This window comes from Barbatula barbatula (genome assembly GCF_947034865.1).
Source record: "Barbatula barbatula genome assembly, chromosome: 6".
Classification (NCBI taxonomy): Eukaryota; Metazoa; Chordata; class Actinopteri; order Cypriniformes; family Nemacheilidae; genus Barbatula; species Barbatula barbatula.
In genome coordinates, this window is record NC_136765.1 from 19,740,093 (window position 1) to 19,799,209 (window position 59,117).

General features: G+C 37.7%; 3 protein-coding genes across 5 annotated transcripts; all 3 read left to right on the forward strand.

Moving 5' to 3' along the window:
- The first annotated feature begins 10,987 nt into the window (after positions 1-10,987).
- Positions 10,988-13,403, forward strand: vsx1 (visual system homeobox 1 homolog, chx10-like). Of its 2 annotated transcripts, none has more exons than XM_079458781.1 (5): positions 10,988-11,421; positions 11,790-11,868; positions 11,986-12,109; positions 12,183-12,375; positions 12,603-13,403. In XM_079458781.1, the coding sequence occupies exons 1-5, from the start codon at positions 11,037-11,039 to the stop codon at positions 12,854-12,856; spliced, it is 1,035 nt and encodes a 344-aa protein (XP_079314907.1). In that variant the 5' UTR covers positions 10,988-11,036; the 3' UTR covers positions 12,857-13,403. The 2 variants fall into 2 exon arrangements, with proteins under 2 accessions (XP_079314907.1, XP_079314908.1); XM_079458782.1 differs by having other exon boundaries at positions 12,183-12,363.
- Positions 13,404-17,240: 3,837 nt separating this feature from the next.
- ube2d1a (ubiquitin-conjugating enzyme E2D 1a) lies at positions 17,241-20,185 on the forward strand. Its single transcript, XM_079459496.1, has 7 exons — positions 17,241-17,325; positions 17,925-17,988; positions 18,093-18,124; positions 18,219-18,296; positions 18,389-18,494; positions 18,983-19,076; positions 19,706-20,185. The coding sequence occupies exons 1-7, from the start codon at positions 17,302-17,304 to the stop codon at positions 19,749-19,751; spliced, it is 444 nt and encodes a 147-aa protein (XP_079315622.1). The 5' UTR covers positions 17,241-17,301; the 3' UTR covers positions 19,752-20,185.
- A 473-nt stretch (positions 20,186-20,658) lies between these two features.
- On the forward strand, positions 20,659-47,179 carry bicc1a (BicC family RNA binding protein 1a). 2 transcript variants are annotated; one of them, XM_079458167.1, is made up of 21 exons: positions 20,659-21,166; positions 29,164-29,210; positions 34,855-34,924; positions 37,174-37,253; positions 38,522-38,680; positions 39,353-39,406; positions 39,755-39,940; positions 40,674-40,943; positions 41,468-41,599; positions 41,689-41,890; positions 42,107-42,316; positions 42,398-42,558; positions 42,673-42,796; positions 43,015-43,168; positions 43,467-43,572; positions 43,653-43,692; positions 43,773-43,927; positions 44,091-44,265; positions 44,449-44,609; positions 44,707-44,806; positions 45,202-47,179. In XM_079458167.1, exons 1-21 carry the CDS (start codon positions 20,977-20,979, stop codon positions 45,330-45,332), a joined length of 2,907 nt encoding a protein of 968 aa, XP_079314293.1. In that variant the 5' UTR covers positions 20,659-20,976; the 3' UTR covers positions 45,333-47,179. The 2 variants fall into 2 exon arrangements, with proteins under 2 accessions (XP_079314293.1, XP_079314292.1); XM_079458166.1 differs by having other exon boundaries at positions 20,723-21,166; positions 43,464-43,572; positions 45,202-47,176.
- Positions 47,180-59,117: the final 11,938 nt, after the last annotated feature.

Here is a 59,117-nt window from a genome sequence, read left to right on the forward strand (position 1 = left end):
ATGGAGATAAGAGGTTTCAGAAGGACAGTGATATGAATAGATGTCTTCTAATTTAGCTGAGGATTTAAAATACCACATGGAAATAATCGATTAACAATTATTTCAATGTACTTATTGTGAATTATATCCTTCTTTAAATCCTTAATAATCCTTCTTAGCATCGTGTTTATTACATGTATGTGAAAGTGCATTCATGAGAAGAGTGGGTGGAAAATCCCACAATACGTATGTAGCATTGAATTCTATTTATTGTAAAATTCTGAATGAAATTTGCATTTGTCATATAAATTCACAAACGTGTCGTAATGTTTTTATTTTTGTGGGACAGGAGACATTAGTTGTCCTTAGTGAAGGTAGTAACCCTGAGATTTCCCATGATGCCCTGCTGAACTGCACGTTAAACCTCATCCAGACTCTAATTTGTTATAGATGGCATTAGCCTGTTTAAATCCAATTCTCATCCACCAACATACTACCTTTTATAGATGGAATATAAAAGGATAAAGCAGCTAATGCCTTTTTGATTCATTATATAATGTTTTTTAGAGCAGAAATTATAATAATAATAATGGAATAATTTAAGTAAATGTACTTTAGTTAATATGCTCTGCTTGGGCTGGCTAATCTGAAGAAAATGTTCTGTAAATGACAAAAAAATTAAGCAAATCCTCTCCCCTAAAACTCTTTGTCCTACCACCAATCACTTTAAGCATGTCCATTTATTCGAAGATAACAATAAATGTCAAAAGAGAGAATACTGCACCGTACCATTATTTGTCATGCAAGAAAATGTTGTGCATTATTAAATAAATAGAAAATAAATAATGATATTCCAGCCACTGGCCAGCATGATCAAAGAGATTATTTGCATTATTTAACATATCTTACTAAATATAAAAATAAATACGATCATAAAACTGGTGTATTTAGTTATTTTACAGTTGTTTAAAATGTGTAGTTAAGGTTTATTAATTAACAAATTATTTTTATTAGCCATTGTTTAAAATCCTCTTCACATGCACTTGAAGACAAACGACAAAGCAAACATCAATGTCATAAAATCCCCCGAAAAAACAAATTATGATCATTTTCCATCTTTTATAAGATTTTCTTGAGTAATAGTGACAGAATGCTTTCACTAAGTCTCCTCATGACAACATTAACCAACTCAAGGACTATTCAGGTTCAAAAACCTTCTTCCGTCTTCTTGCTTTTGTTATTTGCTACTCATCATTAACCCCGATTGAGCTCCAAACAGGAGTCGTTTAATATCCGGATAACCTGGTCATTTCATTGTTTTGTCCTAACAGGGCATTATTACAGTAATGAGAGCGAAATCAAATTACTTAATGCATTACCCAGTGAAGCAGGCTCTCTGCAATACGGTCAAATCACTCCTCACATTTGCTTTTAATTTAAGCAATCCAGTAGAAGACTCATTAGTGGGTGAGAAGATTAACTCATGGAGATGTCTGCCTCCTGATGTCTTTCATCTGACACTGTAATCCCTGTTAACTTGGATTGGTGGCCTGCATTGCAATCAATTATATATATTAACTGACCATCTATCAAAAGGATACATCTTCATTATCATCATCAGCCGTTTTTTACATACAAATAGTTGAGATGCAAACTTTGCATATATCACACCCTGGAAAATCAAATGGGAATGTTTATTTTACATACCTTTATGCTTGTTACTACAGAAAGCATTTTTTTGCAGTTTATTGCCTTCTACATTAGCAATGCAGAATTTCAAAATTCAAAAAACAAAATTTCACAACAGAAAAGCCATAAATTGCCCGATCACCATTTCCTCAACCTGGCAGCTGCAGAGGATGCCGGCTGACTGTTATGGAGCATATGCGCAAAATTAGCCACAGAGTGACTGTCTTACCCCAGGGAAGATGACAGACGGGTCTTCGATGCTGCCATGACTGCATGCCCCGCTGCATCCTCTTGCCAACCATGCAGAAAGGACTGCATGCAGTCTACACCAGTGTCACAGCTAGTGCTGCCTCACTAGGAACACGAACAGAAACCAGTTCCAGGAAACATTTTTGGACACGTCTCTTTGTTTAGGCATTTTGCTTTAAATAGACATAAGAGATACACATTTTTGTAAAAAGGGCTCAAAGATTAAATACCGTTGTTGTTGAATGCCGAAGCAGCTTTTCTGACCACTAGTGGAAAATAAAGCATATTGTGCAAGTTCTCTTTTTTTTAATGATTGAAATAAGCAACAGCGACTTTCTAGGTTGTAACATATTTACCTGTCAACCCTGAGAAAAACATGCATTGATACATTTTTACATTTGTAACTTTGCCCAAAAGTTATATCTGGTTTTCCATTTCTTTTATTTCTTTTTAATACGTACATTTGTGCCTTTTAAAAAAAATACTTTATGATGTTTTCATATTTCCAAATAAACTTCATATGGCCATTTGTTTTTTATAAAATATGTTGGCCAATTAAAAAAAACATGCATTAAACAATAATTCAAATAGATTAACGAAAAGAAAAAATATTTAGACAGAAAGCTTTAAACGTGAGTTGATTTACCAAACACTGAACATTTCATCTCTAAATGAGAGGAAGGGATAATTCATTTGTCATCCATTGTGAATCAATGTCTGCATTTTTAAAACCGATTTTCTTCTTATTTTCCTTTCCCCCTCTTTTTCAATCTGTTCTTAGCCTCATTTGGCCTAATCCACTGAGTGGATGTTGGTTGGTGGTAAAGCAGAGGGCCATGGGGACAGGCGCTCTCCAGTGCTTATGGTGCATCTAATAGATTATGGGTAATGGCACTCAGCGGAGAAAATGAGTTGAATGTGCAGGACATGTCTACCTCTATACGGGCGGGCTGTAACTGGTTTGTTGAATTTTAAACCAGGTGATAAAATCCCAGATGTGAGATCGCTCTTGACCAATGTAATAATTGAAAATGATCAAGAAGCAATGTCGCCTAATGGTTAGAGCGTTGGGCTTGTGATCAGAAGGTTGCCAGTTCTAATCTCAGTGCCAGCAGGTCATGACTGAAGGGCCCTTGAGCAAGGCACCGTACCCCTGATTGCTCTGCAGTAATGTTCCACTGTATAAAACTACTTGTAAGTTGCTTTGGAAAAAAGCGTCTGCCAAATGAATAAATGTAAATGTAAATGTAAGAAAGGTTGATGTGAGCCATATGAACGGTTTTATTTAAAAAGGTCGATATTTACTTGCACTGCTTTTGCTGGCTCTTTCAACCTAGGGGAAATGGATGTCCGTCGAGTTCTGCTTCTGTAACAGATTGGTGACAGATTGGGAACCGCACTGACAGGGGTCAAGAACTTGCGGGGCTGTCCCACTCCTCAAGGTTAGTTATTGCATGTTAGCACATGACATCTGCCGTTCAGCGACAAACGCCAAAGGACATTTCATCAAAAGCTATACACGTTCCCCTAATTAACGGAGTGAATGTGGAATATGTTCATTCCTTAAGATTTCATTTTCTAGACAATTCATTTCTAAAAGTTATTCTCACCTCTGACCCCAGACATGTGATCAATTTGCAATTAATTGAGAAACAGATCTGCTAGCCTCTTATCATGAGAGTTGGCGAAATGACACTTTTTCCTCAAATATTGTGACCTAACAGATACAGACAGCTTATAGGTATCGCCACTACCCTGGTGAGTGTTGAACCAATCATGTGGTTGTGAGGAAGTTGGTAATCCATCTGAAAGATTGCTCTTTCCTTTTCCCTTTACCAAGATATGAACTTGACACATGTTATTATTTTGGAGATGATTGAACGCTTTTAATAATCCCTGTGTCAGATTTAATATCGCAACTGTTATAAGAATTTAAGGCAGATTTTGTTTTCATTGTTTTTTTGTAATACTCTTATGATTTCTCATATCACTTTCAGAAAAGTGCTCTGCAGTTAAAGCTAAACTCCTCCTGTCTTCCCCTTGAGGACTGGAGGGTAAGAGACTGGATTTATTGTTATGACAAAAATAATGCATGCACATTTTTAAATAAACATCTGTCTGTTTGTTTTCTCTAAAAGTACCAGTTGACTTTGGCTATACGGAGTACGTTGGGGCTTTCGCTCTCTGTGGGGAAGTTGGTTGGTTGTCTGGACAGCAGAATGTGTCACTGATCAAGGCTCCACGAGTCCCCATCTTATAATTGACTTGATGATTCCTTTCTAATTAGCACACTTGAGGAAGTGGGGAAAGAGAATTGAAAGAAAGAGTAAGACTGAAAAAAGGGGGAGAGAGAGGGAAAAAGAAAAAGAGAGTGATTACTGTCTAATAAATTAAATGACAGGGCTGTGATTATGGGAATGGTGTCTTTGTTAACTAGATTAACTAAACATGATGCACATAACTCAGTATGGGGCTTTCACTTAACCGGTAGCTAAGGTATCCAACTTATCCGAGGTGTCTTGTTTGTCTATTCTGCTTTTATTCCCCTGCTAATATTATTTCCTAATATGGAAATATTCACACATTCTTTAATCAACGTTCTGATGTGTCGATATTTTTGTGCTGTATCAAAAAGACTGTCCGTTGTATTGCTTAAAAGAAGCCTATAACTTGTTTTCTATGCAGTATTTGAGGTCTGAAGAAATTCCAAAACAAATGAAGAAATTCATTTGTTTCTCCAATTTCACAGAATCAAATAAAAATTATAATTTTAACTAAACACCTATCTACAGTATAAATATTAAATTCAGAAAGTGCGAATTACCTTTTGTAATCATAGTTATGTTTCTTAAAGCTATAATGAGAATACAAAGTAGCTTTAACTTGGTTATTCATTCCAAATTCTACTATTGTGAGTTATTATATACGGGTGTCATTTATTTGCTGTGTGAAAGAAGACTTTCTAATGAAGTAGAACTAATGAAATAGTGTCCTGCATATCAATAAAGCATAAGCAATTTTGTTGAATGTGACAAAAAACTTGAATGGTTGACCATTTTTACCATGAACATTATGAGAATTAATCTTATCGCTTTGAAAAGCGAGATGTGCTATGATTGGCCAGTTAACCTATGCGTAGTGTTTGGTCTAATACTGCAAGCGTGTGAGGGAAATGTACACCTCTTACCATATTTCGAGCATCAGTTCCAAAGCAATTGTACGTCCACCTTTCTTGTATATACATTTGGGCGGTCTTAGTCAAATCATACCACGAACTGACGTAGATTTGTGGGGGTGTGGTTACACGAGGCGTTTCGGGCAGGTCTGGGTGAGCATTCGCTTTTAGACAGAATGCATCTTTTGTTCCGTCACTTTTGTTTTTTGCAATTTTACGTGTCCAGTACATACATGGGCAACTTGTAACACACCAAAGCCTTATGAACCCTTTAACTTTGGAGAAAATTGGACAAAACTTTTGCAAACATTCACAGAATTTTTGCTTTTCTTTTAAATTACTCAAACTTTAGTGCCTAGATCTAGACTTTGCATAGCACGTGTCTACAATTAGGGTAACGTTGATTATATACTGTATTTTGACGCGTGGCGTGGCCTCATTTCGGGTGTGAGATTACAATATAAGGCTGTAAGAAGACCAGACTCCAGACCTGCAGACCTCAGAGATCATTAATGGCCTTGACTAATTTACAAAACTTTAATCCCACGACTACCCGTTGTTTACATGTCTGAATTAGGTTAATCTACAAGGATGGCTATTTGCATAAATGTGCATTTTTGAATAATTAGTGGGCCAGAGGCGGTGAAGGGGACGTGAGTGGCGGGGGTGACGCGTGGCCAGACTATTGTTGCCCCCATATCTAGCATAAACAATGGACCATCTAAACAATTAAAAACAAACTCAGGCCTGGTGTTTATAGGGCATTGTGAAGATGACCCAGGAGGACATAATCACTGTCTGGGTGTAGAATTATAGCAATTACTGCTATCGTTTACAATGTTCCCTGCAAACAATATCCAAATTATGAAACAGTTCCTTTCCCATCTGCCGAATTGCCTTGTCTGCAAGTAAAACGCTTTTGTTGAATTCTCATTTATTAAATTAAATTATAAATAATCTTGCTATGTGTCATGATATATTTAAAATGACAAACCCTTTTTGTGGCATGCAAAATAGGCAACAATTTGTTCTTTACATACTTGCACACGATATGCTGAAAAGCAGCTGCGCAAAGATGTGCATAATCTGCAGCACAGGTGCACAAAAATATATTTTAGAAGTCCTCCCAAGGGGCCGATTCACAGATCTAACTGACTGGCCAATTTTTCTCTTCTTCTGGATGTAACTGATCAGATGACCCCTGATATTCCTTATGTCTCTGTGTGTATTTGTGTGTGTTATGTGTGTGTGTGCAGGGTTTTTAATTAACCCGCCTCTCTGAGTCCCAGGTGGGCCCTTCCATGCTTTTGTACTTATTCTCCAGAGAGAGAAAACCGCGTCCCAACGCCTCACACGCTCTCTGCAGCACACTTCTTTACACAATGGATCTATTTGCGTGTGTGTGCTTGATTTATCTTTTTGCCTTTATTACTCTCAGAGGTCTGAAACAGATTCTAAAGATCTAACCCATGTTTTGTCAGTAAGAGGAAACACATTTAATTCTGATTATCAAGTCATTCTGTCCCCCCAAAATACTGTTTGATTGGCATCAGGGTTCTGTTGGTGTATAATTGTTAATCAAATACAGCATTGTATATAAAAATACTAAAAAGAAAAAGCATTAAAGAAACGGTTCACCCCTAAATACTATTTTTGTCATGAATTACTCACTCTCGATACAAATCTGTATACATTCCATTGTTCAGATAAACTGTGAAAGATATTTGGTAGAACGCTTGTAACCAAACAGTTCTAGCAAGAAAATAGCTTTAAAAATGTGTTCTGTTGAACACAAAAGAAGATATTTTGTAGAATACAGGAAAGCAAACAATTCTGGGGCACTTTTGACATTTTTCCAACTATGGCAGTCAATGGTGGCCAAGAAGAATATATTCTTCCAAATATATTTTTCTATGGTCATCAGAACAAAGACAATTATAAAGTTTTGTAGCAACTCAAGGGTGAGTAAATGGAGACAACATTTTTATTTTTGGGGGAACTGATAATCTAAAGAAAGAACTTTACAAGTCAAGAAGAGCTTTATCTCTTTCAAAAGAAGCATATGTTTTTGGGAATGAAAATAAAGCAAGCATTCATAATGAGGATTGTAAAGCAACAAAAGACAAAACAATTTCTAAAACAGAGAAAATGAATTACTAAATCTCATAGATTTTTATATCCACTGCAGATAAGCTAGCCGGTGGAGCTAAGAATACCAAAAACCTAATCTCAACATAAAAATTATTTACCACTGGTGGATGAATAGTTCTCTGCTGTAATTACAATCCATGGCATTAATGTAGCATACGTTCCAAAAACCATCTTACAGCTTACAACATATTACCCTGTCAAAACGCAAATCATTGCTTTCAGCAGGTTACGAATTTTGTGCACAAATGCTTGTTAAGCCTGTTCTCCTCTAATACAGCAAAATGATTATCTGGCTGCTCTCCCTTTGCATTGAAAGCACCCGAATGGACATCTGCATCCGTTTTTCATTGTTGTTATTATATAAAAGATTTTATAGTGTTAAGATGAGGGCATTTCATTTTGCTTACAATCAATATGTTTCATTTTGTTGCGACAAATGGGTTACAGCTTGTTTCTAGATGAAGGTTACACTGTAAAATAAATTATGTAAACTAGAAAAACAGAAATATATACTTTTTCCAGTAAAATTATAGGATATAAGGACATTTATGAAATAGTTTTCCCCATTTTTATGTAAACGTGTTGTCTTTTTTAGTAATGTTACTTATTTTGATTGCATTTAAAAAGATACATTGAAAATCTGTAAACATTATAAGACAAACGGACAGCAGCTGACCTTGGCTATATCTATATTGCTATAAAGTACATTTCTAATAGGCTTCTAAGTAATCAAGTTATCTCACATGACGGGATCTAAAAGCAACAAGTAATAGCATCAGAAAGTAGTTGGTTTGATGACTAGGACAGTTTAAGTAGCGTTGTGTCATGTGTTTGATGATTAAATGAGATCAGTCAGAATCTCTAAAGATGGGTAAAACATCTTTCACAGACAAGGCGTAAATCTAGTCCCAGACTAAAATGAATTTGTGACCTGTCTTAACTGAATATAACTTGGCCAGAAATATCTTAAAATATATCATTGGCATTGTTTTGTCTCGAGATGCACACCAGTAATATGCTTCTAGGGAATTTTTTTAAAGACGACATAAATATCTTTTAAGGTAACTTAACTAAGGCATAGTCCTGGCTTAAGATAAAATGTGTCCGTGAAACCGGGCCCTGGAGATTTAAGAACCCAGATGTTTGCACAACAAAGACCTCTGACTCAAACACACACACACACACACCTATACCCAAGAAACAGGGATCTGTAACATGCTAAATATTGTAAATAAACACAAAATTGTACATATAGCTTTCCCGTGGCTCAGTGGTTAGAGCATGGCGCTAACAACCCAAGGTCATGGGCATGCAATGTAAGTCGGAAAGTGTCTGCCAAATGCGTAAATGCATAAATGTTAATATATGTACTATGTTTCATACAGCAGTAGTTTGTTCTCATATCACATTAAATATAGTGTAAGTATCAAATCTGTTAAATCACATCTCCAATTCTGCTGGCAGCCAATAGGCTGTTTGTCATAGGTGGGTGTTGTTGGGCCCTGCGTGTGCGGGATCCTGCTCAGAATTAGGGCACGTGGCATGTCTATTAGTCAAACAAGCTCCATGTGCTGCGCGCCACGGCCAGGGGAAATTAGAGCAAAGAGCGATTTTTTGACGTTAGGGTCTTTAAGAGATTAATAATCTTGGCGGCGCAGAATCGGATGGAAATCTTCTCTGGAAAATAATGAGCGGAGAAACATTTACTGATTAGATTAATCCCGGATTATCCTATCTGATGACACCATGAAACCCAGTCTTGTAATCTGGCCCTTAATATAACATAATTTATTTCCTCGTTTTACACCAAACGTTGTTTTAAGTGTGTTGTTCCCTTGAGTTACTTTGCAGCGTGAATTGTTTTACTGTTTGTTTGAATTGCGCTTCATTACGTCTACCTAATGAAAAAATCTGATCCAGTATGCATACACAAACGCTCCGATTTTTTTCACCTCCAAAAATGAGCCAATTCATATTTTTTCGATTTTTTAAAGTCTACAGAAATTGTTTATTTTAATGGTTTAAGTTGTTTATTTTTTGGGATCATCATCCCTGCATGTTAAGTTTCAACCTGTTTTTGGACACACCATGAATGTATTTAAATTGCCTACAAAATAAATTATAAATAAATGGATTTATTTTTAATGTGTTAAAATGTGCATAAAATGTGTTTCTTTTTTTGCTGCTGTTGGAATAATGTGAGTGAAATATAAATTACAACAATGACAATACTAAAATGTATAGTATAATTGTGAAATTGTTAGTATTTTAATTATCATTATGTTCTTGTTTTTATCATCTATCAGCTCTAATTGTCCACCGATCTCTCCCCCTTCTGTCGTGTCATCACAGTTTTAGTTAACGTTATGTTACATTAGATTTTATGAGGATTATTTCAGAACAGCTATTTTAGCTGTGGTGGACACAGTCCCTAAAAGCAGATTTCAGAGTCGAGCTCTTATATGACAGATTAATGTAGTAAACGAATTTAATGGACTTCGTTTAATTATTTTGAGTAAGACGATTTTCCTAATTGCTTCTTTTTAGATCAGACTGTTTGAGATGATAAGCGTTTTTGCTTTCTTTTGTTAAAACGCTTGTTGTTTACTTTACTCCATCTCGACCGGCAACATTAGCCTACAGTAAATTTGACCTTATTTAAGAAACTCGATTTTTATTTATTACTTAAACGGATAAAATAAATCAGATTTTGTAATCACGTCAGAACAATTGCGTTATTTTATACCAATATCTGTGCGGACAGGAAATGTATTTGGTTGTCGGATTACTAGCTCTAATTACGATAAGAGACTTCCCCAACTTTATTCTTGACTGAGTGAAAGTGTGAGGACACTTATCAATCAAGTTGCTTTAAAAAAATGACGGCCAGCATCAAATTTCGTTAAAAAAATGCATGTAGTAGTTGATTGCCAAAAGGTAGCCACCAGATCTAATCTTATAGATTTTATGACTATAAAAACAAATGTTATCATTTAGATTTATCAAAGAATGCCTTTATTTAAATTTACAAAAAAATATAAAATGCCATTTTTAATTTTGCATCAGAGTATTTTATTTATTCAAACAAATAGCGTCCTCGCCTTTTGGAAAATATGAAAAAATGTTGTTCCTGCAATTTGCGTTTTAAGAACATTTTCACGATTTTACAATTTTTACATTTTGTTATTTAATTTCTTTCTTAAACCATATTAAGAAATGCATTTAGTTCCATCTAGTATATTGTAGAAATATCATTTATTAGATTGATAGGTGTAAATAATATAAACGGTGCAGATTTCCCGTTGCGCACTAAACCGTACAGGCTGTATTATGTGTATCAAAAGTGACCTCAGTGCAATCGATAAATAGGGCTTTTTTTACTTTCTTTATTTCCTAGGATTCGAACCAAAGACCTTGCGTTGCTGGTGCATACATGAAATCTAGAGAGGAAAAATACATTTATATACTTCAACAGGATTTCTCGTTGACATTTCAATAACTGACTCTGAGGACTGTTATGGTAAAATCTTCCATATAGGAAAAAAACTACTTAGGACCAATTCAGATAGAAGAGGAAAATCCTTATCGGATTAAAAGGAAAATTGGTGGCAATTAATCCTTTGTGATTGAAAAAGGGAAACGCCTCTCTTGATAGACACATCTACAGTTAAATCTGATTGGACGACGCAGTGATCCGCTGGATTGGACAGAGAAATAAATTGTCCCGCCAGAGCTCTTAACCGCCCCACCAGTCTGACCTCAGCAAAGAGAAAGTGACTAACAAACAGCCATCATGACGGGAAGAGACGAGGCAACAGATGAAAAACCTAAATTAAAACTTTATCCTTCGTTTGGAATCGAAAAGTCACGTCTTAACGGTTCTGGATTTAGGTCTAAAGGGTTTGCCATTACAGATCTACTCGGTCTGGAGTCGGAACTTCAGCCCCATCAGTCCGCTCCAGGAGCAGGTGCCAATGGAGAAGCGCAGAGCGCGGGAGTTGGAGGATTTTCTTTCTCTGGAGGCTCATTACCACTCGGGTTGGGTTTTCTGTGCAGTTTAGCGGCACAGCAACCTCCCGGGGCACCGTGTTTTCTCCCGAGCCATATCCCGCTTCTGCATTCGAGGACAGAGAGCCACTTTATGCAGAATTTGGAGCACCAGCGGGACGCATATTCTGGTAAACATCATTGAACTGTATATTGGCTATATTTGAATGGGACTGTTGATCGAGTTTAAGAGCTGTTCACGGGTGCTGGTGCTGAAATGCTCCCTGCGTTCCGTTTCCTAAAAAGGAATGAAAACAATTTTTTATTTTGTATTAATGAAATATTTTTTATTAACGCAATAACGCAACTAAATGAATATTTATATGAAATGTATAAATGTTACATGATAAAACGTTTATTTTTATTTTTATATTTAGATATGTCTGCAAAATTTGACCTTAATTTGATGAAGGAATGCCTTTAGACATTACGTGTCTTCACAGTTTCCGTCTGTCAACTAGTATTTTTTATATTAACAGAAAATTACATTTCATTACAGATGACGAATGTCTTTCTGGGGATCGCAATGATGGGAAAAACTCAGGGAATTCCCAAAAGAGGAAAAAAAGAAGGCACAGGTATACTCGCCAATCATGTGATGTTATATCAAATATTTAATTTTGTAAGAATTTGGGGGTTATTTCAACTGTTCATGGGTTGTTTATCAACTGTGTTTGTCTCATTTCGACTTTCAGAACAGTGTTCACTTCACATCAGCTTGAGGAGCTAGAGAAAGCCTTCCACGAAGCGCACTATCCAGATGTTTACGCACGAGAAATGCTGGCTATGAAGACAGAACTGCCAGAGGACAGAATACAGGTAGGACTCATAAAAAAAAAATATTTCTCATCTCTCTGTCCGGTAGCTAACCTTCAGGTTTGCATTTGGACAGGTGTGGTTCCAAAACCGCCGCGCCAAGTGGAGGAAAAGGGAGAAGTGCTGGGGTCGCAGCAGCGTCATGGCTGAATACGGGCTTTATGGTGCCATGGTCCGTCACTCTATTCCCCTTCCAGAATTCATCATAAACTCCGCCAAAAATGGGATGATGGGCTCGTGCGCTCCCTGGCTGCTAGGTGAGCCAGCAGGTGGTTTTCTTATTAAATACTCGAAGACTCAAATATGTATTCGATCACTTGGATACATAGCTGAGGTGTCTTGTCAAATGTTTGTCTGGTCTTGTCCGTGATGTTGTTTAACTACAGGATTCAAAATAGAAATTAAACCACAGTTCTCTAAACATATAAATAGATGTGGATATGATAGCGTAGACCTAAGACCAGTTTATTTATATATAGCCTATCTTTTTTCTCAGGTATGCACAAAAAAACTCTGGAAATCACGAAAAAAGGCTCCGGCACACCTGACTCGACACGTTCCGATTCGTATTCAGAGGAACACAAAGAGAAAGACAGCGACGCCACATGGTCGAAAGGAGGGAATGGCGCAGACGACTCTGAAGACATGGCGATGGATTTGTCCAGCACTTCGAAACAAGAGAGCAAATGCACTTTGAAAAGCTCAACACCTCACACAGAACCCAGCAGTGAATCTGAAAACGAGAGTTAATAATGCACATTGTGAATGTGGACAGTTTCCATGAGCACACTGAGACAAAAAGGACTATCAGTTTATAAAACCGGTCTCTTCATATCCAACACTGGTTTTGTCTCTCAGTGTTCTTGTGTCATCATTATACGTTCTTGTTGTTATAATTATTTAAATACTGTTTTATTGAGATATCTTAAGGTGTAAAAAGGATTTATGTAAAAAGTGTAAAATAAATGTTGGTTTAATGGGCATACAATTAATTTAAAATCAGTTTCCCTATTCCACCTGTATTCAAATATTTCTTTCTTTTTCTTTTTGGTTGAAAATTCACAGTCACTGGTGATCACTTGTTAACCACCATTGTGAATGTCTAATACATCTCCATTGTCATGACATGTGGAACAGAAATATCTGCCATTCTGTCTATAGGAGAGGTTTAACGTATTCTAGCACTTTACCTACTCTGGTGATGAATGTTTTCCAATGATCAACATCTTCAACAGAACAATATGATGCCAGCAAATTGAATACATATCATGATAAAAATAAATATTTTATGCTTTTGATTCAATGTTTCTTTTATTTGTCGCGATTGAAATAAAGCTAAAGTAATAGCTATTAGAGACAGGATTTCTAAAACTAACGGCCCGTCACGTCTCTGGTCAAAGAGCAAAGTGCAAACTACATTCTAAGATCATTTTATTATTGAGTATCTACGCCATTAAGGGTATCTACGCGGAGAGATGGCATGCTGTAAAGATGTTACTCACCCATATGATCTGTACCATCTGGAGACATGTTGAGGGGCATTCAAGCCAAAATAACCCTGACAACAAATAGCAAGGTTAAAAAGCACTTAGTCAGACATCCAATATTCAGTTGTTAAATGTAAAGGGTTGGGTTTATAAGAATAGTTAATTTTAAAATAGACACATTTTACAGAAAACAAATTAAAACAGGGGGGGGGGGATTTGGGGGCTGGTGTTATTTGGTAATGGACATATAAATAATTTTATATATTTAATCGTTGTTTAACTGTCATCTCAATAATATGATATTAGGGAAGTAATTGTTTTGTTAGGGGTTTAAAGAGAGATAGAAAAACAGACTATCAGAGGAGAGGGGCTGGATTAAAAACACTTCAGCCTGAGACTAATTCAGAACCTGGGAATTAAATCTTATATTATCAATCACTGCTGTTCCCAATAATATTTTTGTGCCAACTGCCCGTAACAAAATAACAATTATAGATGATGGGTTCATTTTATGTGCAGGTTTAGGGAAGATAATCCTGCCTATTGTAGGAAATGTCCATTAATGCAAAACACAATTAAATATCCTGATTTTAGGGCATACCAAAGAACAGTTATATAAATCCCCGTAGGTGTAAACACTCAAACAAGCATAAAAAACAAGGCGGCTTAACACACTGGCCTGGTGCGATTTGGGATAGATGGAGTGCTTTCTTTTCTCTGAAAATGGCATTACTGGTTCTTCTGCAATGTAAAAACCTGTCAATCTGTCGATAAAACATATGCTAAAGCATGGCTAGAAACATATTTTATGCAATTTGAAACTTAAAATAACCTTATTGTGTATTGTCTTTGTCTTATGCAAATGACATCGACTAATAGTATCAGCCTTTCAAAGCAAAGCACAGATTACATGCCACAACATACTTAGAAAATCAAACTAGAAAAAATATCCCAGCTCAACATCTGTTCTGGCTGGATGGACTTAAATCTCAGCCAGGAATAACTGTGCAAATTAGCCATGTTTGTTGTACTTTCTGGAACATCTGTGCGTGTGCGATAGAGAAAGTAATGCTGAAGCGATCGGGAGAGGCATAAGCTATGGTGATTGTTTATAATAATGATGAAGAGAAAACATCATGTGCTTTGCTAATTTATAAGCATCTTAACAGTGCAGAGAGCTACTAACATACAGCTGTACACTTGGCAGACACCAGTGCTTTGGCAAGCCCTCTCAAATCCCATATCGACAAACAAAGCTGATTTGGTTCAGTGTTTTCTAATAAAGTGGACAAGGCTGCATGATGCAAGACTGCATTGTTAAGGCACAGACTCTAATGGTGTCTTTACACAGACTGTAAAGTGTTTTGTGGTTTTGCAAATAAATGGTTTACACTTGTGTACACATTCTTTAAAAAATAATACTATTTGAAATGAAATTGGCAGGATATTACACAAAACACACAAATAAACAAACAAGGTGACTATTTTCATTAAGTAAACATGTGACTCATGCAACAGCACAGGATAGATTTAGTAATGCTCTCTGATATGTTGTTTATTGGGATTAGCTCTAATTTGCGATTAGCGTTTAGAACATCTGCAACCTGCATCAAAAATGAATTACTGTAATCCCTCACAACCCATCCAATAAACAGGAGTTGCATTATTTATTTATTTTTACATTTTCCTTATTTAACATTTCATTATAATAATAATAATTAATTTTTCATTTCAAAAATTTGAGTTCTAGATAAAAAAGGGATTCAAAACTTTTTGTAATGATCATGAGCACATTTCAAGATAGCATGTCAATCACCATTGCCAAAAACTGCTATGAGCGGATAGGGTTAGGTTTAAAGGCATACAAATACGAGATGCGTACTCATGTTAAACCCAGTTTTGACAACCTTAGTTGAGTGCAATATCAGAGTCAACCATCAAAACAGTGCATTTTGAAGTAATGACCAGGGCCAGACGGAATCTGCGGACTTTTTTTGTTAATTCTGCGCAGATTTTTTTCCTTAATCTGCGGAATTCTGCGGAATAGTTTTTATATTGTTTGAAATGTGTTATAAATTGAAAAAAGTTTTTTAAATAAATGTTTTAAAAGATTTGAGAGAATGGGCCTTTAAACTTTACAAAATAAAAGCATTTACAAATCAGCTGTCAATTAAACCTAAATAAAAACGTTATGAACATGTTTTATAAACACCATTATTGAATATAGACCTACTTGTTAATTTAAAATATACATTTAACATGCAGAATGACATGTTTTTATAATGATGATCATGTAAACGCTGTTCACAGCTTTAAACTATGACGATCTCAGTCGTGTTTTTGACTACTTTAATGGATCTTTCAGTGATACTGTTTCAGCACATGAGATGAAGAAGAAAGGAATTAATGTGGAAAAAAACATAAGCACTTTAAACAAACGTATTCGCTCATTGCATTGTTGTGTGTGAGTTTGCTGCGTCTGATTACGCAGCGCTTCTTAAACCCAAGTATGTGTAGGCTAAGCTTGCTTTTATCAACAAAAACACGTGATGCAATACAAACACGACAACCATATCGTGTGGACATTTATATAGACAGGCTGCTTAATGAGTGGTCTTTACTTTTGCTTTGCGTGAGGTAAAATTCGCTTGTTCTGTAGCCTACTTTAGAAACGATCACGATCTATAAGATTCGCTTGAGAAGTAGACTGTGGATGTCTTTGGAATCGATCACGCCATAAAATCGTCAGATTGCAATACTAAACAGCAGAGTACTTGATGCGTACTCAATACTTTTCCCATGCGCGGAGTTTGCGGGGGGCAGGGGGAGCATTGCCCCCCCTGGCGGCTGAAACGGGTAATTGCATTGTTTCAACAAAAAAAATAATTGCATTCTTTAAAAAATTATATATTATAAATATCTTAAATAAAACAAAACAACTAAATGGTGGTAGGTAATACATCTGATTTCATATACTCCTTTAGTAAAAAAAAATTCAGGGCTCTGGGTCATGTGACAAGTAACGTAAGTCCAGCGATTCTCAGCTAGCTATGGACAAAAATATGGACATAAGGAGATTTTGTATCTATGCATACTGTAGCCTCTCAAATGGCGTATTTTTATTTTTTCCCCTTGTCTCAAAATGTTTTAAATGTTTCATGAAGTACAACAAAATGCGAAATATAACTTGTTTTTTAATCGCTCTCATTGCCACAATGTGTTTTGAAAAAAGGAAAGAAAAACTTTAAAAATCTTTTCGTTTTGGTTGAAGATAATATTTTAACAAAAGTGGTCCGCATTTTATTGTGTTGATCCCAATTGTGTCCGAAGATGCGATGCAAAGTCAAGTGGCTTACCTGTTTACTAATAGAATGATTGTATTGTTGTACTGTTTTTTCTTCTTCTTTGGGTTAAAAATAAATATATGTGTTTATTTAGCATGTTTGTTGTGTCCATACGTGTTAGTGCTGTGTTCCCCAATTGATAGCCCAGGTCCCAGCTGCTACAATGATTTTTTTTTTTGCCCCCCTGGCTCGAATGTCAAACTCCGCCTATGACTTTTCCGCGGATTCCGTCTGGCCCTGGTAATGACTGATAGGGCCATAATGGAGGATAAGGACTTTTATTTTGAAGTAAGACTTCTTCATGTCAGCAGCGTCATTGTTGTTGCCTTCACATAGTCAGGCAGAAAAGAGAAGCGCAGATCTGATGGCTTTGAAAAGAATCCAGAAGGTAAAAAGATGCATTTTTAAAAGAGTAAATGTTTAAAAAGCATATCGTCTTAACACAGATCCAACAGATTTGCGCATATCGGCATATTTAATAAGATCCCGTCCCAAATTACCATCAAAAGTCAAGGGTGTAAGAATTTATGTTTTTCGGCCATCTGAAAAGAGCTGGATGTCGAGAACAAAGCGAACTCCGTTTAATCATAAAGTCACAATAATACTTGATCTACAGTATTTTTGTATGTTTGCCATTGCATTGATTTATCGGCCAAGACCGTGTGTGCATTACCAGCAATAATGTAATTGTCTTATGTAGACAACACAAATAGTCAAACATTCTGCTGTCCTGTCTCTCAATGATTTTGAGTCCTCCAATCTATGAAACTCGTGTAATAAATTACGCTGTTAATGTTTTGGTGACAAAAAGACGTTTAGAAGGTTTTAGAGGTTCTTCAAAACGACTAAGAAAACATGTGGATCACAGGATTTGGACAGTAAAAATGTGTGTAGATTGATTTGTAATGGTCTTTGATTACAATGGGATATTTGTTACTATTATCGTAAATGTATTTTATAGCATAAAGAGTTATTTGATGTCTGTAGGAGCTACAGGATTTGCAACGGGATCCACCCTCGCAATGCTCAGCTGGACCACTTGGAGAAGATTGTGAGTGTGTTTTATAACTATAAACTCTGTGAAATTATGGCATTTAATGCTGTGACATATTGGACACACTGGTCTTTTATACTAACTTGTGTTTGCCCTTTTAGTGTTTCACTGGCAGGCAACAATAATGGGTCCAGTAAGTATGCGGAAAAATGTCATGTTCGTATATGTTTTATAAATGAACGCAATAGCTTCTGTCACAGCCTCGCTATGTTTTTATCTTCCTGTAGGGTGATAGTCCATATCAAGGAGGGGTTTTCTTCCTCACAATACATTTCCCAACAGATTATCCCTTCAAACCACCAAAGGTGAGTGGATCTGTTCGAACCAGCCCCAGGTGATGTCAACTCAAGAAGATGTTTTTTTTATGATTCATAACACTGTTTTGGATTCTTGACAGGTTGCCTTCACAACAAAAATCTACCACCCAAATATTAACAGTAATGGAAGCATCTGTCTGGATATTCTCAGATCCCAGTGGTCACCTGCCCTCACTGTATCCAAAGGTTAGTATGTATGCAGTATATACACATCACTGCAATGATGACATGATCAAAGGCTAAAATTCCATATGTTCTTTCTACGCTGACAACTTCTGTCAGTTGTAGGAGAAAGTCTCAATTGCTAGAGCTACAGATGCCAATACACTGGATATTGACCACACCGAGTATATAGATCATATTTCATTACTTGCAAAATGACAGCGACAGCGCGTGCATTCAGGCCTGAAGACTGGATTTGAAAATCATGTGATCTAAGTCTTTGAGCCGGGCACAGCAATATAATGGTCATATGTCTTAGAGAGCTTAAAAAAGGCAATTTAAAGGGGTCCATCGAGAATTTTGAGTAAAAGAAAGCTTGACGCTGATTTACTGGCCCATCTTGCAGATCTAAGATTGCATTGAGTGCTGATGTTGCAAAGTCAGTGTTTAATCAGATTAATTTGTTTCTACACAAGTAAACAATATAATTATTTCCTGGTGTTGTTTTTCAGTTTTATTGTCCATATGCTCACTTCTTTGTGACCCAAATCCAGATGACCCCTTAGTTCCAGATATCGCACACATCTACAAATCAGACAAAGATAAGTAAGTAATCTTAAGTGTGTGTCTCCATTCTGATTTTGTACAGTTAGGTCCCTGAATATTTGGACAACGGCACATTCTTTTGTTATTTTAGCTGTGTAACAAAATGTATGCAAATTACGTTTTTATAATGGTTCTTTAATATGTAGCTCCCCCCTTTTGCAAGGGACCAGAAATAATTGGACGGTTGAATTACAATATTTTTAAACTATTGTCTGTTTCACTTGCATGGAGATCTCCCCAAACCCCATGATGTGGTTTCACAGCAACAGCTTCCAAATGCAAACACCACACGTAGAATCATTCCAGACCTTAAGTATACTTCATTTATGAAGAAACTATATAATGAAAACCCTTCAACTAATCTGGATGTGAATACACTCCAAATAAAAGTGAGAGTGTGGACTTTAAGACAATATCCATTATTAAACTGTTACTAATTCATTTTAGTACACCGCTAAAACAGCCAAAAATGTGCCTCTGTCCAAATAGTTATGGACCTAACTGTATTTGCCTCTTACCATTCATTTCTAATAATCTGCCAAATAGTGGAATCCATATTTAAGATTGTTAAATATAATTTGGTGATTGTTTTTGAAGTGTGAATGAATGTGTTTGGTTTTGTCTTTTAGGTATAACAGAATGGCAAGAGAATGGACTCAGAAGTATGCAATGTAACTGGATGGCAAGATTTTGAAATTGTTGCACATGGACGATATTACTGCACACAACTCTTTGACACCTGAAAAGAGACTGAAGAAGTTTACCAACAGAAGAACCTCTTGCGCACACACACACACACACACACACGTAAATACACTTATGTACAACTTAAGATCTTTGTTCAGGAGGCCAAGTTTTCCTGTTCACAGTGGTATCCTGGAAAAAGCTACCTATCAGTTAACGCATAACAAAACGTTATTTTAATATTCTTTTTAGTAAATTTTATTGTATAGAAATAATAAACATTACTGAATCCTTTTTATTGTTTTTGCATTAAAAGATGCTATGAAAAGGTTTCCCTTGTTTCTTTTAATGGGCTTAGCAAATTCTATGTGTGTTTATGAGATGGGGAGGTCCGTGAGGGTTTGAACATTTGTAGTCTTGCACACACATTATTGTTTAAATCTATAAAAACACATTGGGCCTGGTTCCACAGACAAGGTTTAGCTGAAACCATGCTTTTGTACAATAAGGATATTAAAGACATCCCTTATCAAAATGCCTTAGAAGAAAACATTATTTGTGAATCTTTAGACGAAACAATGGCACTGATATATTATACGATATGTGAGGGGTTGTTTTCAGATAAGAAAGCTCAAACATTTATTTTACTCTGGGACTGTAACTCGTCTATGAAACCGGGCATCGCTGTTTTAGAGATTGAGCACTAGATGGCGGTATTTATCTTTACAACGACACGGTACTTTAGTAGTTATCAAAAGTTTTAACTCAAACAAAAAGTAAAACCTACCAAGTCATTCTGAAATATGAAGTGCTGGTATGTGTTTCGAAAAAAGCTGCGTTACTTCAACTTGAATAAGCGTTCAAGTGACGTCAATCGTGTAGACGCCTGTTTAATTTTGCGCGCGGCCAGGGAATTACAGGAGGCGCGCAAATTGTAAATTGGGAAAGTTTGGGAGGAGAGTGGGCGGTGATCCTGACACGTGAACGCTCCCACAGGAGCACATCCATCCATCCGTCTCTTCCAACTATAATGTGTAGTCCTGGAGCCAGAGGAAAAGTGGAGGGGAGAGGAATTTAGGGGCAGTTACTGACCAGCGGGGCTTTAAGCGACTGAGAAGATTAAGATCCTCATGTTTTTCTCCTAATGTTGACGTTACGTCTCGCCTCTTGCACGTTAAAACCTCGTTTAGTAAGTTTGGGACACTTCTAAGGAGCAATGGCTGACCAGCTGAGTTTCTTGAATAACTCGGATCATGGCTCGAGCAGCGAGCGAGGCGACGATTCGCCGTCTGCCGTGTCTGAGGATGATTCGAGCGGCCACTGCAGCCACATCTCGCCGCCTGACCCAGACTGGACCGAGGAGAGGTTTCGAGTGGACCGCAAGAAGCTGGAAACGATGTTACTCGGTATGTTAACTTCTCGCGTGTAGATCCTTAAACTTTCTTCAAGATCTGGCAAGATTTTTTCATTGTTTTTGGGGAAGATGTTGCAGTGTTTGCGCTTTGTGTGAGTCACACAAACTGTTTCAAGACAGCGATGTTTCTCAAAATATACTTATTTTGTTTATACATGTGTAGATATTTGTTATCGTCGTGTAGGCCATAAGTGTAATCGTGTATTGTCCATAAATATGACGGAGAAAGTAATATATAACACATAAAATTGAGATCGACATAGCTGATCTCTCAAGTGCATCACTTTTAGTTAATCTTTTACCACTGTATCAGTGAGGACATCCCATATACCTTTATGTTTTTACCAGACTAATGATATTTTCCTCGCCTATATTCCTAAACATCCTCAGACAATCATTGAGATTCATTTTGTCCCATGATTTTGCCATTTATTCACTGTGCGCCTGCTAAAATAACCATAGTTTAACCATCGTATTTGTCGTTAAACTGTGGTAAAACAAATGTTAACAATCTGCCAAAAATAATATTTCCTTACAGACCTACAAGGTGTTTGCGGGGTCTTAAAAAGTGTTAAAAGTTGATCAATACATTAAGAGAAAATGAAGGCCCTTAAGACGTCTTTAAAAGTATTAAATGCCCTTTTCCGAGGTATTAAAATTTGTCATCATCTTGTCATATTTGTCCAAAGAGGTCATATGCTAAAGTTTCCCTGAATTAATCATTGCGTAGGCGAATAGTGGGGGGTCCATTCCATTTACACCCGGTTGTTAAACAACATCATTGACTAATGGTGAAATGCAAGTTTTCATGCAAATGATTGGAGGATAAAGATTTGGAACCATGCCTGAGGTCAGTGTCTGGGAATAACCGTGAGGTGTTCTGCCCTGTGTTGGAAGGCGATTAGCGTTGTCTCGTTTCTAATAAACATTGCATTGGGTTAGCCACTCCATGAATTATCTGGGGCTTCATTCCCATTATGTTGCATTAATAAGGAGTTATCACAAACTAAGACGGTTTAGTTGTGCTACAATCAGTATATAGTAAATGTAAGTTAAAGTGTTGCCAAAGTACGATTAAAAGTGGTGAAGAGGTCTGAAACTATGGAAAGAGTCTTAAAAAAGGTCTTAAAAAGTATTAAATTTAGCTCCATGATTTCTGTATATACCCTGTACTTCACTTTTTCTATAATAATACCATGGTTAATTTTCCTAGGGGCTGTTATAAGCCCTCTACTTTACAGGGATATGTAGTTTGTGACTGTCCAGCCAAACCACATTTGAATTGTCAAGGACACAGTTTGACGGTTGTGGCACAGTTAATGTTATGCTTGTGTAGTCGTGCATGTGCATGCAGTTGTGTGTGTGACATTTGTTGCGGTTCACGTGTAACGCATTTTGCTAGAAAAGTTGAAAACCAGAGGCCGTCAGCACCCTCTTTTGTTTTAGTTTGTGTTCATCTTTGTGAACGCTTAGGCCTCCAGGTCAAAGGTCATGGTGAGAAAACCAAGAAATTGAATCCATGAAGCTACTTTCAAAAGGCAGCCTCTTACATCACACTTACTAATTTGATCCATTTTGTTCCTACACCTTTGATTCAATGACATGTAATAATTCCTCTACACTAACTGCATTATGTGCAACATCTGGAGGTGCTTTGAAGGACTTACTCGGATTGGTCAGATGCAGTGAGGGGTGTGATCTAAAAACCAGCAATGTGTGAAGGTTTATTATGTGGCAAAGTTTTGATTCTCATTTCCAAGAAATTGTATAGAGTTAAGTAAAGAAAGAGCAACTCTAATAGATGTTCATAAGAACAGCAGTGCAGACTAAGACCCAGCATCCCCCTATGAATGAAATTAATTTAGTCATTTATTTTCCACTGCAGCCGATCTTGTTTTAAGAGACTTACTCAGAAAGACAAACGGAGAGAATGGGATCACTCGTGATTCACGTTCACGTAAGGGAATCTGAGAAGCTGTGAAGTTTTGCTGGAACATGCTAAAGACAGTCATGCTCTGATGTGGAATACAATCACACAAGTAATAAGACAATTGAAGGAAAAATGCTTATTTTAGGATTGTGTTTTTTTACTCAATGGCCGTTACATCAAATGTCTGGTTTCGATTAAAAACAGAAGAATGTGTGCTGGCCTGACCCTGTATTCTGAGTGATAAGGAATTTAGTGTTTGTTTAGTCGAGTTTATCCTTGTACTTTATGGAAATCATATGCCCCCCAGTGGCTATTCGATCACTTTGTGTGTTTTTGTGGGTTTGCAGCAGGAGGTGAAACTATGTAAGAATTTATTAGAGCTATTGCCAGCTTTCATATTTCAAACACCTCACACCTACCACTTAGCTTCTGGTTTGTGTGTGTGTGTGTGTGTGTGTGTGTGTGGGATGTGGATTTGTTACCAGATAGGTTTCGAACATTCATTTGTTTATGCGTGTCAATTGAATTCTTACATGTGGGTTTTATTTGGTGAGTCTAAATTTGTCTGGCTGCATGTTCTGTGTATTCATTCTTAACTGTGTGTGTGTGTATATATGAAGCATGTGGGTCTGTGTTTGTGAGTGAAGAAACAGGAAGTGCGTTCTGTTTTGGGAATGTGCTCATGGCTCACTGCTCTGTTGCCAGGGAAACACAGGTCTGTTGCCTTGGTTTTAGTTTATGTATGCGTGCATGTGCACTTATCTAGAAAATGCATTTTTGAATGTTAATGGAACACTTAATTTAGCAACTTGTGAAGCATCAAATCAGAATAAATCATCAATTTGTTTCAGGGACTATTAACCGAGTGTTTGTAGCTGTATTGTTAGGTAACGAAAGTTTTATGGATTAACAGACGACATGGTGAGTAAAAAAGTAATCACATTTCAAACCTGTGTGACTTTCTTTCTTCTGCAGAACACAAAAGAATATATTATAAAGAATGTTGTGCTGTTCAGTCACCAACTTTCTTCAAAATATCTTCATTTGTGTTCTGCGGAGGAAACAAAGTCATAAAGTTTAAATTGACAAGAGGGTGAGTAAATGACAGAATTTACATTTTTTAATGAACTTTCCTTTTAATGTATTCAATGTATTAAATCATATTAGGGAAACATCTTGACTCAAAATCCTATCTCTGATTATTAATCATGACCATCACATCATGAGTTTGGAATGTTACATTACGGACTTTAGGTGTTCCTCTCACAAAGGTATAGCGAGTGTATGGACTAAAAGAGCTGTCGACTAAAGCAAGGAGGAAAGTCAGGTTTGAAATGAATGGCCGGCTATTATGATTGGTCTTCAGACTCCCTCTTATATCAGTGTTGCGCATTGTTTCTGATGGACATTAGGCTGCTTTCCCATGACCAGATGTCTTGCACGTTTGTTTAGACTGCTGGTTTTCACCGTGTTTTAGGGCCCTTGATTACAGAAGATAGTACAAGCATTCTTCAATTCAGCTGCATGCAAATCTAAGTTACAACATAAATCGTAAGAAAAGTTGAATTCTTTATCAGAAGCCTGGAAGACTTACATGTAGCATGATTTATGTTTTCCTGCCTTGCGAGTTTTCCGGAACCAATCCCGTTCCAATATGCAGTTGAGACTGCAGTTTACATTAACAAGTAATCACTCTGAATCTTTATCTCGTAATCGTTTACATTTGAATCCAGCATCACTGAATTCTCACCCACGCTCCGAGATAATCCTGGAACTTCCCTTAAACTCCAGAAACCTGAACAACACACTGATACAATTACACGGTTATATTCTTACACTCGCTTACTCAACACATTCTTAACACACACACACACACACACATAGTATACAGGAGCAATGCTATAATCAAAGCGTGCGTGCGCGTGCGTGCGCGTGCGTGCGTGTGTGTGTGTGCATATGAAGCTGGGTTTCATTAAAGCAGAAACTCAAAAACTGAGTCCAGTTGTGATCCACATCCTACATGTACACACACACACACACACACACACACACACACACTGCATTTAACATTCTGTCTGGTTTGAGGCTTGCTATTTTTATATTTTTCTTTCCAAGTTGTCTGTGTGTGCCTATAAAGATTTGGTTTGTTTCTGTTGTTTGTTTTCTCTGCGAGAATGAGAAAGTTTGAAGTATGATTTCAGAAGAATGTCCAGAGTAACTTTGTGTTTTTGTTCTGTTTATATTCTTCATATTGTTTTAATTTTGTGTGTCATCCATTATGTTTGCATGTGGTCCATTCCTTTCATAGCTTATTGTGCTTGGTTGATGTTTTTGTATGGTGGTGGTCTTTAATTCTAAGATGATTGTATGACAGCTGATTTAGCCCTTTAAAATGAAGTGAAGGTCTGGGATGGGTTTTTAGTTCAAACTCGGAAGATTTTGTTTATGGCATCTTTATTCTGTGTGGTTGTGAATGTGAACTGACTTTGTTGTGAGCTGCATGAATCTGGTTAAATTGAGATCACGATTCTTTTGTTTCAAAAAGAGATTTGGAATGACGACTAAAAGTAATACATCACTTACTAACTTTTTTAGGGAAGATAATATTTAGATTAAAAATTATTATATATTTCATGGTTGACCTATAATTACTATAGTGACAAAGTTCTTACAACAAATAACACGGGGGGGTTACATTCTTTAAGTTTTACATCAAATGCAAAACTTTTACTTCCTGAAAAGTGTTATTGCATCCAAGAAACTTATGTATATATATATAATGAAATATTTCTACAGTAATACAAATTCATCATTCATAAAGGTCTTTAGAATTTTTTTTTGCTTGACATCTACAGATTGCTTGAAGAGGCTTTAAGGAAAGATGCAATTGATAAATATACCAACAGAGTATTGAAGTGAAGTGTTGGGCAACTTGATGAAAAGCTCATAAAGCACAAATTCACAAATTCTTGATGTGTTTTGCCGTAATGATGAATAAAAGCGTGCAGTCTGGTTTTTTATAGCGCTATACACACTGCAATTTTTAGTTTTTAATCAGAACAATGTAACACAATCCTGAAAAACAATTTTAAGAGCAGTTTTGTTGTCAGGCTCTATTTACTTTATGTTGGTTTGTTATTTGGTGTGAGACTAAAACCCGTGGTAGATTTAGTTTTTTTACATGTACGCGAGTGTACAGCCGAGTGCACAGCCTTGCAAAGTATGCTGGTTTTGACTCATATACGTACACACGGGTTATATGGTCATTACGACATATTGCAATATTGCAAAAATCTTTCCAGGCCTACAAGGGTCAGGTTTTCATCAATTACCTTGAATCAATGCTACCAGGACACAGTTGCCACCTGGTGGTTGCTAAAAGAAATGAAATGCGCATGCGCTACCTGCGTGTACTTTGTATACGTGGTTATAAAATTCCAGAGGTGCACAAAATTTACGTCATACGCACTGTACGCTGTCCCTCACGCACGCGTGAAAAGGGTGACTTCAGGATGTCACTGTAAGCTTATAACAATAAAGTAAATCTAATAGAATAGCTAAATAGAAAACAAGCTTTCTCTTGTTCTTGTGTCACACAGTACTATGTTTATGTACTGTATTGTTAAGTTGCCAGTGTAAACCTTCCACAATATGTTTGACAGCTTTAAAAGTATATGAAATTTAGCAACATCTAGTGGTAAGGTTGAGAATTGCAACCAACGGCTCGCTCCAAGGCTCCACTGTCCCTTTCGAAACATTACGGTGGCTGAGACGGGACCATTGAAGTCCACTATATGGAGAATAATCCTGGAATGTTTTCATCAAAAACCTAATTCCTTTTCAATTTAAGAAAAAAGTACATTTGACAACGGGGGTGATTTAATTATCATGAAAATATATGTTGAAAGTGAACAATTCCTTTAAGGAAATGTGGGATAGTATATGCTGGTTGTGTTAGTCTGTCAGCAGAAGGAGCAAATCCAGGTAATCTCTTGCACGTTGTTCTCATTATAGTTGAGTGTACATGTATCCTTGCTGCACGGATATGAAATTGTCCAAATATCTTCGAAAACTGTTTTAAATTACAACATCTGATAGGAGAGAGGTGAAGTGGGCTTTCTCCGATTTCACAACTGCACAGATTGTACCAACTTTCTGTTGTCCTAGCTTCACCCCAAAGTACCAAACTCTGGATCAGGCTGAGGTTCATATTCATACACTTCCCACACTGATATCAAACTTCCCACACTGATATCACACTGATATTGTGCCTAAAAAATAAAGTCTGAATATTAAAAAACAATTTAAGTAGACAAATTGAGAAGTTTATAACCGATTCTTTGTCCATTGCTGTTTATTTCACCTCTTTCTCTCCTTGCACATGCCAAATCTGTTGAGAAATTGTGATAAAACTTATTCCCAAAAGACTCTCAAAAGTTTCATCATCACCGTATCAATCTCCGCCTTGCTCCGTGGACCAGCCTGTGGATGAGGGCTGGAGATTTTTTTTTTAAATGAAGAACTGGGATGAGACGTCTGTAATTGTAGATCTTGCTCTCAATGTTTTGATGTGGAATTGAATTGTTCTGAAATTCACTGAGAGATGGGTGGACATGCTTTCAGGGTCATTTGAAGGTTTAGATGAGAAGATTTCCAAACCTTTTTATTTCCTTCCATTTACGGTTTGTTGTTCTGACCTTTGTATGAAATCAATATTTCAACTTTAAAGGTAAAGCAAAGTGCAGAAAAGGGCTTTTAGATGTTAGATAGATAACCCGCTCCTTTAACATATGCAAGATTGTTTCATTTTGCACGATTGAATGTCCTCAACCAAACATCTGGAGACAAAAGCAAGAAAACATATTCTGGTGAACCACCACACCTCAGCTGGGAGTCATTAGACAACATAATAACGTCTTTTAAAATCACTTTAATTACTTTGTTACATTTTTGACTGTTCTAAAATCTGATAAAAGTAAAAAATGATGTAGGTCCCTGTAGTTACAGTTTAAATTAAGTTCATTAGTGTTAAAGATGAGCTTCAACACAGGCTTTATATGCACAAGCCTTGAAGCTTAAAGAGGTTAAATGACACGGCTAAAATAAAAATTATTGTTTGTTTTAGATGTAATGCAATGTGTATACACGATTTAAGGTTACGCTGTATTTTCCACATACCGTGCAAGTTTGTATCTCCTCTTTGTGAGGGAAATGTAAAGCCTCTTACCATATTTGGAGCATCAGGTTCCAAAGCAACTGTACTCACAGGTACGCCCACCTTACTTGCACATACATTTGTGCGGTCTTAGTCACATCATACGACGAACTGACATAGATTTGTGGGGGTGTGGTTACACGAGACGTTTCAGGCAGATCTGGGTAAGCATTCGCTTTTAGATAGAATGCATCTTCTAACTTTTGCAATTTTACGTGTCTAATACATGCATGGGCAACTTAACACATTAAAGACTCAGAAAAACATCTATTCGTGCCATATGACCTCTTCAAAGTGATAGTTCATGCAAAAATTAAAACGCTCTCATCATTTACTCCCTCTCTTGTAATTTCAAACCTGTGTGACTTCCTTTCTTCAGCAGGACACAATAGAAGATATTTCGAAGAAAGTTGGTAACCGAACAGCACTGGCCCCCATTTACTTCTATTGTATGGACACAAAACCAATGCAAGTTAATGGGGGCCAGTTAACAACATTCTTCAAAATAACTTATTTTATGTTTTGCAGAAGAAAGAAAGTCATACAGGTTTGAAATGACAAGAGGGTGACTAAATGATGACAACATTACAATTTTGGGTGAACTATCACTTGAAGTGGGTTTATGTAACTTGTTTGAGAATGTTGCTCCTCGATTTGGGTATGTTTTTGATGTGTGTGTGTGTGTGTGTGTGTGTGTGTGTTTGTTGTTAGTTTTGTTAGTGTATGTGACTCTGTTATTGAAAACAGAGATTGGTGTGTTTATATTTGCTCATGTATGCTTTTATGTACGTACATGTTCTGGTTAACTAATCGTGATGTAAATTCTCTCTCTTTTTCTTCACAGCAGCCAGCGAGGGGAGGATAAATGGAGGAGAGGATTTTTTTCAAAAGGTGAGACACTTTCAGATTTGTCATTGCAATACATGTTACTTTTGTTTAAACCGCTCTGTGTTTGTTATTTTAACTGATTTTTTTCTATGCTCCATCTGCAATCATATCCTTACTACTTTTTTCTGTAAAATGTTAAATACCTTTTTTTATTTGCAATTTTCAATCATTTTTATGCATGATGAATGTAGAACTTGTTTTACAAGAGTGAACATACTGTCATCGTAATTTAAATTAGGATTGAACGTTGCCATCGCCGATGGCTGATAGACTTGACGATGTTGAGCCAGCATCGGGACTCCAACAAATGTTTCACTTTCGTCAGGTGATGCTCTGTGCTGCCGGCTGCAAATTGAGTTGTATACAAATACGAAAAAAGCTAATGGGGATAAAACCTCACACTGTACACAAACCGAAAGTAAAGTAAACGGCTGTTTCCGCTTCGCGTCTGTCTCGATCACACTGTCGGGGCTTATTTCTGCGATAACAACTGGCTGCCTGTACGTTATGCCTTCCATAAAGAAGATGCGTGTCTGCGCAGCTCGAGTTGCATAAAGAAGACACCTGTCTGTGCAACTTGTGTTGTACAAAGAAGACGTGCATCACGTTATAACTCTTTTATTGAATAAAACATCAGAACAATAAGGAAACAATCTAGCCTCTGTTTATAACTGCGAAGCTCGCGCTGTACAGATGATACACGCCTGAGCTTATAACTGCCCAGCACGCGCTGTATAAAGATGTGTCTCTGCGCAGCTCGTGCAAGACACATCTCACTGTAGTGAGTTTCACTGTAGCCATCGTCCGATGCTAATTTGTCCAATCTAATTTAAATATCATAGTTTTCAGTGTGTTTGTGGTTTTCACGTTTAAACACACATTAAATCAGATCAAAGCTTGATAAATTCCGATGGCTCATTACGAGTGATCATTGTTCTTGAGTCCACTCAATTATCTCTTAATAGGTTTCTGATACACAAAGATTACAAAGCCAATGAAATCATCCGATTATTCTTGGTTTGGCTCAGATGAATGTGGTTTGCTTACAGTCTGTATCTCCGGTTACAGCTGTACTCCAGTTTTGATTACTGGTTTTCTGTCCTCACGTGCACTTTTGCTTTTTGTGGAGGATCTCGAAAGCCTTCAGAAAATGGGGTTGGGTTCAGTGAAATGTCAGTCCTGTCAAGCAAATATATATTTTCTGGAATGTGTGTCATCGAAACAGATCTGATGAATTGTCTATTATTTTAGGCATCAAATAACATTGACGAAGTTAAATGAGTCAAAAGAGGCTGAAGTTTTGAGTCTTGTCTTTGGTTGAGACTTGAGAGAGGGTTCTGCTCTTCATACATGAAGTATACATAATACATATTTTAGACTGTAAGTACATTTATGGCGTCTTGCAATGGTTTACATGATCATTTGTGAATAACCAAGTGTTTTTTATTATTTTATTGATATATATTTTTACTTATGACATCACACTTTCAGGTCATAATTTCCTGTCTGTTTCTTTACCATCTGACTATGTTTGATGACTTTTACTTTTCATATTTTGTCCTGTCCTGTGCCGTCTGTAATTTGGATTTATGCGAGTTGGCATATGAACAGTAGGGCTGATATTTCATGCAAATAATAAAATGCGCTACTTTTGTTTTAACACCAATAATGAATTTATTTAGTCATTCAGCAAGTCTGTGTGCACATGCAGTAGACAAAAGTATAACCATAAGGCAAAAAACAAATATATTATCGACAAATTATTTATTTTAATGATTAAAATACAAGGAAAGTCTCAGATTGTGCACTCGACGATTTGTAATACAGAGATACTTTAGGAACTGACCCAAGGGGTGCTTAACTCTGTTATTCATTAATTTAATGCAGAAACATACAGTACTGCTGATATTGGTGCAAGTGCACAGCTGTTACTTTAATTGTGTTGATATGCGTTTCACTATGAGCCCATCTTATAGATCTGTAAATAAACTGTAAGGTCTGTATGGTGTTGTGTTATCATCATACACACCTGTGCACTTCACCCTCCAGTGAAAGTTGCATTCCCACTCCTCATCTTCTCCCTCATTCCTCCTTACACCTCTTTTCTCTTCTCACTCTACCCCTCCTCAGCTGAAACAACAGAGGAAACAGGAAACAGATCGCTCCTGCACATGCACTCTCATATACATATCATTTGTAAAATATAAACACCCTGCTCTCCATCACCGTGCCGCTTTTAATGACTAAATGAACATCGGAGTTCGTGCAACATGTCCCTGGTGCTTCAAAGTCACCGGCGTCTGAAACTCTTTTCTCCTGCGACTGTATATGTTTCTCTGACAGAACGATATTGGGTGTGGGAGAATAGAAAATTTAAATGTATATTTAACCCAATTTACTGAAATCGTCTGACCCATTTGAGAGGTATGTGCTGGTCCTTCACAAAAATAAACCACAAACCCTAAAACTGCTGTGTGGTCTGTCAGAAATCTCCATCAACTGCAGATCAGAGCCAAAGAAAGCATTCAAGAAAGAACGTGAGAGTAGGTCAATAATAAAGCTCTATAGAACACGCAGCGGCGTGGCAGCAAAACGCAAACATACAGAATGGAAATTGGAATTGGATCCCTGCCTATACAAACTTTCAGCACCGTTCACCTTTTTATCCCGGTCTAAAGTGTCCGGTTTCCTTATAGAAGTTTTAATTGTGTCTCCATTGAGTTCAAGGTCATTAGTGTAGCGTGTTACAACATGACATGTTTCATCAAAGGAAACAACTTGACTCAAAGGGATGTCCCTATTGCAAATACTAGATAATGACTTTTTTCCACAGCTACAGACGAAACATTGTTTTGTTTCTTAAAGGGATAGTTCACCAGAAAATAACAATTCTGTCATAATTTATTCACCTTCATGTTGATCAAAATCTCTATATGAGACATTTCTCAAAATATCTTCCTTTTCAGTGGTTCTTGAAAATATATTATTTTGTGTTCTGCAGAAGAATGAAAGAGATTTTTGGGTGAACTATGCTTTACACTCTGGACACTTTTGACCCACTTGTTAATGATCAGATTTTGGACCTTTATCCGAGCCCGAAGAACAGAATTATGATGACCGTATTAAAATCGATAATACGACATTGATTATACGTCATTTTCTAGATTATTTTTTATAAAAAATGATTTACAGTAGTATGAGTGATTGCAACAATATTCAGTCTCAAAATTCGTTTTTCTATTTTCGTTAGTCATTTGCCAAACGTTTTATGCCGTTCCTCTCTAATTAAAAAATTCTCGTGTCCTTTAGTTTTGACAAAATAAAATAAAAACTGCTGTTGAACCCCAGCTCCAAAGATTAATAAAATCTTTAAGGGTGGGCCGTAAATTCTTGAAAATCTCATGGGACAGAATGTTCCCAGTTTATGAGCGGGCCGTGCAGCAGAAGGTGTAAACATTCAATGTGAAGGACAGGAAGGGAAGTACTGCATGATGTCATCCTAATTGTCTTATAAAATTTTGATATCTAAACTCCACTAGTTGTATGGAGTGTCCGAGTGTGATAAATAAGGTTGTTGTACAAGAAGCAAGCCATTTATCATTATTGTGCTTTTGTGCATGTTGCTTAAAGTAATCATTTGAGTATTATCTACATGTAGGTCTATCTTGTACACACTAAAACTCAGTTTTGCTAAGACTCACATTTAGCCTGGTTGCTCTCAACCGTGCACGAGTGCGATTGTCCCCACTCCCCCACTGGCTTTGCTCTCACGTACTTTACCATCTGCATCCGAGCACGCTTTCATCATTATGATGCGACAGCTTTGAAGTAAACATAAACAAATGATCTCCATCGTAATGTTCAGTTTGTGGCTTAATAGTTGTGTTTAACTTCATGTGCATGCTATCCGCAGATGATAGCCATCATTGTCATACAAGAGAGATATGCATACTTTATTATCATAAATACTTTTGCATACTTTATTATCATAAAGCTGGTCTTTACACACAGCGTTGCATTGTTTGACAAATCTAATATATGGAGTAGTTTTGGCCGCGGTGATGTGTTGTGGTTACAAATAGCAGCCGGCAACTTTCAGAGTAGGGATGCACAATAAATTATCGTCATATCGGTATCGGCTGATAAATGGTCGTTTTGAATGTTATCTGTATCAATAAATTATAAATAATTTCCTCTGGTTGAAACACTTCAGCTGCACACTGCTCACAGTTAAAATCCAGTACAGCGCTGTCTTTCTGTCGTGCTCATTCACTTGCTGGTATTGGCAAAACATGTTTGATGTAGTATGTAGATATTTATGCATGTGTGAATTATAGGAACAAAAGCATATTGTTTGAATCCGACTGCTGTCTGATCGCTTTCCGTCTTGAGTCCTGTTAGACGTGTGGCTATTAAGAACACCTCTCTGGGTTGCTCTGGAAGAACATCTTAAATTTTTTTATTAAATAAACATGGGTACACTTAAGTATAGGGACCAATTATCACTATTAACAAGTTGCTTATCAGCATGCATATTATTAGAATATTGTCTGTTTATTGACACTCATAAAGCACATATTCTGCATGACCATATTCTACATCTTTACTATTACTATTAATATACATCCCATGGGAAATTTCCTGTACACAGAGCTTCCAAGCACTATGAATGAAATAGTCTTAATACGATGAAACTTGAAATGTTAACGTCTGTACTATTTTTTTTTCTAGCTGCTTTGCAACATTGCACAATTGTAAATATGAAGCGCTATAGAAGGGAAGCCCCCTAAGCATTCCCCCTAAGCAACTCTATTCTCTTGCCATTGTGTCTGAAACTCTTCAGGGTGTGCTGACATACCTACATTAGCCGAAACTGCTGAAGGTTGTGTGGAAAACTGCACTCAAGTTTTTTTCTTTAATCGCTAAAGTTTCATGCTTTCTGGAGGCAATCGAGTTTGTAGCCAAAACTTTTCATGAGAACTGCTGTACAGTGAAGGCTCTCTGGCCAAAGGGTTTTTATATGCAGGAAAACAGATAGCACACCACAAAATTGTTACAGAAATGTGTTTTGTATCGAGACAAATACATTTGTTGCCAAAGTTGTGGTTTAAAAATTAATTTGCATGAATGAAAATAGTTTAGCGGTATGCCTTATTCCAGAGCTCTGGGCAAAATCAAGGCAGAAATTTATTAAACATTGTCTATATGTTGTCTGTTTATATCAGTACAAATTTTCAAAGTGTTTCCACTCTTACTGGGACTTTATGCACACAAGACACATCCGCATAAAATATGGTATTTTTCTCCCACTTCTTGCACATATGCTACTGGTTAGTAGTACACTCGGCCTGTCAAAGGTTTGCTGCCAACTGGCATCTACAGGTTTCACGGGTTTGAGCCAGGTGCGTGTGAGAGAGACAGAGGTGCATGGGTTTACCCCAGAAATTTTGACCTTTTTTTTTACACAGTTTAAATATTTCTGTCAGAGTTAATATTGTGCGTGCAGAATGCGAGTTTGTGTGTTGTCATTGTTCTTGTGCCTTGTGTTTTTGAATATATATTCACAACTGGTTTCAATTTCCTCTGGCGCGCTCTCGTGCCAATTGAATATGTATTTCCTTTCAACTTTCTGATGTTTATGTTTAAGGTTATGGATGAGACCAACACTCAGATCGCCTGGCCGTCCAAACTGAAGATCGGAGCCAAGTCCAAAAAAGGTATACACACTCAGACAGACGCTGTAGTTATGCCAGTAGTCCCTGCTTAAGTCACACGACACAAACTGCGGCCTGTGCATAAGCAGCTGTTTCTAACTGAGACTGTGGTTATATCCAGCGGGTAGGCTGCTGATCGATTTATCTGTGTTATGTCTTCATATTTTGGGAACGCAGACAGTCCCTTGGGTGCCTATTGAAAGATATTGCATGTGATTTCATTTTTATTTTCAAATAAATGCATCTTTTTCCATGATCGTCTCTACACTGATTTGTTGAGGATACTTTTCATGGTCAGTGAAGACAACAGAATTTTTAATAAGTTTGTGATTCTCCGGGGCAACAGTTCGGACTCATATTTTAGCATTTAAAATCTGCAGATAATGTGAAATGATCTGGCAACACAAATACAAGGTGACTTGCAAAATGAAGGAGTCTTGAACATTTTGGCTTAAAAGCCAATAGTATAACACAAATGAACAATGATGCAAAAGTCCCTATTGTTTGTGACCTTCTGAAGGTGCCGAACTACCCTGTGTTCATTTAAATGGATCAAACGTTGTTCATTCCCATAGAAATTGTGTCATCTGACACTTTTTCCCTTCATAACTATCTTTGTTATTGTGTCCAAAATCTCTCATTTCCTCCTCTTTCCCTTTTCAGGTGGTCTCAAAAGTCTTTCATCCTGTTGTAAATACTGTATGAACTATATTTTACATTCTCTGCTCTTTAACTGTTCCTCTCATTTTCTCTCATTGTCCCACCTCTTTCGGCTGCTGCCTGTAACAGATGTTATCAATCGGAGTCATGTCTGTTTCACTCTGTCTTCAGTCTGTAAAACGCTTTTAAATGAGACTGTCTACCGGACGGACGCAAATCAGTGTGTCTTAACCAGGGTGTAGAGAGGCCAGACAGTTTGGTTAAAAACAGATCGTGATTGAAGCCCCATCCAAGACACTATAGACAATTCCAGTCAAACGTTTGGACATATCGACTCGTATTTTAGTTTGACTATTTTCCACTTTTTAGAATAACAGTGAAGCCATCAGGACTATGAAATAACTTAATTGGGATTATGGGAATTATGTAGCAACAAAATTTTGTTAAAGGTCTAGTTCACCCCAAAATGAAACTTATTTGATCATTTACTGTATAACAATATCAAGGAACTATGCTTCTAACCACAGCTCTAGACCTGCAGTTCCAACCACGCAACTTTGCAATGCTACTTGGATTGATTGTTGGAATTATTGTTTCGGGAACCATTAAATCGTTGAACTATGCTAGAACGACGGAACTTGAGACCATAGTTGGCTAATGATGCATTTGGGAAACGCACCCCTGTATGACTTTCTGTATGAATATCTTTTTCTTCATGAATAAAACAAACAACACTGGCCCCCATTAATTTCCATTGCATGGGCACGTTTATCAAAATATCTTATTTTGTGTTCCACGGAAGGAACTCATACAGGTTTTGAACGACACGAGGGTGAATAAATGACAACAGTATGTTTACTTTTGAGTGCACTATCCATTTATGCTCTTATATGCTAGGCTCTTTTGGCTGCTTTCCTTCTCTATCCAGTCACAAAATATAAGTTTTAAATTGTAACACTATGTGCACGTGTCTACAAAACAAATGTATGCATAAGATGTTTTTTGTAAAAATACTTCAACACAGATGTGGATTTTAAACCCCATATATGCACACATGAACTGGTCACATGCTCAACACACATGCATAGACATTCTCCATTCATAAACATGCTGGCCACACACACACACACGCACACACTGGAGTTGATGACTACCACATGGCAGTAAGAACTAGTGTGGCAGGCTGGACATTGAGCCCCCTACTGGTGTTACTCTTATACCTACCCAAATACCAGTGCGTGTGTGTGTGTGAGAGAGAGCAAGATCCTTCCTGTTTAATTCCCCCCTGCTCCTCAATCCCTAATCTTGACCGTCCGTGGGTGTGTGTGAGGATTAGATGAAGTGAGTCAAGGAATGCGTGTGGAGGAAAACAGAATTCCAAGAAATGACACCACTGTGGCTATTTTTAGAGCACATATGTACATTTCTGATATGCGTGCGTGGGGTTAGATAAGCATTACGTCTAAACCATTGAACAGCTGGGGTTGTAACAGCAATTTTGATTTTATTCAGCATGAAGGAATGGAACATATTGAATGCATTCTGGAGCATCTTTATCAGTGACTCTTGGCTCTTGCTTGCTCTCTTCACAGATCCACATATCAAAGTGAGCGGCAAAAGGGAAGATGTGCGAGAGGCGAAGGAGAAAATAATGTCCGTTCTAGACACAAAGGTAAACACGCTACATGTGTGATTGTCATGGTTACAGCAGTGACTCTGTCAATCTTCCAAAGGAAAGTCTGTTATGCCTATTTTCTTAATAGCACTATTAAATGGGTTAGTCCACTCAAAAATGAAAATTCTTTCATGAATTACTCACCCGCAAGTAGTTGCAAACCTGTATAAATGTATCTTAGTTCTGTTGAACACAAAGAAAGATATTTAGAAGAATGTTGGCAACTGAGATTTCTAGTATACTCAAAAAATGGTAGTCAAAGGTGCCCCAGAAAATCCAATATTTATTCTACTATGGTAGTCAACAGTGACCCAGAAATCTCAGTTGCTAACATTCAGCCATATGTCTGTCTTTGTATACATTCAAACAAAGAATCACTTGAGGGTGAGTAATTCTTGACAGAATTTTCGTTTTTGGGTGAACAAACTATCCCTTAAATACAGTGTTTAGACATTAATTTTTTTGCAGCAAGAATCACTAATATGATTTTAGACCTTTGTATGTTTTTTATATTTCTTTATATTACACCCTTCCTTATATTTGATAGTGTCATGATTGGTACACCCAAAGTATTTTGTAATAATATCATATGTCCTATATACATGAACTTCGCTTCCTTGTATTTTACTGTCAAACTGCTTTCGTACAATGCATTATTGTGAAAAGCCCTATATAAGTAAATTTGAATTGAACTGAATCTATATTTTAGTGAAATCTTGTATAAATATTGTCAATGTTACAATACAGTTTGTATAATTATGTAGAAATGTATACAAATATACAAATCTTGAATCTAAAATGCATTTTTGAAGTAGTTTGGTACCCATTAGCCATTTTAAGCTTTTATAACCTCTGTATAATTATTGTGATGGGATAAAGACACAAATACTTAATTTTATGATTTGAGAGAAAAGACCTGTGTGCAACAAATGTGTGTTTGTTATTCGACCCTGTTGCCTGGTCCATGATACAAAACCTTTTTCCGACAATAAACACTAAATTTGCTACGCTCACTTAATGTGGCAAATTTCTGGACAACAGGGGTGAGCTTGAATCTAATTTACAGAAGATTCCATAAACAACCTAAAGGAATTCAAGATGTTTCTGAACCCTTCTGAAAACACATCTGAAATCGTCTGCGTTGGCTTAGTTACTGTAGCTAAAACCACAGAGGCAACAGGAACCAGATTAAAGGATCGTACTTTACTGTCGACAGGTCTTCATGAGCGTTGTTGTTTTTAAGTTTCGACCTTTGACATCTACAGAGTAATCGTGTGACTCTGAAGATGGATGTATCGCACACGGAGCACTCTCATGTGATCGGGAAAGGTGGAAATAACATAAAACGAGTGATGGATGAGACGGGCTGCCACATACATTTCCCAGACTCCAACAGACACAGTCAAGGGGAGAAAAGCAACCAGGTACACCCATTTAATCGAGTAGACAAACATTTGAATATTTCAAGTTTTAATAAACTAAGTGATTATGTTCAGTTAATTCTAATTTCAAGGAGTATGGCCATAGCATGGAGTACTAGCCAACATTCACCATCCAGGAGCAGCTGAATAAAGCTGAAACATTTTATTGGCTGAGGGACTTAGCAGTTTGTATTGGCCGGAGGATATGAATTGTTCGTGGTACGATAGATCTGATTGGTTGTTGGACAGCTGTCAGATTTAAATAGACTGCTGAGTGGACTGACAAGGTTTGGAATTGAAGTGATGATTGCATACACACACGTGTACAAACACTATGTTAAGGGCCATAACAGACGGGTCATGTCACCTTGTTCCAAACCGGGTTTAATTTTCACAGGCCGAGATTAAACGTGTGCAGGGATGAAATGATGGAAAAGAAGAAAAGTTAATTCCTGAAGCAGGACCTTTAATTAGGGTTCTTGGACTGGCCCTCTGCCACTCACACACATGCTCGGATTTAATGGTTTGATGGGTAATAAATCAGGTTGCTGGACGTATGACTGCGTGTTATTTGAGCTTAACCAAAACTCCTTACAGGATGGGAATAAACATCTGCACTTATTACGGTAAAAGATCAAGAGTACAATCATTTCTTCGTCTCTCTCTCTCCGTCAGGTGTCGATAGCGGGGCAGCCCGCTGGCGTAGAGGTGGCGAGAGTTAAAATACGAGTGAGTTTTATATAAAACCTTGACCTCTACTCTATAAACACAGCTCTTTATTTCTTTCTCTTTGTCCAGGAAAGTACTTTCTCTTTCATTCTCTCTCTCTCTCTCTCTCTCTCTCTCTCTCTCTCTCTCTCTCTCTCTCTCTATCTCTCTCTATCTCTCTCTATCTCTCTCTATCTATCTGTATCTCTATCTGTATCTCTATCTCTCTCTCATGCTATGTGTAGTTGCATCCAGTCATGCTTAGTAGGCTCATTTTGCTGCGCCCTAGTGGCCAAAGTGACACCATCATCATTTTTTTGGTACTACTGTATGTGTTCATGTATTGTCATTTTCTCTTTCTGTCTGTAGGAGTTATTGCCGTTGGTACTGATGTTTGAATGTAGTGGGGTGGTGCAGCACGTGGACTGTAGCTCGCCTGTAGTTCAACATATATCCCACACTTACAACATCTCAATCTCCTTTAAACCACCCTCCCGTCTCTATGGCAACACCGCCATCGTCCGCGGAAACCAGAACAATGCCAATGGTGTTAAGGTGAGGCATGTAGCACTACTGTAGGCACATAAACAACTGATGCATTTTAAAGAGTGTCTTGTTTAAACGTCTAAAACGTCTGGTGGGGTGTAACATGTATTCAGTTTACGATCAATTCTGGTTCACGGGGTATTTGAAAAGTAGCATAAATCTTGGCATAGTGAAAACTTTCCAAAACAGAGGTTGAAGTTCCGAAAGTTTAAATATTTTAGTTTTAATAAAAATCAACACCGGAAAATAAAAACGCCCATATGAAGCCAAGCCTGAACAGTAACAAAAAATGAAGTGAGTGCAACTTTTTGAGCAGAGAGACAGAGTGAAAGTAGGTCATTCCGTGAAATGGAGAGATTTAGTCTTCCAGTAGAGCTGCCAGATACAAAACCCAAAATCACATCAGCCTTCACCACAAACTATAAAGCATTACAAGGGACGGGCAACAGTTTTAACAATGTGTGCATGTGTTCAAGCTCACATGTGTTCTCAGACTTACAGAGAAAACTTGCACCCACACAAGTGGAAATGACTTAAAACAAATGTAATCAAAATCTTGCATTGCAAATTATATTATCAATCAAAAAATGGATGAAAAGTGAAAGCACTCATTGTTTTACATTTTTCAAAATCCAGCAACTTTGTTTATTTCCAGTTTTAAATTAGATGTGGTGGTATGTTTTCAAACGCTCGAATCCAGCTTGTGTGCTGTTACTGTGTTTAACAAAACCGTGTGTTTCAGCGTGGTACGGCTTTGTTATTGGAGCACCTTGCTGGGTCTTTGGCCAGCTCTGTGCTGGTTAGCACACACCTGGACATCGCACCCCAGCACCACCTCTTCCTTCTGGGCCGCAATGGGGCAAACATCAAGCTCATCTCCCAGCGCACAGGCGCCCACATACATTTCCCTGAGCTCAACGGGCAATCGCATTCTCCCACACAAACTAGCCGCTCAACCGTCTACATACAGGGAAACATTGACGCAGTGTGTACTGCTAGACAGCAGCTGATGGTACGTGAACATGTTGTCTTTCTAGTTCTCTGTCCGTGTCTCCGATTTAACATCTCCCTGCATATTTGTGGCCGGCATGTCCATGTCATTGTGGTGGTGATATAATTGAGAGAGATATTTAGATGGGAGTCACATTAAACGCTGTGAGATTATGGCCTTGGATGGTCTGGTTGAAGAATTTGAGGCCTTTAGCATTGTGCCCAAACTGAAAGGTTGCCAAATTCCCTTTTGGTTTTCAAAATGGAAAATGAAGATCTAGCAGCACTGCCTTTATAGTTTATTATTTATAATCTATAACATAACAATTATCTAACAATTTGATTTTGTGTACTTAGAGCAGCAAAATGTAAAAGCTTGTCAACTTTTGAAAGAGAATAGAAAATATTGTTCATATTTTTGTTGTTATTATCGCGTTTTCCCATCCAATCAAACGTCAGTGTTTAGGCACATGTCATTAAGTAAAAGGCTTATGTCTGTAACTTCTTGTAGGGTGTAGGGCGTTACCAAGCATATGTTTGTTTCAGGGCTGTCTGCCGTTGGTGCTGATGTTTGACATCAAGGAAGAGATGGAAGTGGCGTCTCAGGTTATCACTACGCTAATGGAGCAGCTAGACGTCTTTATCAATATTAAACCTAAACCCAAACAACCCAGCAAGGTATTAAATTAACCCCAAGCACACATTGAAACTAACCGTCTTCTTCATTGGTGGATGTGTCATGAGTTTCTCTCATGTGTCTTTCTCAGTCTGTTATAGTGAAGAGCGTCGAACGGAATGCTGGGAATATGTATGAAGTGCGTAGGATCCTCTTGGGTCTGGAGTCTAGCTGCATCGCCTCTGCTATAAGTAATGTCGCTGTTAATGGACATAACCCTTCCTCCCCTCCTCTGGTTGGCTCAGTTGGACTGGACACTCTCGCCTCAGCTGGACTGAGGCTCAGCACTCTGGGTAATTGAGTTTACTCTGTATATTTATTTTATATAGTGTGTGTGTGTGTGTGTGTGCCACAGATGCTGTAGATAAAGTTGTATTTAACACAAAATATTGATTTAATTGAAATATTTTCTGTTATTTTGTATAACAGTATAAGTGGAACCGTATTGCTGCGATTATGGTAGCTATGTGGTATTCCAATTCGCTCTCTCTTTTTCTCTCTCTCTCTAGCTGGTCTTCTAAGCTCATCGGTCAGCCCCATTTCTAATGGCTCTACCAGTCCAATCTGTGTTCTTAATGGACACGGCTCAGCTTTAAACATCCAGAACGGCGCAGTTAACAACTCGCAGCACATTCATACGGCTCACACACATTCACACACTCCCAGTCACACAGCTTCCCTTTGGGCCAGTGCTCTCACTTCAACCGGTAACACAGCAGGTGAGTAAATAACCAAGTATTTCACAGTCAACTATACATGGAGATGCTAAAGAAAGGTTTTTTTCTCTATCCCTACTTCAGGGTTTTCCTCGGACCTGATATTGCAGTCTGTGTCTCAGTCGACTCTCAGCGGTCTTCTGCTCTCTGGAGTCCAGAGTCAAACACACAGTCACACTCCATCCCCTCCACCTGGACTCGCACCCATACACAAACCAACCAATGGAGAACATCTCAATGGACATGTGAGAAACTTAAAAGTCATAGGAGCTTGCTTGTGTGTGTACCTTTTTTGTTTTCGACTCATTGTGCTGCCCGTGTGTTTCTCTTGGATGCTGTTGTGTTTGTTTGTGGTGTAGCTTGGTAGTTCTGTGTACGGTCGAATGTCCTCTGTATCGCTTAACCCCGCCCACTGTGACACGGCTCAGGATGTTATTGGACACACCCAATCAGAATCCATGTCTACAAAACCAACTGATGAAGGTATACAAGTTCGTTCTCAGTTGTTTGTTTTATGTGGTTTACTTCTGTGGTATCAAATTTTATGCCAAGCATTCATTTCATGTAGAATGAAAAAAAAGCAGTTTTTTAAACGCTTATTTTAGCCTTTTTTACTGAATTTTGCATTTTATTCTTTGTTTGTTTTACATTAGTATGAATGCCTCAATATTTAAATGTTTGGTTTTGTGTGTTTGTATCAGGCTCAGACACGTTTGTTGAAGTGGGCATGCCCAGAAGCCCGTCTCATTCAGCCAGTGGGATTGAGCTAAAGCAGATGCTGGCCTCTTGTACAACATCGTCAGGGAAACGACAAACGGTGGAACTTCTCCAGAGAACCAAGAACTCACTTCTACAGTATGTTCAGTCATAAATTCACTCGAAGTCGGCATCTTTAAAGCCTTTAAAACATCTTTCAACTGAAGTCATATAGTCAAATGTTTCGTAACAACCAAATAGCATTGTTTTCGCAGTCTCAGTCAGGTCTGGCTTTTTTTTCTTGAATGGAATGGCCATATTTAATAATTCAATCGATCCCAAATGTAAGAAATCAAACCCTACTGGACCTTTCTTGAGTATTTAGATTTATGCAGAAGTAAAATGAACATATTGCTATGAGGTGGCCATCATATTGCGTGTTTGTGTGTGTAAGTAGCGTGGAGTGTGTGTTAGCAGATTCAGATTGCGAGAACACTTTGGCTGATAAAAGAGCACCAGGAAGTGAGAGAGCTGCCGAAAGAAGACTCGCTCCCCATATACAGGTACAAAAACACACACACATACGCCTCAGATTCAGGTGTACACAAACTAAAACACACTAACCAAACTTACGTCTGTTTAGGCTTTTGACTATGAAAAAAAGAAGCTTCTTGCAACTAAAGGTGAGACTTGATTTTAAATGTTCACCACTTAAGTTGTGGTTATACAGTTATATCATATATCTTGTTCTGCTTTTGTGTAGCAATGTTAAAGAAGCCAGTTGTGACTGAGGTTCGGACCCCCACAGATACCTGGAGCGGCTTGGGCTTCTCCAAATCAATGCCAGCCGAGGGCATGAAAGAGCTGCGCAGGGCAAACCATGTACCATACAAGCCCAGCATGTCCACAACATATGAGGTAAACAAACTCAATTACAGCAGATGCAACCTGTTTTCAGATCAGTGTAGTCAGTCTGTACCTAATGGTTAAAAACTGTTACTTTTGTTGTTTAGTTGTGAAAATGTTGTTTTTGTTGAATTAAAAAAGCTCTCTGTTTGTGTTGTACATTGATGTTTCTCAGGATTCTCATCTGTCTGTGTCACACTCTGGGAGTAAAGAAAGTTTGTGCAACGGTACGGAGTCCGACAACTGGGGGAATCGCAATGGAAACGCTATCATCAATGAAAACAGACTCTCCGGAAACTCTGAATTTTCATCAGCTGTCAGCAGCCCAAAGAGAACTAAGAACGAATCAAGTAAAACTTTTAAGATTTTATTTCCTGATCTCTCTCCATTAGCGCCCTGTAAATCTTGGGGACCCCCAGAGCCCACCCAAAAAGTGGTGCTGCTTGTATGTGCAATAAAATGGTTCTGAATCACAGAAGTCACATACTAACACGTAACCTATGTACTGCTTTTTCTCTTTACGTGTGGTTCAGTAGGTGAGCTGTATCTCAGCAGCAATAATTACATGGACAGTATTTCTCTATCGGCCAGTAATGGCTGCTCCCTCAGTTCCTCCCTTAAAGGAACAGACCTTCCTGAGCTTTTCAGCAAGCTCGGCCTCGGCAAATACACGGACATCTTCCAACAGCAGGAGGTGATTCATGAACAAAGCCATTGATGTGAAAATCTGCCTTGTTTGTCTGTTTGTTCATTTGTGTTGAGTGTGTTTTTATGCGTGTGTTCTCTAATAGATTGACCTCCAAATGTTTGTCACACTGACGGATTTAGATCTAAAGGAGCTGGGAATTACGACATTCGGCGCTCGCAGGAAAATGTTACTGGCGATCTCAGGTCAGTCATTTCATTAGAAAGGATAAACAAAAACAGATCATGTGGAAGAAATGAAGTCACTGCTTTGTAATGAAAGGCGTACAGGAAAGACAGAAACTGCATATCTTCTAACACTGACCATATAGCAATTTGAGCCAAAACTGTATTTTTTCCCTTAACAAAATGGGCAATCCCAGAATGCATTGCAGCAAGCTAAGTAAGTAAAGAAAAGCATATCCAGGATGCCATCCAAAAGTTGGCAATGTTGCTGTTTAATACAATGTTAAATTAAAGTGAAAAATATATGTGCTTTTATTTAGTAAAAAATTATAGACAAATATAACTAAATTGTATTTAATATGTATGTGATTTTATTAGAGATTAATCATGTTTATCATACTTCAATGTCTCCACAGAGCTGAGTAAGAGTCGGAGGAAGCTCTTTGACACGCCCTACATTCGCTCATCTTTCCTAGAAGGCGGAGCCAGCGGTCGCCTTTCGCGACAGTTCCACGCAGACATGGCGAGTGTCAGCGGTCGCTGGTGATGTCCACAGGTGCCATGAGCTTCAACCACAAGTTCAACCAGCCATCTATTAACCCAAACTGGGAACCGTGGACCACAAACCACTTGAACTTATTTTTACCGGCTATATAGCAGAAATGAGATCCAAGTAAATACATAAGAGGGAAATTAGTCAATATCAAGAATGTGTCATAAATGATGTCTCACATTTAATTTCGGTCAACAGGCAAAAGGCAGAGATAAAAAACTAACCGTACTGTTTGCATGCACTTCAGTATTGGTGTCTAGCACTTTAATCTGTAAACTCTGCTGTTTTGCCTGTAGGTTATTTGCATCTCTTTTTTTTGTAACTTCATTCTATCCAGTGCCAAAGTCAAACACATGCACTTATTTAGCGTGTCACACACAAAGATCATTGCTGTGTTGTATTTTTAAAGACATTTTATTTTATAGTTGTATTATGTTTTCATATTTTATGTTAATCTTTTTAAGAGGCATTATCAGTTTACAATTATTTTATTTTGTTCATTTGGTACAGTTTTTCAGTTATTGGTTGATGTATAGATTCTAGTCTACTCAACCAGAAGTCCTTGTAGTCATCTCAAACGGATGTCAGTCAGAGCGGGTCTGCTTTTCGTGAAGAATGAAGAACAGTGAATCATAAAATTCCCGTTGGTTAAGAAATTCTGGTTCATCAGTAGAATTTAGGTTTTATGTGTAGCACATCAAATTTAAGCTGCATTAGGTACTAGACCTAAACTTTTATCAGGTCTAAATTCTGAACACTTTAATAGCCATGAACAATGGAATTTGTTTCTTGTCATGTATCTGCCAAGTGTTTGTTGAGTTGTGTTGGTATGTATTGTGTCCATACTTCATTTCTTCTTGACCAGAAGTTACATTTTTGCATCTGTTTATACTTTCTTTTCAGACCAGATTGTATCTATTGTCAGTGGATGTATTCAGAGTAATCATTGTTATGCAGCCTTTGGTTTGTTTACATTATGAAGTTTGTAGTACATGTGGTTCAAGCTACAAACAAGAATGTAAACTACATAGAAAGGGCTTTTGCAACCTATCTATTGCTATCATTTGCAACCATGGTAATATCTCCATTATAGTCTCTTTAGTTTTTTTATGGAAGGAAAAATACTGACAGTCTCTGAAGTATTGCACAACAGATTGTGGTATTCTTGTATTTTGCTCAGTGATATTAGTAATGTTTAATTGTTGCTAATTAAGTCCACAGTGAAAATCTTAATGCGCAAAATATGGACATGTAGAGAATATATTCCTCACCATAGTGGAACCAATGTATAGGTTACATTTAGTACAGAGCAGGAATTCCTCTGAGGTTTTGTAATCGAGAATAATGTTTGTTCTTTTCTTCTGCGTATAAGAAATCATGCCTGTTTATGTAGTTATTTCATGCTTTTACCTGAAATAACTCCAGTGTTTCTTTCGAGGGAACAACTGCTTTGTTCTGTTGTTCTGTTAATTGTGACTTCCTCCTGGAGCAGTGTTTTTCCATATGTGACACTGGTATTTGTAACACATTTAAATCTTTGACAAAGGGAACAGAGTTAATGTTTTTGCCTTTTACGAATGTTCTATAAGTCCAAACCGTTTTCTTTAAAACGGACAGGAGCCATTTGTAGAAGCTCTCTTTGATAGTTGATGTTGTCAGTTAGTGTTATTTCCTCTCTGAAAGAACAGAAAAGGGAATTTAAAAACATTGAAGAACAAATATTTCAAATGTTTGCCACATTTGTGGCTTTGTTCCAGAAAATAAAAATGTATGCAAGCTAAATCAACATGTTCACATTTTTATTAAAATAAACGTTAGTGGTACGCTAATGATCAACCATTTATGTCTAATGTAGCATCGATTCAGTCATTTCTAGCCACGGTGCAGTTTGTCTACAATTTACATGTTATTTAAATGCAGTTTTGACTTTGTAGGCATTCTGTTCAGTGAGGATTATTGAGAGTAAGTGGTCAAAATGTACTGTAAGATTTTATTTAAGTTTGGTTAAAAGTAAAGTGTTTGCACAACCAGAAATGCACCAAAAACTAAGTGCAATACACGGGGAATACAATCAATATATTAATAAGAAAATACATGGGAAATTATGTATAAATGTTTAAAAATACTTCTGCTTCTAAACAAGGAATCTGCAGGAATTGTGTGTTTGAGAGTAAGTTGATCCGAAAAAAAGCAATGGGTAAGCTTGCAACCTAGCTTTTTATACATATATCATTTAACGTCATACACACCCTTAACCCTGAGCTACTGAAACTAGGGAGAGAAAAAGTAGTGATGTTTTCAGAGCTAAAGTGGCATGATTTGTAAAGGTTTGCACATTTTCTTTTAAAGTACAATTTACAACCAGTAGGGTGCGCCAATTTCCTTACAAGTTATTTTGGGGGGGTTCTATGACAGCGGGGTAAAGACGTCGTTTAAATTGTATGATGATAGCTCGTTGTGGATATAGTTTAGACATGGTGTTAAGTTTCATAGTCCTCTATAATCTGATGGGCAACATGTATATACAGTAAGTTGCATTTTTATGGTTTCTTCGATCAATCTTTCACTAAATTAAGTTTAGTTTTTAAAATAAGCTAGTAAATTGAACATAACAGAATCCATTTTGAGTAATATAGTTATATAAATAAATACTTTATGTGCGGTTTTTACAGTTTTTATATTGATGACGTTAAATAAAAATACGATGTAGGCCTACTAACGTTAATCCTGAAACATTTTTGGATACTATAAAGTAAACTGAAAATCATTTTGAACATTTGTTTGGTAAAAATAATGTAAAGATTCGTGCAAAATACAGTCTTTAATAATTCACACACCTGAACAGATATTTGACTCTTAATCGAGGCGCTGTGTTGGTCATTTTCAGGGAATTGAGTGAAAAAGTAGCGGTTTTCTTCTATCAGTCAACTAACGTTAATCTGTATAAGGACGTGTTATACAGAAAATGTTCATAAAATTGTTTTATTGTGCAAACTTTTTTAAATGCTTTTCTGACTGAACGCGTTGCTATGCACGTGAGCTGCAAGTTCTAACTGGTCGTCAAGCGCAAAAGTTCTAAACGTCATTAGATGTTATCTAGTGTTTACATCGTTTGCTGTTCAGCACTCTTGGCGTTGAGGTAGGACAAACATTCAGCAAAAATAGCTATTAAAAACCAAAATTTTTAGCTTCTGTTGTTATCGACAACGCAGTGGTTGTCAAACGTTTCAGATTACGTACAAATATTTGTTAAAAGTAGAGATTTCCAAGTCGCTATAACCGACTAATCGCAAACGCAAACCACGCTAAAAGTAAACATGTAAATCTTCACTTTTTCTCACATGATTTGTTTCGATGCATCTTGTTATTCACTTTCATCGAAAACAACAATATATTGAAGTAAAATGATGTGTAATGTATATATATCCAAGACGGATAAATGTCCCCTTTTCTTTCTCTCTCTGTTTAAAGAATACGGCAATGGAAGCTACTAACAATAATCAAGATAGTCAGTTCAAGATGGAAAATGACAAGAAGAAGAAGAAGAAGGGAAGACTGCGACGGGGTTTGAAAAAAGTCCTCGATTGCTTCCTTTGCTGCACTTCTTCCACCTCAAAAGGGTCTCCTGACGATGACGTCTATGAGCCCTCGACTAGTAAGACTCAGACGGCGTCATCACCCTCATCCAGCGAGATGCAAAAGGTTTCTGAATCTTCTGCCACCAAGACTCAGAAAACTAAAAAACACCGCTTCATGGCCCGTCTAAAGGCGAAGATGTCAAGAAGTCAGCCAAAACGATCAAATCAGACTGACTCTACAGTGTCCGCTCCACCGAAGCATTCCACTGTATTGGGAGGTGCAGCCATGATCTTGGGCAGCGACACCTCTGACAACAGCGATGAGGTGTCAGCTGCACAGAAGAAAAGACATGTTCTCGAAGGTAAGAGAATATTACAGTTGATTTCAGACTTTTCTGCAGCCTTTCAAATGTTATGTAACATATGCCATGCTCTTATCTTCAGAAAAAGTTGTGTTGGAGAAGGTGCATGCACCTTCTATCACCTCATTGGAGGCCTTATATTCCACCGATGAAGATGATCAGTTTTCCAGTGCCAGTGGCTGGTCATATGAGCCTTCAGATGTATCCAAAGGTATGTGGTCATTCCTAAATTTGATACATTTTAGGCTTCTACTGGGGACCTAAAAGTAACTGAATTATAATGATCCGCATTCTGTCTTACAGATTTTGTTGAAGAACAAAGTTCTCCTGTGTCTTTCACATTCTCAGACTGCAGCGATGATACTTCTGGTCTTCAGCACGCACACCTAGACACAGAAGTTGCGAGAGGTAAGAAAAAATGATAAATGTTTAGATGGTCTCAACGTTTGATGCGTGATATAATGTTGATTGAAACTTTATTGTCTTTACAGGTCTTCGCTGCATGCATGTACACTCGTTTTACGAAGAGTAAGTACAGAAATGTCTTGAGCGAAATCAAAGCATTCGATGGATGTGCCAAGCACTGTATAATGCATGTATGTTGTCTCTTAGCCTTTTTCTGTCCAGTATGGTGATGGAGGATTCAGATGAGCTTACACAAGAAGAAATACTGCAGTTGATTCAGTGCAGTTTTGAACCTCCAAAGCATAAAAAAGAGGCTGATTATGATGGACAGGAGCAACCAGCCTATGTAAATTACATGGGGTAAGTCGTTTATAATTATTAGATATTAATTATTTTAAACAAGTAGTTAGACTGTGGGTATCAAAGCTGTCCACTTTCTGTTTGCTGACAGTTTTCCAAACATGGGGAACACATGTTACATGAACTCCACACTCCAGTGCTTCCTCAGCCTTCCACCAGTTGTAAAGGACGTTGTTTGCCAAGAGAACATCTGGAAGAATGAGCCTGAATTAAAAATGTTAAGGTAAGTCTAATCGTGATTAAACCACATGTAATAATTTCTATTAATCATTTTCCCATCTAAACTGCTGAATGAGACGCATGTTTCATACAAGTGAAATAAATATATTTATTTTCAGAGTATTTTATGACCTGCATATCGCCAGGCTGAATAAGACACATAATATACCGAGGACATATCTACTGGCAGCGGTCAAAGATTGCATTGCAATGAGGAATCCAATTTTTGGAGGCAGTGATCAGCAGGTAGGGGTCGTGTCAACATATCCCATCCTTATTTGAACAATTTAAATGGTATTTTTGGTAACTTCTCCTTGGCTCTTAATTTAAACTTCTCTTGTCTTCTCGAAGGACGCCCATGAGTTCCTTATAACCCTCCTGGCTCAGTTGAAAGATGAGGCTGAGATGTGCCAGCTAGCAGAAAACCCTGTAGCAAACCTGGAATTTAGGGTCAACCGCCTGCGCACCTGCAAGACGTAATTACATCACACATGCTAACTTGCACACAATCATTAAAAGGTTTAGAGAGTTGCTTAGATACTTCCAGAAAACTAATATAACAAACTTAAATTTGTCTTTGGTCTTGTTTGTCTTGTAGCTGTGGGACCCCAAGTTGCTCTACAGAGGAAGTCAATTGCCTGTCTTTGGTAATTGGTCCTCAGAAGTCCCTCATCGAGAGCCTACAGCAGTACTTTGCAGTAAGTGTCATTTCCTAAAGAGTTGATAATAGTGATACTGAGATCCTATGATTTGACTGAATGTTCTTTCCCAGTCATCTCAGTTAGAGCGTTACTGTGACAAGTGCCAGGGGACACAAGCCTCTGAAAGTGTGGAGATCCAGACGCTTCCAAGGTAAAACAACTTGTTGATCAAAGTGCGATAGTTATTACTTTAACTGTTACTTTTACCGATAAAAATACGATTCTGATTTTAATTTCTTTACAGGGTCCTGGTTCTTCTTGTGATGAGGTTTGACATGTTCACATTGAGAAAGATCAAAGACCGCCTGGCAGTGCCTGAAGAGCTCAGTATGGCCAGCTTCACAGGTACCGCTCATGGGTTTTTAAGGCCTTATAAGAGCTTTTTGATACAAATCTTATACTTATTACTAAAAGTCAGTGTGTCGAGAATTTTATTTCACAAAAAGGTTCATAATAGTACAGAAGCTAGATGGTCCGCCTGGACTAATCTAAGTGCAGTAATTCTAAACGATTATTCCTTAAGGATTTGTAAATGTTTTTTAAACATTTGAGTGTTTTTCATTTAGGTTCAGACAGCTGTGAGCAGGTAGCAGATTTATACAGCAAGGAAGCTACCCAGCCAGCAAAACAACATCAGGTACAGATTGAAAGAATGAGATAAAAGGGAGTTTAAGGAGAGAAAAGGTGGTAGAACAATGTTAGGAACAAGGTTAAAACATTGTATTTTAAACTATGTTTTTCATTTTTTCTTGTTGGGGAAAACAGGCCGATGCAACCTATAAGCTCAGCGGGGTTGTGTCTCATCTTGGTTCAAGTCTGCATTGTGGTAAGTTTGCATGTTCACACAATAGTTTTTTTCTTCATTTGTTAATTTACAGGCTATTAAATGAGGTTGTCTGTCTTACAGGTCACTACGTCAGCAACATTCGTGACCCATGTGGAGCTGAATGGCTTAGGTGCGATGACACCACTGTGAAATACGTCACGTGGTCAAAAGCATCCAACACCATAGAATATCATGGATACATGTTATTCTATTTGAGGAGGTACATGACCTTATACTATTCACCTTCTCACTCCTATTTAGCTACTTGCTCTTGCTTTTTAAACACGGACATTCTGACTGTTTTGTGTTTCAGTTGAAGCAAAGAAAACAGCTCCATAATTTCGATCGAGCTCGTCCCTCTGGCCGAGATGTGCTTGGGGTTTTACAGCCCGTACTGGGGTGGTATTCGTTCGCGGCAGTTATCACAACTTTCCCGACTCCTCCTCCTGTGGAGCCACTGTGGAGAATTGGAGGCTGTGGAGAAGCAGTTCCAGGATTTACTTGAGAAGCAAACATGGCTGCGAGAACGTATAACGGCGCTGGAAACACCTCGTGCTGAAGCTCGCAAATCCGCGGTAAGTTTTCATCGCGATTATGGGTTTCTCTGCACAGAGCCCAGGCTACGAGAACACGACCAGCCCAAATGAACTTCACTCCTGCACCGGCAGAATGCGGCAGTCGGAGATCCTGAAGAGGGACTTAAGGAGTCTGATCGAGACGGTACGCAACGCATCGCCCACAGCGAGGATTATCGTATCAGGACCGCTGCCTACCTACCGACGAGGGAATGATAAGTTCAGTAGACTTTTTTCGCTTAATCAATGGTTGATGTCATGGTGTATTGAACAGAAGCTGCTCTTTGTAAATAATTTTGATCTGTTCTGGGAGCGACCTAGGCTCTTCCGCCCCGACGGCCTGCACCCCAGCAGCATCGGAGCGGCCCTCCTGTCCGACAACATCTCGAAGGCGCTACGCACCTGTTGACTATGTCTCCCTCAGGTAAGTCTCCCTCTTTAACCATAGTATGTGCGCATCAACTGCTATAAATGTTACTGCTTCCAAATATATAGAGACTATATGTGTCCCCCGAATAATACTACAAAGTAAACATTTTGGCAAAAGTCAGAGAAAAAAATCTGATCGTGATTAAACCTGAAGACAATGTAATCAACAACAAAAAACAATTTATAAAGTTCGGCCTACTTAATATTAGATCACTAAATTCAAAGGCAGTAATTGTAAATGAAATGATCACGGACAACAGTTTTGATATACTCTGTCTTACCGAGACCTGGCTTAAACCAAATGATTATTTCGGCCTAAATGAGTGTACCCCACCAAGTTACTGTTATATGCATGAGCCACGTCCGGTTGGTCGGGGTGGCGGCGTCACTACAATATTTAGAAACTTTCTTACTGTAACTCAGAGAACAGAGCATAAATTTAAATCATTTGAAGTGCTTGCGTTGAACATAATTATTCCTAACAAAAGTAAAAGACCATTGCTTTCTTTTACATTGGCTACGGTGTATAGACCCCCTGGTCCCTATACTGATTTTCTGAAAGAATTATATAAATTATCACCAGTAAATTTGTTCCTAGGTTCTATGTTATTTTTTCTCATTGATATTGATAAACGCAAATTATTACTTTGGCCTGAAATAAAATGTTCTGAACAACAGCTACGCTAATTTTTCTCTGTTTGCTCTTCTGATCCTACCTTGGGTGGGATGCCCATCCCGAGGTAACTAGAGACAACGCCGGCTCCAGTTTAGATCCAGCCTACCATGAAGACTTCAGGGGACCCAACACTTCTGAAGAGATGACAGCAATCCCTGCGAGGACATCAGAAACATCAGCTGGATCTGGATCGTCACACAACTGTCAATTAAAAAAAAATAAGTCACACAAAACGTTCTTCATTAGTGCTGTTGCGAGGCCCTTTTTCAGGGGGGCTAAAGCGATCATGATGATATTGTAGTGCGCAGAAATGTGTCATTCATGAAGTGCCGTTTTATTTTTCTGCACCTAGTTATAGAGAGCTGACCGTAGACCTTGAAAGACGAAAGGCAGCTAGAGTCACTGTATTTCAACCTGGTGCGGCTGCTGTTATTCATTGTCGCTGTCGATATGCCTTATTTAACAGTCGTAAGGTTAGACCCTACATCACTGAGCATGCGGCACAACTCCTTGTCCAGGCCCTAGTAATCTCAAGGTTGGACTAATGCAATGCTCTCCTTGCTGGTCTTCCTGCAAAGGCTATCAAACCACTTCAGCTGGTACAAAACGCAGCCGCACCCCTTATTTTCCAACAGGCCAAAAGGGCTCATGTGACACCCCTTTTCATCTCTCTCCACTGGCTACTGGTTGAAGCCCGGATCAGATTCAAGTCATTGATGTTTGCATACAGGACTATCACTGGATCTGCGCCGGCATATTTTCACACCCTACTACACTCCTTCACCCCATCAAGAACCCTGCGTTCAGCAAACGAGCGGCGCCTTGTAATGCCTTCTCATAAGGGCACAAAATCCCTTTCCCGCTCATTCTCCTTCACAACTCCTTCCTGGTGGAACATTCTTCCCAATGTGGTCCGGTCAACCACATCTCTCACAACCTTCAAAAGACTACTTAAACCCCATCTCTTCGGCGAATACTTGACAGAGAAACGAAAAAAAAAAACTTACACTAACTCTCTTCTTTCAACAGCTAGTGTTCTAGCTTTTGTTGAAACTTGTAACTTTGTATTAGCACCTAATGTACTATTGCTCTTTTGTGACATATCGCTTATTGCTCCCCGAACTCTTTGTAAGTCACTTTGGATAAAAGCGTCTGCTAAATGACTAAATGTAAATGTAAATCATTTCCTCACAAGTTCTTTTTAGGGGGACCTCTAGGACAGCAGGGTAAAGACGAAAGTTGTATGATAGCTGAGCCTGATCAATAGTTTACCTTATTGTAGGCATAGTTGAGACATGGGGTTCAATTCCATAGTAATCTGATGGGCAACGTGTATATCCAGTAAGTCGTATTTTTATGTTTTCCTCGATTAATCGTTCACTCCTGTCTTCAAATTAATATATAGCAAGCTGTAGCAATATAACTGAATAAATAAAGACTTGATGTATGGTAACCTTAGTTTATTTTCTACAGATTTTATTCAAATACGTTTGTCAAAACCTGAAACCTTCATGGATTTCAATTTCTTAACATTTGTTTAGTAAAATATCTTAAAAAATGTGTGCTTGTTAGACTAATCAAGGTTTTTCTTTTACATATCAGATTTACAAACAAACATGGCTGCATAACATCCGTTTCTTCAGATTAGGATACAGAAAAGATATAGCCTGGGGGAGCAGCTCTTAATACAAACAGGAAATATATATGTAGTGTTAGTAAAAAAATAAAGATGATTTATAAAAGGAGAGAAAAATAAGGAAAAATAAATAACATCAAAGTTTGAACATAATTTTCACAGAATGTATAATCGAGGTAATGGTATGTTGTTTGTCATTTCCAAGGAAACGGTTTAATTTTTGTCATGTAGCTAGTAACTGAAACGTTACAGGGATGCGCTATTTTTTAACAGAAAATGAGCATAAACTTGTTTTACTGTGTAAACTAATTTGCTTTTCTGACTGACCGCGTCGACATGTACATGCACATTCACTCCAAGAACGTAGTGATCTCTGCAGGTGGGAGGAGCTTAGGCCGTAAATTCGATGGATTTCACTCGATACAGTAATGAAAACACTTTCACATTTTTATCGTAGTTTAAAGTTTTGTTTCATCACAACTTGTCTAAATGCATCAAATTAAGATACAATAAAACGAAGCGAAAAGTTATTATATGAGCAAACAAAGCACGTTTTAGTCCACCGGAAGTTCAATGCAACTTGAAGTTACGGCAGCATGGCATAATAAAAGTTTTAACAAATAAGCACTAAAGTTAAATGTCTTGACATTGATATACAAATAATAATTATGCCTTTTCTTTTATTTCTATTTCAGAAACCACAATTTCTCTAAACCACTGCGACGCTGCAGTTTCTATTTATGTAACCAATTATTAAACTAATAATTTATGCTGAATCATGCTGTTCTGTTTTGTGCTACCATCAGATTGTGCAGCCCTTTCAATGTTGATGGGTTTGGTTCGGTGAGGGGTTAGTCTTGTATTTTTTATACAAAACACAAAATATCCCGCCACCGAATGTTGTATGTTGATATGGAGATTTGTCCAGCAGGGGGCAGTAATGCATTGTAATGTGTATGGGATATTGTAAAAGGCTTTGAAGAAGCGCAGTGAATTGCGCGCCAATGTTAGTTATACAAAGTTAGTTTCAACAAAAGCTAGACCACTACCTGTTGAGAGAGTGTTAGTGTAAGTTTTATTTATTTTTTATTTGTCTGTCAGGTATAAAAAAGATGTGCGTTATTTGTAAGAAATTATTATGACAGAAGCCCCTCCCATGACGCGAATTCAAATAGTGGGCAAAAGTCAGTCACACACCACCTCGACTTTCTTCCAAATAACGCACATTTTATCCATAATGCAATGAATACAGGCCTATAGTTCCTGCACATTTTTGTTTTTCTGAATTTTGTTTATTTTTATTTATACATTTTTCTGGGAGGGGGTGCTCAAAGGTGGTCTCGCCCGGGGTGCAATTCAATGTAGAACCGCCACTGTGTCAATGTGTTATATGCCTTGTCAAGTATTTTTTTTATAGACTAAAAACGTCTAACCTCCAAAACGTATTATTGCATATTTTGGTTTATGATTCACACTTGTCCTGCAACCTGCCGTGTTTGGCCGGACACCGCGAGGCTTGTAGCGCTCGGGCCCGCGAGCCAATCGGGTACCAAATATGGCCATGACGTCAGTGCAAAAGATGAGGAAAATGGAGAAGGTCCTGGCTGCAGGCTGCAGTACGGGGCGGTGCTAAACATGGAGGAGGAGTTAAATGTGGAGCGCCGCCCTCAACACATACCATTGGTTAGCAGGCGGGGTTATTTTTAAGTGCGGCCTTCATGTGTGGCTCTGCCCATAACTCTTCCCATTGGTTACAAGGAAATGACGTTGAAACCAGGAACTGAGTTTAAAAACATTGTTCTTCGACTTAGTGAGGTGCCATTCAAACCGATTGTTATATAAACTCTGTATTTGTTAATTTATATAAATAGTATGATTAAAAATATGATACAAATTAATGAAACACTTCCCCTGAATTAACTTTCAATGTAAGTTTGTAAGCAAGAGTCTTTCTACTACTTGTAGGTTGATTTTGATTCTGATTTTGGCGTATCCGTTGCGAAAACTAACATAACTTTTAATAAGTGTAGTGACTGTTTAGGGTGTATTGATAATTGTTAATATAACAATGGGTTTACTACACATATTATGGTTAGAATATGGTTACCGTAGTAAGTCTTTGTTGAATGAAAAATGAGAATCAAACTGTAAACAAAGTATGTCATTGTCTATGTATTTATTTAACGTCCTTTACTTGTTTTTATTTAATATTTTTGTCATTATTAAAATTATTTTATCATTTTTTACCCTACTTCTTTCTATTACCGTTATTTAGTCCAGGGATTTTCAAACTGTGATCCGGGGCCCTTCAGAATGTTCTAAGAGAAAATATTGGAGAAATATAAAGATAAAAGAAAAATGACAGAAGTCTACTGAACATTATTACTGTTTCATATAAATATGTACATTTTAATTTCTAAGTGAAGAAAGAAAATTTATAAAACAGTAAAAAAAACTGTATATGAATATAAAAAACGACAACATAAGCAGATATAACCAACATAAAATGACAACAATAAACAACAGATTTTTACACACTCACGTTTCTAGACATTAAATTACTGGCAAGCAAAACAGCTGTCTGGGTCCTCTATGCTGCCATAAAAACCATGCAGGACACCACGTTTGCCATTGCCAACAAATCCACAGCAAGATTTGAATAAAATTCGGCACTTGCTGCATTCCTTTACTTCAAAGGGAACCCGTAATTGAGCCTTTGATGCTTCATTCCACTTTTTCCAGTTCACAACACCTGTGGCCATAAACACAGACAAGATACATATTATTAAGAATGCATAATTCTATAGACTTAAATATTTCAAATGCAGGCAGTACATTAGACTCCATACATGTTAAAAGATTCAAGATGGAATTTCACAAAACCCTTTTTACAAAGGAAATACAGTTTTGTAACATGCATGACATGAATACACTTACTGTCAAGCCAGGCAAAGTGTGCCTTCCTTTGAAAGAAGGGTGTGCGCACAAGTGCATTGAAGCATCTGCAGGTGAGACCCAGGGTCATGTATGCTGCATCTCCATCCTGTTGGACTACTTCTAGGAGAATCCTGAGGCGGTGGTGCAGCGGTCAGTGGGACGACGGTCAGGTCGGCATTGTGCCCGTCAGCAGGGTATCGGTTGGCCGAGGCAGTGTGGAGCCCGTCAACAGGGCAACGTTCGGCTGAGGTGGTGGTGCAGCAGTCAGTGGGAAGACGGTCGACTGAGGCGCAGTGGTGGCAGTCAGCAAGGCATCGGTTGGCTGAGTTGGCAGGGCCCCAGTCAACAGGGTAAATGAGGCTGGGTTGGATGGATGAGGCTGGGTTGGTGATGAGTCTGTTGAATGGTTTGCAGTGTGTACCAGCAACTGTGCCCGATTTAACACAGTCACTGAACAGTAGCAACAGTGAAAGTGGTATTTTGCCCGACAATTTAAATTACATTTTATGATTGTGAAATCTGAAAGGATCAAAAGATCAACCAATGTTTAATGAATTTGTATACATTCTAGTCACAAATAATGAGATTAAAAGCATGCACAGTGTTTTTTTGCTGTATTTTAACCAGATTTACTAAATAAAGTGATAAAAAAACTAAAGACTTACCTTGATGTATCACTGCCATCTGAATGTGATTTTTAATGTGATAGTACACCAGCTGTGGCATGCTGGTGTACTTACAGAAAGGGCACTGACTTGTACATTCCTTTAACAATTTCTCACACTCCCCTTTGGTTAACACGGTTTTATGCATTTTATCAGTGAGAAACAAGGAAACCTGCAATGCCAAGGATCAGCAAACAAAAATAAGTGGGCTACAGAATGTCGATCAGAATTTTATCAGATTTATTAACAAGTTAAGTTTCATTACAGTGCATTTTAAATCTGGAATGGAGATTCCGTTTCTTTTAAACAAAAACAATTGTATCCATTAATAACATATATTTCCGACTGCTATGTATAAAAAAAACATTGACTCATCGTCTCAAGTTAATAATGTGGTATTTAGAGGGTTT

Coding starts and splice junctions, on each gene's coding strand:
- bicc1a (XM_079458166.1), top strand. CDS start 20,977: ATGGCTGACCAGCTGAGTTTCTTGAATAACTCGGATCATGGCTCGAGC. Junction 37,254..38,521: donor TGTCCGTTCTAGACACAAAG/GTAAACACGCTA, acceptor TGACATCTACAG/AGTAATCGTGTGACTCTGAA. Junction 44,807..45,201: donor AATGTTACTGGCGATCTCAG/GTCAGTCATTTC, acceptor ATGTCTCCACAG/AGCTGAGTAAGAGTCGGAGG.
- ube2d1a (XM_079459496.1), top strand. CDS start 17,302: ATGGCTTTGAAAAGAATCCAGAAG. Junction 18,297..18,388: donor ATCCCTTCAAACCACCAAAG/GTGAGTGGATCT, acceptor GATTCTTGACAG/GTTGCCTTCACAACAAAAAT. Junction 18,495..18,982: donor TGCCCTCACTGTATCCAAAG/GTTAGTATGTAT, acceptor GTTGTTTTTCAG/TTTTATTGTCCATATGCTCA.
- vsx1 (XM_079458781.1), top strand. CDS start 11,037: ATGACGGGAAGAGACGAGGCAACAGATGAAAAACCTAAATTAAAACTT. Junction 11,422..11,789: donor CCAGCGGGACGCATATTCTG/GTAAACATCATT, acceptor ATTTCATTACAG/ATGACGAATGTCTTTCTGGG. Junction 12,110..12,182: donor TGCCAGAGGACAGAATACAG/GTAGGACTCATA, acceptor GCATTTGGACAG/GTGTGGTTCCAAAACCGCCG.